Here is a 72,089-nt window from a genome sequence, read left to right as displayed (position 1 = left end):
ATGAGGGAGAAAAATATCATCGGAATCATAGCAGCCAGAACCACATGCAAACCATATGGCATGCTCAAACTGAGTCAATCCAAAAATAGAATTAAACACTTCATATGCCCAGAAAAATCTGTACCTTAACAACTAATGTCATCAAGATGAAAAGGCAAAGAAAGCAACATCTCCATTACTCGGAACAGAAAGCATTGCTCATATTATCCTTACTAATCCCCCTGTCATAAAATAGGCCCTCCATATTTCTTTCAAAATCCTTATGGAATCAGTTCTCATTCCCTTTCTTCCATTTATGTAGGGTTCCTGTTACTGCTAATTCTGAGTGTGTCTGTTAATCTCACTAAATTGATGCATCACAGTTAGTTGGGGGGGAGGGGAACCCAGCTGTCTCTCCCCTGAACCCACCTACATTCCTCCTCTGTTCTAAGCAAGTTCTCATAACTGAAGTCACATTTTCTTACTCTGACATCATGACTCTCATTACATTCTTCATTTCTCTTCAGAAAACAGACTTTCAATGATGAAATTTGGTTTATAAAAACAATGACCTGAGTTACAGTCAATTCACTAAAATGTAAGGATGGGGAAGAAAAGAGAGATTTACATAAACAGTAGGGGATATTATATACATACACACACACACATATATACAGAGAGAGAGAGAGTGGGGGAGAAGTGTTTGAAATTATTTGTTGATATAGAAATATTATTGCAGAATTAATTTATTTACATTACTTTTCTGAAACCTTCAGGAATCAGAATTACTACTTGGGAGACTCCTAAAACAATCTTGAAATTGTTAACAGGTTGATATTATTAACATTGTTAAGGAAGAAATCTCCAAGCTTCAATGTTAGCAACTCTCTCTTCCACTGATCTTTTGACAAATGTATCTAACATGACATCTCTGAACTTTAAAATTGTTCGTTATATTATGCTAATCTGAAAAATTAAGAAATAAGGTGTAGTCCTAAGGTTATTTATTTATTTATTTATTTATTTATTTATTTATTTATATTTGAATTTATATACCGCCCTTCTCCCCCTAGGGACTCAGGGCGGTGAACAGCCGAAATTAAAATACATACAATATAAAAGTTAAGATAGCTAAAATAAATTAAATCAATCAGCCCCCAATTTAAAACCCCAAAGCTATACAATTAAAACTAACCCATAAAAAAACCTAATTAGGCTAGGCCGGCTTGCTGAAATAAAAATGTCTTCAGGTCCTTACGGAAAGTGTGGAGATCCGGGATCAGTTGTATTCCGGGAGGAAGCTCATTCCAGAGGGCGGGTGCCCCCACAGAGAAGGCTCTCCCCCTGGGGGCCGCCAGCCGACATTACTTGACCAATGGCACCCTGAGAAGGCCCACTCTGTGAGAGCGTATTGGCCGGTGGGAGGTTATCAGTAGCAGAAGGTGGTCTCGTAAATACCTTGGCCCTAAGCCATGGAGCGCTTTAAAGGTGAGAACCAACACCTTGAAGCGCACCCGGAAGACGACTGAGAGCCAGTGCAGCTTGCACAGGAGAGGTGTTATATGGGAGCACCATGTAATCACCCACGCGGCTGCATTCTGGCCCAGTTGGAGCCTCCGGGTGCTCAAGGGGAGCCCCATGTAGAGAGCATTACAGTAGTCCAGGCGGGAAGTGACGAGAGCGTGAGTGACTGTGCATAAGGAATCCCAATCCAGAAAGGGGCGCAACTGGCGTATCAGGCGAACCTGATAAAAAGCACCCCTGGCCACGGCCGTCATATGCTCTTCTAAAGACAGCCGTGTATCCAGAAGGACGCCCAAGTTGTGAGCCCCCTCTGTGGGGGTCAATGACTCGCCCCCAATAACCACGATGGCACCAGCTGGCTATATCGGGATGCCGGCATCCACAGCCACTCGGTCTTGGAAGGGTTGAGTGGAAGCCTGTTCCTCCCCATCCAGACCATTTCATTTGCAAAATATAAATATGTATATGATAAAACAAGTTGAGTGGTAGTAAGGCAAGTTATGGCCCTCTCGGGTATCATTTCTAAATAACTGACAAATTAAAATGGTTAAAAATGAAACTGCAAGAAATAAAAAAAGTAATTATTAGTCATGAAATTATGATCCAAACTTTTGCTGAATTGCAAGAAAACTGGCTTGAAATTCTTTTCAAACGGTTTAGCAGCATAGGAAGCATCTGTATTTGCTTCTAGGTGTGTGAGTGTCTGTGTGTGCCCACGTGTGTATTTTGTTTCTGGGGGGTAGTCAGGTTGTGTGGTGCATGCATGTTGACTGTGTGTATGTGAGCATCCATGAGAGTCTAACTGGGTTGGCTATATCTAGATTGCCTCTGAGTAAATGGATATGTGTGAATTTTAGGATTAATTTAGGAAAAATATGTGCAATCTCCTTAAGATAGCCCTTGTGACTCAGCAATTAGGCTTAGGAGGGAAAAAAACATCTCCAGTGGTTCCATTGGAAAGCTGACCCAGACAAAGTAGGAATGTGAGATTTGGGATTAACAAAAATGTGGGTAACAACTTTACATCTGGTTCATGGGAACCGGACTTAACCAACAAGCTAACATCGATGGAATAGGATTTCAGAAAAAGTTATACACCCTTATGCAAATTGGGATATGTTTTAATATGTTTATCAGTGACAGAAAGCTGCCTTTGATGAAAAAGAGAGAGAGAGAGAGAGAGAGATCAAGAGAAAATACTATTTATTTTAAAAATTATGTTGTATTTAATATTACGATTAAGATATTTCACCCAGAAATCTTATAGTTTGACTTCTTTACTGGGTAGAAACCTCTGAATACGGCCGGTGGAATATTTTCTTTTTCAGTCCGTAAATACAGTAGTGGCCAAAATTGTGGAAACCTTTTGGGAAAAGTGTATTTTTGAGGTTCAATGGCTAATAACACCACTTTTTTTTGGAGTAGTACCATAAAATTATATATCAATGGAAAGATAATTTAATCAAGAATGTAATGCTTTTCAACCTTTGTTCGAGAGATAAAGGTGGCTTTTTTTGTGGAATTCTAGATTTTAGGCCAAATTCCTGCAGTCTGTGCCGAACAGTCTTTGCACTCAACTTCACATTGCATTGCACTATTTCATCTTGTATACACCTAGATGATTTTCTTCTGTCACATAAGCACAGTCTCTTAATTCTTCTATCATCACCTGCTGTTGTGCACCTTTTCCTGCCTTTACCAGTGTGGTTTTATAGTGACTGAGTTTCCTTATACCTCTTCAAAAACTTAGAAATGCCACCCTTGGTTAAGTTTCCACCATTTTTTTTCTAATTTCTTTATAACTGTGGCCTTATTCACTTAATAATACTATTTTACATCACTTTCTGGGTGACCAGTCAACTCTTTACACCATTACTTTAATTTTATTATGTTTTACAAGCTCACTAAATGAAAGAACACAAAGAAACCCAAATAACTTGATAGCGACCACGTAACACCCTGACAAATGTCCTCTTCTCAGTTTCAATACATGACATCAATAACTGAAACCTACTGTGATCTGATTGGCTCATTGCCAATCAAAACAACATGACACCTGATTGGCTCTCTAAACACTTGTGCTCATTGGCTACAATCAGATGAAGGAAAGCTACCTGGTATCAACCAAAGCAAGTTGTGTTTCCTTTTTCTGGTTATTTGACTATAACTTTTCATAGAATACAGATAATTGAACAACCTTTGTTGCACTACATTCTTGATTAAATTATCTTTCAATTGATATATAATTTTATGGTACTAATCCAAAACAAGTGGTGTTATTAGCCATGAAACCTCAAAAATACACTTTTCCCAAAAGGTTTCCACAATTTTGGCCACTACTGTATACTACTGGTTGGTTTGGGGCCCCCTGAAGAAAATCCTTGAGGGACTATGTAAAAGGTTCATTTGTGCCTTTACAAATCAGGACCTGATTATAGCCCTGTTTTTGCAATTATTTCAGATCTAGCTTGTCTGGCATCTATTTTTAGCACCAAATTGTTTCCTCAAGAAGAATGTGTCTGCTCATTAACATTAGAGGGATGCACTGGCAGAGCATATTGTAAAGCTCTCTTTTCACTATTACCAAGCCTTAAGAATAAAACATACAAATTTAATTTTCAGGGAAGAGAACAAGAGGGAATATTCTGCTGAGACATCTTTTTATTTCCCAGAATTAGAGGTCTGAGGAAAGGATGAAATGAAGGCAACAAAATTTATGTATTCTAGTGCTTTGTAAGTGTTCTAAAGAACAACGTATTGGAACAACCCTTCATTAATATAAACATGAACTAGTCTGAATACTGGCAGATTTAAAGGATTCCTGGAAAAGAGGAGGCTGTTAACTATTCACTGGAGAATAAAAAGGAAACCTATCATTTTACAACTTTTCATTCTCATCATGATAATGAGGAAGGAGACAATCCAAAGTAGTTTAGTATTTGAGGAAGGCTCATATAATGCCCAATACAGAGATAAAAAGATAATAATAAACTACATAAGGACCATTTGCACATGAATTTATGATGACAACTACTTCAGTTTTTATCTAAGGAAAAGGTGGAAAGCAACAGTTGATAATGTCCCTGGGAAGGATCATGATCTTAAAGAAAGTTGGCATGGTGTCACAATCTCAGCCCACCATTATTTAGAGCAGATGAATAGATGATGTCATCTTCACTTCACCCAACATGCTGCCTTCTCTTTTTCCAGTTTTAAAACAATGTTATCCAGCTCTACGAGCTGTGACATGTGATCCATCTATAGTACCCTGTATTTAGGTCAGATAAGAGATGAGAGCCAATTTTGCTCTTGCTGGCAACCTGAGTCTCTGAGGACACCACCATCTTCTCTAGTCTCTAATCACTGGAGATCTGTCGGAGGAAGGTAAGTGTGTGGGAGAACAACTCTGTAACCATTCTCCCAGATGGAAAGAGTGACTGATCAATTGGGTTAGACAATGTTTGACATGCAGGATATGCATAAATAATGCTTCCCCATCTGTAGATGAGGTGCCACCAATGAGGTGAAAATGAATGGATGGTTCTTTGCTTCATGGGACTGAAGAATTGACAGCATATCAGTCTGTAATCCCCCCCCCATTTCCATGCATGCTTCTCTTGCTATCCTTCAATTGACACAGGTCATTTTAAAATCAGTTTTCCCAGCATGGGAGGGAAGAGGAGGGGGGCTCTTCATTCAGGTAGAACTGTACTCTCAGGTGCTAGCTAGATTATATTCCGTCACAGAGAATCAAGCAATTTACCACTACCACCCAAAAAAAAATCTGCTTTCCCTCTTCATTTCCCCCTAGCTTTTCTTGCTGAAGACAGCAAGAAAATCAGAAGGGAGAAAGGGGAAGTATTAGATATCTTTTCTCACTCCTTCTCTCCCCATGGCTAGTGGGTGAAAGAGAAAGGTGAGAAGCACTAGAAAGTGGTTCCCTCATGATGGAATCATGGGATTAAAGAAGTGAAAGCAGAAGATTCCCACCCCCCACCCCCAAATCTCTCAGCTACTTCTCAGACAAAAGCCTTCAGCTGCTCTGCTAGGAAGCAGAATAGGAGTCAGTAGTGGGGTCAGCATATTTTTATGCCAGCATACTTTTTCCGGCCTTACAGAGGAAAATAGATTTTAATGCTACCCTTCAGAAGAGCCCTCTGACACCTTTGTGTATGCATTCTTTGCAAACAATGAAACAGCCTCTTTTATTTTGGATTGTAAAACAATTGGCTTTTCTTTCTTCCTGTCCAAATTACCTGGTAAATTTCATCTCTGTCAGTTTGACCTGAAACATGATGATTTGTTAAATATTAGAATGTTCACATTCTAATATTTTGTGAAATGAATTGCTATTTTTCTGACAATCTAAAACACAGGCTTTCCACACAGAGTTCTTTATAACTATACTTAGAAGTTTTAAATACAATACTAAGTCCTAGTTTGTAGGGTAAATATAAAGCAAATTACTGTTTAGTTGGTTCATCAACAGCCTGTAATCCCTTTTGCAGACCAAACTTCTTTACACTAAAATGTCAATGGATGACCCACATTAATATTTTCACTTTCTTCCCCAATAATGTTAATTTGGTAATGCTGAATCCTAATCAAGCTAACGGTTGTTATTTTGCAAGGGTAGCCTATCATGCTTTTATTCTGAGAGGATTTTACCTTTATTCTGACTTAATTTTACCTCCTGCACGCTGAATATGAATATGAAAACTTTGCTATCTTCAAAAGAAGAAAACATCTTATTATCCTCTAGTCTTTCCTTCCAAATGCAAACCCTTGATTACAGGGCTCAGGGTTTAGGCAAACATTGCCTGCCAACCTACCCACTGGCATGAATAAGTTAAAGGGATTCTGGCAAGAAGAAGTACTTGTGTAACAAGGCAGTAACACAGAGGCCTAATTTAAGGCAAAATCACAAGGGAAGGAAGAAAAACCCTGATTTACAATCCAGCAGAAGCTGTAACTTTCGAATGCCTCATAAAAAGAACATTATTTCATTGTTTCATTTTACAGTCAAAACACTTCGAAAGTTTCAAAGGAAAGTTGTAACATTTTTGAGCCCATGGGAAAGTTACAGCGTACCTCAAGAGTGTAGGAAACTGCACATTTGAGAATATGCCAAAGTTGACAATTAGATGCCACATTTTACTGTATTGCAGACATTCTCTCTTCTCTGTCTTAAGACTTTTTCTTACACCATTTTATTTCCCAGACTTAAGCTTGGAAGTCAGTGAATGAATTCCACATGTACTATAGTTTGTAGTTTCACAGACTCCTTAAAAGCCACAGTATCAGATTTCACAGTACTGTGAAAAAGCTGGAAGGACTTCAAAGCACTTCTGAAACATCTATTACTTTACTAGAGGAGGAACAATAGTTTCACCATAGAAGGACGAAACGATTCTGCAGTTCCCAGATGAATAGTGCATGAACATTGATCTATGTATATTCACATGTTCTGAACATCACTACAATAATGTAAACTGGTTTGAAAGGTTGCAGACACAAAAAAAATTGGTCACCATTGCTCATCTCTGGGCAAAACATCAGAAAATGCTACTTAAAAACAGCCCAAGGTAATTTCCTAATTTAAGATTATCTCATTGGAGTGGAGTATTATCTTTTTATTGAAGTTAAATATTAGTTTTCTACAAAAAGAGTGGGATTTTTTTTCTTGCTTTATAAAACATTGTTCCAGGATAATCTGTGCAGGGTCATATGGCAGTGGTAAACTGTGGGTGCAGCCAAATCCAAAAGTACTGGGACACCTGTTTTGTTTCATTTGACGCACCCTTTCTGACTGATATTTTTGTTCCTTGTTCTCTTTCTGATTCCCTCTTTTTTCCAACAAGTAGGCCACCGAGGAAGCTGCAAATCCATCACTGAATTTGAGAGCAACATGTTATTAGGTCAGGGATCACATGTGGTTTTAACTTTACAGACTATATTCCTATTTTATATATTTTCTTAGATGTATTTACTTACATTTGCAGAATGTATATTGTAAAGGTATTTAAAATAAACAGCTATATAGACATTGTGTTTGTATCATTGAAAACTCAGGGATCCAGATCAGGCCACAAGATTTTTTTATTCATACCTTGTTAACATAATATAAAATGTTAACTTGTCATCATTTACGTAGCCTTCAATGTACTAGTAGTGATACAATCAAGCTGTTGAAATTAATAGTTACACTGTTTAACTGAATTAATTTATTATTTTTACTGATTTAGAAGTTAAAAGGCTTCTGATCAGTGATGGGTTGCCCCTGGTTCACACCTGTTCTATAGAACTGGTAGTAAAACCAGCAGGAGGCTCCGCCCACTGACCCTGATGTCATGAAAACGCTTCGGCGTGCACGGCCCCGTTGCGAACCGGTACTAAAGGTAAGTAGAACCTACCCCTGCTTCTGATCTCTACCCACACACTCCAGCATCTCACTGGCTCCATTGGGGAGGCAGGAATCAGATTTTAAGCCTGTTTCAGAATAGAGTTCTGAGTTTAGAAATGTTTCATATAAATTTCCTTTCCTACAGCTGCTATAGGTTGATTCTCTAAAAAGACTTAGTTATGGGGGGGGAGGAAGGCTTACCTTTTTTTTCTTCCTAGCTCACCCTATTGCTTACTTGCTATACTACCCCCAAAATTTGCATATCATCTGCCTGCATAAATGCATTTCAGAATTCTTAATGCTGGTTGGTGAGAAAAGAAAAATATCTAAAGGTGTATGGCTTTTATTCTTTACGTGTGTGTTTTACCTTTAAAATCCTAAATGAGTCATGAGAACAAGTTTACTGGGTTCCATTTTTGTCCCTTAAGATAGCATCTGACAAAGGTGAAAGGGATGGTGGGAAGAAGAAAAGTAAAGTTTGGCAATATTTGATAGCCTTTCCGTGGATAGGTATAGCCTATCTGAAACAAGAAAAAAATAATTTTAGCTCTGGAAATAAACCAGACAATAATAAATACATTCTCATGTAGCCTCCCAGCTCTGCAAGATCTCATCCTAGGAAATTATTAAGGAAATGAGAAAGTATTAAAATCCTTTGCAGCTGAAGTAAGTAGGAATGTAATGGTTAATCCAAGTTTTGCTTCAGGGTTATTTTACATGCATTCTGTCATATAGTATAGAACTGCTCTGCAGTTATGCTAACCTCTCCTGATTTGTCTTCCCTAAGGTAGAAAAAAAATCAGCCTAGCAACTTTATCTTTTATTGCATGATTATGTAATTAAGTCCAACAACTATGGCTAGTTAAGTTCAACTAAATCTGGAAACTTTTTCATACCTTGCATTGCAAATTCACTTTTTTTCAGGGAAGATCTGTTTGGACTTTGAAATTGAACCATTCACAGGTACTTTACCATCAAGGAAAATAAAAATATGGAATTATGGCAAAAGGAAGACAAACATATTTCAGACTCTGTTAAACTATGGCATATACTTTCTGCACCTGTGATTCTTCTGGAACCTGTAGCAACAGGCTGATATCCAAGCCAGGTGACTTGCCAGATTCTGAAGCTGGAAACAACCCAAGCCATTTATTTTTTTTTATGTCTCTTTAACAGCTAATTTGTCTCCTATTTGGCCACAGGTCATTCAAGGAAGGAAGCTACTCACTTCACTTAGTTTATGCAATGGAAATCCCCAGGAGAAGTTTGCACATCCCATGTGTGGAAAGGAAGAACCTGCGTTTCTCTGGACACAACTGGGAGCTACAGAAAAAGACCTGGAAGATGCCCAATGACATCGATATGGCACTCAATAGCAATAAATTGTTAGAATTTGCAGCAATCCAACCACCACACAATAATTCAGCAGGATTCATATAAAAAGAAACTTCTTTATATACAATCATATAAAGCATGATGCATGTATACAATACCCATGCAGCAGAAGCCAGAACCAGCATTCAGAATCCAGAAGCAGAAAACAATCACATATGCATAGAATCAATCTAATCAAAGAAGCAAATATATATATTTATATATCAGTCAAGCTAAGTCACACCCAGGCTCCGAGCTGTCTGACATAGCTCTCAGTCATCAAACAGTTCCCATTGGCTGACTTGTTGTTATGGCTATCCCAGCTCATGATTTTTTACACACTGACATAAATGTATGGGTAATGTGTCACTAGAATCCTATACAACAATAATTGTATTTTGATTCAGTAGACTTCAATAGGAATCTATGAGGAGAAAGTGCAGTCACTTCAGGACTTGTTCTCCAAGCTACTGAAAACTAAACAATTGAACTTGATTAGCCTTCACCAACCAAACTGTTTGCTTGAATCTCTGCTGCACCTCTCTCTGATGAATATCACAAATGCCAAGACCAACCTGCATTTCAGCTACCAGACTGCCATCGCTGAACAACCATACAACTGATTGAATTCATACAACGGATGATATATTAGCTTAATGGAACAGGAGGATGGTGATAATAGTGGGTTTTGATCATTAAGCTTGTAATTATTGCTATGCTTTCACCTATTATCTGCATTTATTGGTATGTCATGTATTTACAACACATATATGGCCAAACAAGACTTCAGCAAACCCAAGTAAAATCCTAGGAAATACTTGTGGAAGATTGGGCATTTAGATAGTGACGATTGAAACTTGCCCTGTGTTTACCATTTTCAATAATTTCTCACAGAACAGAGATATTGCATAGGTTGGGCAAGCTAAACAATAGCCAATACGAAGGCATTGCTTTCTGTTTCAATACAAAGATCAGTCTTTTTCATAAGAGAACTCGGTGGCAGTAACAGTATTTTTCTGCTCTCCTGTCTAGTGCACACCCACCTGCCTAGTGTAGATCTGGGAATGTCTCCCAAACCCCCAAAAGACAGATCACCACAAATCAAAAGTATTCAAATTGATCAAAGGTATGGCCTACCACAACTATTAGAAATGTTTCCCCCCCCCCAAAGGAGGGAATTGTTGGAAGTTAAAAGGCACATGATTCCCCCCCCTTTTTTTTTAGCACCTCACTGGCTCCATTAGGGAGACAGGAATCCCCTCAGGCCAAAAGAAAATGCCAGATCCCCTCACAATAAATCCACACCTAAGGAGGAATCTATGTATCTTAGGGTAAACTTCCTTTCTGGATTTCACGTGCACCAAGATCAAAGCCCAAGGCAGGACCAGCTCAATTTGCACAGGAAGGACAATTGCTTTTTGACAAGAGTCACACATTAAAATCAGCACATATATAAACCACAGCCCTCAAGTACACACCAAGGACCAATCCCACGATAAAACCAAGTCTCTGGACCCCATTTTCTTAGTAGCCTATCTCTATAAAAACAAATCTCTTTGTTCTTTGGAATAAATAAATCTCCTTTGTCACAGTATGTCTGGATTTCATTTTTGATTTGTCCTTGTGCAAGCCCAGCTGGTGGAACCCCCCAAATTATTATTCTAACAGTACTTTAGTGTATATATTAATATATGCCTTTATATGATTTACAAAATCTCTATGAGATACATTTTGACTTAATATGTCTGCATGTTTCACTAACAGTATTAAAGATTATTTCACCATTTGTTGGTATTTACTGGGTTAATTTTTTTCCAAATATTTGCCAAAAGACTTCTGAGATCCACAATGAAAACAAAGTAGTTAGGTGACAAACATAGATCTGCTAAAATTTGGATGATGAATTAATCCACTGAGTATAAGCATGTTCTGTTCCTTTAGGTCTACAATTAGACTTAATTTCTGCATTGTTGGCACATGAATCATCCCATCATCTAACAATCTTGTTTAATGACAGTACATGTTCCTCATATTCTCTGATTATTATGAAAAGTTAAAAGAGAGCTTCTTAACATAATTCAATAATAAACATGAAGAGTTAATAGTGTGCTCTATATTACAGAAATAAAGATAGTTTTATTCTTCTTGGCAGGGACATGAAAATGTACAGTAATTGCATTCAGCAAGTAAGTAAATATTAAATATATTTAAGTAAGTATTAAATATATATTAAAAATACTTTACCAATATATATTTCCCAGGATTTAAAATGAAATGATAATAAAGCTTTTAGATAGTTTGTAGTGTGACTGTATAAAATACTCCAAGCTGAGACCAGAATGACACAAATGCATTAGGTTGGGAGATGTAGGACAGATGGGTAAGGCAAAGCCATTGGCCACCAGCAGTTGTTGCTACTGAAGGAAGATAAGGGCATAAGGGGAGAGGCTGGAAAATTAGAGGGCTATGATCAGGGGTTAAATGCTCCCGGTTCAGACCAGATCACCCGGTCCGGTAGCGACAGCAGCAGGTGGTTGAACCGGTAGCAAAAATCCCTGCCCCCCCCGCCCCCCCAGCTGAACCATGCAATCATCAAAGGCTTTTTTTTTTTTTTACTTTTAAAAGCATTTTTTCTACCTCTTTAGCCGGAAAAATGCTTTTAAAAGTAAAAAAAAAAAGCCTCTGATAATCGCACGGTTCAGCTGGGATCATCGGAGGCTTTTAAAAGCATATATATATCGCATATATGTGCTAGTCATTCCTGGCTCTAGGGGGCAGTGCTCATCTCCATTTCAAAGCCGAAGAGCCGGCACTATCCGAAGACATCTCGGTGGTCATGTGGCTGGCATGACTAAATGCCAAAGGCACAGAGAATGCTGTTAACTTCCCACAAAAGGTGGTCCCTATTTTTCTACTTGCATTTTTAATGTGCTTTTGAACTGCTAAGTTGGCAGAAGCTGGGACAAGTAATGGGAACTCACCCCATTACCCGGCACTAGGGATTGGAACCACTGAACTGCCTACTTTTCAAAGGCTTTTATTCTGAAGTACTATCTGTACTCTGTTCAACCTCCTTTCTTTGATATTGGTATGTAGATTAACCTCTTCCGATCTGTTGGGTTATTGTGTCATTCTCCAGAATTGTTAACAGTTTGGTTAGAACTTTACTGATTCTTGCTTGCCATATTATTTTAGATAAAAGCCTTTCAGAGGCTTTTTTTCTGAAGCTTCTTTCAGAGGCTTCTTTCAGCCTCTGAAATCTCCATTTGCAAGGCTGGGCAGGGCTACATTCGGAGTATAAGTGGCACCCAGATTTTCACTCTCTTTTTTGGGGGGGAAAGGTGCATCTTATACTAAAAAAATAGGGTATATATAAAAACAAGATTGGATAATCATTTGTCTGGGATTATGTAATGATTCCTGCCTTGGGCAAGGTGTGATACTAGACCTCCAAGGTCCCTTCCAGCCCTGATAATTTATGTCAGTCAAAATTTGGCACACCTAAAATTTTCAAGGGTTTTTTCTTGGGCAATTTCTCTAGTTTGGCCACCTTCCAAGCAATATAAGTAATCCTTGTAGATCAACCACAATTGGAATTGGCAACTCGGTCATTAATAGAACCAGTTGGTAAGTTGGCAACTGCGTATGATCTTCAACTTTTCTTTGCTTTATAGACATGCAAAAGTCGTAAATGTGAACATGGGTTGCAAAGTTACTTTTACCATAACTGAACAATCACTAAATCAGATAGTCACTGAACAAGAACTAGCTGTAATTTATTTGTCCAATGGACAGAAGAAAACAACTATCCTGTTTCATGACACCTCTAATTTTTAGATAAGCTGTCCCCGATAGAAACCCCCAGAATCCTCTGAGTATGACCATTGTTGAAAATTCTGGTAAAAATTCAAATTGCTGCTTTATCAACATACCACAGACTTTTTAGGTATCAGGGAAAACAGATGTCTCCCTTCCAGTGAACAGTGAAGCTGTGAAAAAGAAACTGAGGTGATATAAAATTGGACAGAGGTGGTTTGTATCTAATTTCTATTCTTCAATACTTTTCTCAGTGACTAAGTCTAAGAGTTAGAGAGAATGTTTATGAAATTTTCAGGGACAGAAAATTAGGTATTGTAGCTTATACTCTGGGAGAAAAATACTGTAAATCTTACATTTTGAGAGGTTAGAGAATAGGGCTAAAAAGAACAGAATGAATTTAAAATAGGCAAATGTGAAGGTTTTTTTCATTTAGGGACCAAAAATCAATGGGTGTAAGATAGAGAAGTATCTGGCTAAGCTTGAAAATGATCTTGGGAAATAATTGAAACTATAAGAATCAGGAGATGTAGTTGCAAGAAGGGCAATGCAGTTATAGAATTGCATATGCTTAGAAATATAATAATGATTTCCAAATCATTCTACTTTATTTTACTTTGGCCAAACTCTGCTCTGAGTACTGCGTCTAATTCTGTCCAGTTCTAATTTTTAAGACATATTCAGAGAAACAGATTCAGAAAAAGAAAAGAAGGATGATCAGGGACTAGAAACTACCTTAAGTCGATGAAGACAGATTGAAATTTTTGAGTCAACTGATCCTTGAGAAGACCAAGGGAGGATATGATGTCATTCTGAAAGAATGTCACACAGAAGGTCAAGATCTGATTTCTACTGTTCTAATAATGGCTCATTTTATCCTGTTTGGTGGACTTGTAAAAAAGCTAGAAAATTTTGGGTTTAAATACATATGATGTTACAAGGAATCTTAAAAGATTAATATTCAATTGAAATTAGAATTAACTAGTCTTAGAATACTTTAATTTGGTTTCCTAGAGTACTAAATTTGAAATGGCTCCTCCAGACATTATGATCCTTGATTGGAGAAAGTTGCATATTTTTTGAAGGTATTGCCATCTAGGGAAAAAACCCTAACAACTGATCTCTAAATTTAGAGAGTATCTCTCACAGAGCCTAAATGTTAGGGAATTACAAATTATTTGTGAACGAACCACTAAAACTAACTTAATCTTTTCTTGGAAAAATCATGTTTGTTGCACATATTCCTTTTACCCAGAAATAAACTTGTTCTAATTTTTTGGTATAGAGGAATAGGTTCTCTTCTTAGATATTTTTCTTTCCTGTAATAAGGCAGGAACTGGTCAAGTTGACAAAATGACAGGTCATTTTTCATTGACACAGCTCAGTTTTGGATATAGTCCATTCATGGCTTATTACCAGATGGATTAACAAACACATATCAGAAATGCTCAAAGTTTCTGCTGCTAGAGAAGCCAACATGTTTAAAATGATCTATTTTCTCTGTCTCTGGATAATTCTCTCATGCTGACTTCATACTATGAATGGCCACTGGCAGAAGTTCAAACACTTTTAATAAAAGTATGTTTCTAATATTCAAACCAACTTCAGAAATAAATCCATTGCTACTTAAGCAAGACTCTTAAGAGCTGAAATGAATTTAAGTGCATTTCAAGGATTAACTTGTTTTTTTCCTTCTCATTTTTAGTGCAATGGAAAGCTAGTGCAATGAAATGTAGATGGCTGTTGCATCTAGAATACAGAAGGGGCTGAAATCTGTATAAGACTGCAGCAGAAAGCTTTAGACTTAACAGAGTTGGCAGCAGTGGTGAAATCCAATTTTTTTTACTACCGGTTCTGTGGGCATGGCTTGGTGGGCATGGTGTGTCTTGGTGGGCATAGCAGGGGAAGGATATTGCAAAATCTCCATTCCCACCCCACTCTGGGGCCAGCCAGAGGTGGTATTTGCCGGTTCTCCGAACTGCTCAAAATTTCTGCTACCGGTTCTCCAGAACTTGTCAGAACCTGCTGGATTTCACCCCTGGTTGGCAGGCAAGAGCTGAACATCTGAGTTATGTTCCTCTGTACTACAATAGTAAGAGCTTGCTCCCAAAGCAATACCCGTTACTTAAATGAAACAGGTACGAAGAGTGGCATATTCTCACAGCTGCTGTATTTTTGAAAAGAAACCCTGAAGGGCATAAATAACTAAAGCCAAAGAGCAAACACTCAGGTAGAATAAACCAACAGGTTTCTGCTTATATGCTTCTGCAAACATAATTGTTGCTATACCTGGAAATCCCCCTCATTCTAACCTGACCTGTAACTGTTGGCAAAGGGAAATCCCACCTACTTCAATAAGACGTGGCTCGACTTGCCTGTTTCCTAGCTGTTGGCTAGCTGACTGCTAATAAAAGACATTGCACGTTTTGGATGGGAGACATAAAAATATGCTGTTTTTAGGTATCATTTAGCAACTAAACTTTGCAAAACTTTTATGCAAGACTGAAAACTGAAATTTGGTATAAATTTCAGTTTGCAGTCTGTTGCATAAAAGTGTATGCTCCATGGAATGGAGATCAGAAGGCATATGTAGTATTTTATTTATGCTGTCAAATAAAGCATGAAGAAAATGGAACGTGTAATGACCATCTTGAGTGATATACTGTGCAATAATTAATTACAATAATTAAGACCCATCCAGTATGAATATTTTAAATCTCTCACTAAAGCCACCTTAACTCCCCCCTCGACAGCAAATTTCATATAACTGCAGTATTGCGTAGCTGAAACCATTTCTAATCAATAAACATTTGGTACTGTATAGATTGTTTCCTAGCCGCTTCTAACTTTATTTCACAGAACACTAAGACAACACTTCCCAGTCAAATAGTCTAGATACTATACAATTAATAATGATTTCTTTTGGTAAAGAAATGTCTAATGATCAACAGTTACCATACAAATTGGAGACATACAAATTATTGTATAAGAGAAGCAGAGATTGAAAGTTTAAAGTACAATATAGATATTACATCATGACATATTAAATATGAAGGGAAGGGGGCTGGGGGCTCTTTTTTTAATTATAAATTATCTGTGGAGATATATGTATATTTGTGTTAAATTTATATTTACTGACAAAGAAGTAAAGGGAGACTAGTATAGATCTATTTCAAGCTCTCATCAGCTAACCATACCCTTCTGGGATTTGAACCTGGGTTTGCTTGCATATTAGGCAGATGTATTAACCTCTAAACCACAGGTTCTCCTCACTTTGTCAGCTTGTATCAGGGAAGATTAAATGGGTTTTCTATTGAAGCAATCTGGCTTACCCAAATATGGGAAGGAGCATACTGCTTCCCTTCACCTTTATTTCTTTGTCAGTAAATTTATAACTTTATAACAGTAAATTTAACACCAAATAGTTTGTCGTGAAAGCGACTGCCTGAGGGCTCCTGGATTGGGGCTACCCATATTTGGGTAGATCAGGTTGCTTTGATAGAAAACCCATTCATCTAGATTATTTTGGAGAATTATTGTTTGGAAATCCCACTGATGAATTATGCAGCAACATAAAACAATAATATGCAATTCTAAATGCATTTTATATGAATTCTACAATTTATATGAATTCTACAAATGACACATGAAATTAAATATGGGGGGATGGGAGACTTTCTCCTGATGGAAGGAAATACACACACACACACACACATATGACAAAGTTCCAAGTTAGTCATTCTCATGAAGAATGGTGCATTATCTACAAGAAAAGCCGGGAGCATAGTCTCAGGAAAAGCATTCTCAATCCCTATTTTGTTTTAGAAGTTATAAGGCAGTCTGATGTGGAGTCTAATTAGACCAGAACCTAAAGTAGTAAACTTTCAAAACAATTGATGGAAACCAAAGATTACTTTGCGAAGCCAATAAACCTTCCGTCCCAAAAGATTGTTGTAAATCTTTTTACAACAAAGTAGTACTACACTAAAGGTACTACTTTAGCATCAATACTGGTACAAATTTGCTGATCAGAACTGGAAAAACTAAGAGGACAAACAGTTGAGTGTGGGACAGCACAGAAGAATATGAAAATGAGTGAGAATGAATGAAAATTGGTGACCATGATAATGATGAGAATGTTTAACAGGAAAACCTTGGTTTCAGCTTTTCTGATGAGTCAGGAGGTATAGATAGGTAAGGTATCCTCTTCTGAGATTGGTCCTGGTGCCTTAAAAAAATAACCAGTAAGGCTTGCGCATTATGACTTTGTGAGACCATCAACACAGAAATCAGCACAGCTGCAGAAGACTACATTAGACACCTTGAAACCATTGGATCTGGAATTATGAAGAGCTTCATTCTTCTTTTTCTTTTTGTCCATAGTAGTGTTCGCAGGGTAGGCCTTGAATGCTCAATCAGCAATTTCTTCAATGCTAATAATGGTATACCAAGCACCTAAAAAGAGTTTTCAGATAGCAAAGAAATAAATTTATGAAGAATTAAGTTAAGGAGCCAGCAGGAAATCTAGGAGATATAGTAGTCTTCTTTGAGAAAGTCAATGGTTTTTGGAATCTGCTGCCCTTAAAATGTCTTTTGAGTAAACAATTGCAAGCAAGAAGAGCTATTATGATTAACCTGTTTGGTAAATGGCTATTAGTATTTATCCATGGCTGTTTGTCCTTGGAAGAGATTAAGTCTAAAAAAGCTTGCTCCTGTTTTCACAAAATCACCAGTTCCCAAATGGGCCTTAAGGAATTAATTTAAACAGATATTCCTACTAACCGATTAGTTGAAATCCCAATTTAAGAAAATATGTAAGTGCTCTACACATTTGCTGATGAAGAATGACTTTATTGATTATAGATTTACTGCTTTAAATATTAATATTCTTACCTCAATAAAACCTTACTCTTTTTCTGTAGAAGAATTTATAAAACCAAACTTACTATCACTAAATTACAATTGTTTTATTTTAAAAAAATTTACCAAGAAGATGCTTTGGATGAAATCCCTTCAGTAAAGGTACAAAGATGCAACAATGGAAGTTAAACTCTGACCAAATCTCAAAGAAATGTTTATATACAACAATAGACCATCCAAAATATATCCAACCAACAGCTATGTACATAAATCATGTACTGATTAGGGCAGATCAGAGGTTCAGCCCTCTCCCTTCTGTCACATGTGATCATGTTCTTTATTTTTGATGTGTTTTTTTTATTTTACAAAAAGAAAGGGAGGGAATATGTAAACAAGAAGTTGGAAAGAAGTATTATAATGCATACTTTAAAATCGGTGCATTTTTAAACATACAATAAACCAGACCTTGACCACACAAAATCTGATCAATCTTTCTATGACATTATTAGAACATAAATATATATAATTAGAAGACAGTGAATGTGTATCATCAACCCAAGATTACCAATGTTTTCTTCTTTTTAAAAAAGGAAATGTGTGTGGCGGACATTTTGATTGGTGCATCCCATGTTTGATAAATCCACAGTTCACAAATTGCAGATCTTTAGTATAAAATTCAAAATCATATTTCAACATTAAACCATGTTATCTTTACCTAAACTAGATTAACAAAATGATAGTAAATGAAAATGAAGAACAGTAGGGCAAGCTTTTCTCCCTCACTGTTCACTGTCGTAATAGTCAGTGCTATCTAAACATTGTGGCCTCCAATAAATGTAGAAAAATGTGTTGCTGAATTAGTTTCATTGGAATATCATAAAAACATGCTTCCTATATTTAAGACCCTTAACTATTGATTTATTTAAATGGAATATCCCAACTTTTTATTCCAAAGTTCATTCAGTTAAATAATACCTATTGTAATAATACATTTTATTTGTCTATTAAAAATACTGAGGATTTGGAAACTTTAAAAAAAAATTAAATGCTGATAGTAATCCAAGAATGTAATTTTTCCTAATAAATCTGGACCTTACTGTGAAATAAAAAGAATTTTTAATTGAATGTACTGCCATCTGCAGTTTTTTAGACAACCCATTCTTTTGGCAATCAATCGGATAATTTAAAAATTTGATTGCAAATATGATAAACTAAAATTTTAATATCCCAAAAGATAAAGACATACCTTTAATATTGCTCATCATCATGCTGTGTCAATGTTTGAGTTCAAAAATAGTGTAGTTATGAATAACTCAAAACATGCACAAGGAAACCGATTCCTTTTTCTGATGAACACAATCACCTGATCGAGAAGGATTTGTAAGATTCTGTTTTTTTTAATTGAAGCACATTATAAAAAAGAGGAAATATATTGGCCAGCTGTATAATGTTCCAAATTAATAAAAAGGATTAATAACAGTTAAATGGACCATGAATTGAAGACAAACATTTTCTTTAAGTGGATAAAATATAACTTTGTTTGCATACTTTGTATGAAAATTATCCAGATCTTCAAGCTTAAGCCTAATGAACAAAGGGAGACTGAAAGTAAGGAAGGAAATGCTTCACCAGATAACTGATTATCAGCCATATTATTTTAACACTGAGAAAAACAATACTTGTTCCCTTTCCTTAATTTAATTAATAGCTGAAGGGGTGATGATAAAGACTAAATATTTAAAAGTCACAGAACTAAAAGCGGATGATATGAAAATAAAGAAGGAAGCTACAAATGTAGATGTGTGCAACAGAGACAAGGGAGGTGTAACTTGCTTGACTTAGGTACAGTACAAACCATAAAGCCAGGTATAGCTGTATTAATCTGACACAGATTTGTGTCAGTAAGAGACAATCTAGGTATAAATTCATTAAGAAAGGCTTTTTTGAAAAATTGTTAAAATATTGCATTAAATGGTATCTCATTAAAATTTCCATTGTCCATTGGATGAGAATTTACATTGTCGTTGAACTGTTAAAATGCATTAATCTGGTATTAACAAAAGAAAGCAAGCCAGATATTTTCAGCCAATGTCCATGCAACATTTTTGAGCTAATTTTGAAATGCTGAGTTCATTCATGATGAAGCCTGTCCTTAAAATGTGCTAAGATGTAAATTGTAGACATTTTTTGCAGAGTAGATTATACTACATTGCTGTGGTACCACCTGCAGGAAAAAGAACTATTTATATTCTCAGGTTGTGTTGTCTGAAGATTATACAGTAATCTTTAGAAGTCCGTTATTTACCATAGCTTTCTTAAATGACTCAAAATATTTCTAAGCACTGAAGATTATGTTCTCATGACATGGTACACCACGATTAATATGGCTCATAGAATTAACACAAGTTTCCTGCATTTGCAAAACATTTTCAACCAAAAGTTAACGACAATAGTTTGGTTCACATGACACACTGAGCTAAAAATTGCCTAAAGGCAAATCTGCAATCAAACTGTCTCCAAGGCTCTTCCACGTGTGCTGGTTTCAGCCTTCAATTTGTAAAGAGAAAAAGAAAAACTAATAAAATCTAAATGTGAAATTTATACCTAATTTTAAGGACATGGTTTGGATAGGACAGCTTCTATCAAGACTTTTTAAACAATTGTTTCATATACATTGTTTATATCTTGCATGTGTCTTCTTTAAGTAATCATATTATGATTTTTTTTGTATTAATAGTAAAAATGAAGAAATGTTATCCTTACCACCAGGTGATGATGCTGTATGCCTGATCTACAGGACTCAGTGAAACAAATTTAATGTAGAAATAAAAATTATATTGCCTACTTCAATTCATATGCTTGTGCGTTTCTGTACTTTTAGAAGTTATGGAAGTAATTGTAAAATTCTCACTATAATGGCTATGAAGAGGATCCCATTTCATCAGATTGGGAGAAAATGGAAATATAAGCTATCATTAAGGAATACAACCTATCTCTGACCTTTGACAGTAATGTGTTTTTTCAACCAAAACATTTTATTACTCAGTAATATTTGAACTATCATTCCTATTGTAACAAATCAAGAACACCAAATACAATGAGATATATTGACTGGGTGTAAAGAGAGAACAATGAAGTAGGAGAAATAAAGATAAAACAGTTCCTAGTTTATTATGTATAGAAAGAGATTTCCAGAATTTACAAAGGCCCACATATTTCATTCCAGGAATAATTTCATTTGAAGTATTTGCCAATATTTCAGATGTTTTTCTTTGTACCTATATAACTCTCTATGTATTTATATATGTGTGTGTATGTATATATACACACATACCTATACACACACATATAATTTTATAAACACACACACACACACACACACACATATAGGGGCACGCTGGTGCGCACACACATACATACGTACAATGGAAGACTTAGCTTTATTTTTCTGATATTGTCTACGTTCCTGTGCAACCAACAATTTCAAATTCACACTTGCAAATACCATGCACAAATAAGTTCGCCTTTTCATAATGTTTCACAGGAAGAATAAAAAATATTATATTTTTAAAGAATTCAGCTGAATTGTAGTTATTGATGATATCAGTAAATATGACTATACATCCAGGTTCATGGGCCATTGATCCATATAATATATTCTGAATTACAATCTTAAAAAGAATAGTACCCTAAGCTATTCTTAAAATGCCTTTTTTAAGCAATTTCCCCCACCCATCCCACTCTGTTTATAACAGAATATAGTATACCTCAGTTCCACATCAAAAAGGATGTGCTGTAGGAAAAGTTACATTTTAATTAAAAAAGTACATGTATAAATCAAAAACCTATGTTAAATATTTAATACTCTTCAACCAACATTAACAGTTTGTATGTAATAATTTACACTTATGATTTGTCATACAGGTTTTTCAGCAGCAAATTAAAATTTTATGTTTTACATAGATGAGCTAGTAGTATAGCCACTCTCACTATATTATAGTGGCGGGCACATAAGTTTACTGTTGCCAGTTAAATCTCTATGATAAAGGAGGAAGCAATCATAGACTCATTGTCCAGGTGTCACAGTGCTTTTGCATGGCACAAACAAAAAAAATATTTTTTAAAAAAGAAAGAGAATGTGCAGTTCAGTTAATTAACTCCTGAGGTTTGTGTAAAGTAAACAAATTGAACTGGATGCATCGTACCCATCTACTGGGGAAGAAGACTGAGGTCCTAGTTGTGATACACAAAACCAAGTGTGGATACCCATGAGTTCAAAGAAGAAGGTTTTTTTTCTGAGGTTGTATAGGTCATCATTCTGAGAAAAGAAGAAAAAAATATTATTGATGTAATCTGTAACATATAAATGTATATAAGTTTATTATTACTTTTCTTATAAATATATAGATATCCAAGTTTACAATTCCTATAATTGTGGTAGTCATTGAATAGTTTCTGTGTGAGAAAAAATACCGCAAATAAAACAAATTTATGTATCACATGGTCAGACAAAACTGAACAAACCATCATATTGCATAGCTTGATACATGAATCCAGACTATTTATGAAAACTGCCACAATATTCATATAACTTGTTTAGCATGTTATAAGAATGAATATCTGCAATAAAGTCATGATTTGCACTTAGAAAGCTAATCCATGCTACATTATGTTACATTACATTACATGATTTAACAAATCTAACCAGAGTCTTCTTTGTGGGGGAGATGGGTAGTTTAAAAATGTGAGAAATAAATAAATACTTCAGGTTGAAGAAACTCTTGAACTTTGAAGTTTCAGATTGACAAGAAGAGAACAGTAGACAAGGACTATCCCATATTTACGCAGGCAAAAAATGACTCGGAATTTAATATATTATTTCTCTAGCAAATGGGGGGAAATGAACAAACTATAAATACAGCCAAAATTCCTGTGCAATACTCAGATTCCACATCTTGTCAAATTCAGCTGAAACCAATCCTGAAGATTTCCCCTTTCCAAATACATGATGTCCACATGTCACACTTGGTTATATACACACACACACATGGTTTTCACACACACACACACACATATACACCACAAGACACTTTAAAAAGAGTGAATGGACGATCAAGAGAAGAATTAATAATTATTAAAATAATTTGCTTGTGGAAAAAGATGCCATATTTGTAAAATTAACTGGTCTCCATCAGCATTATTGCTAAGATCCTTGCTCACAGTCATGAAAATTATTCTCATATATTGAGTTAACACATAAACACACCCACACCTCTCTAATCATAAACATGGGAAACGATAATAGAGAAAGGAAGGGGAAGAAGTGGGAGACAGCAATGTTAGATGGAGATAAAGAAAAGGAAATAGAATCATAGGGTTGAAAGGGATCTTGGAGATCTTCTAGTGTACACGAGGACTGGAATCCTCATATCATCCAAGACAACTGGATTGGATAGAAAATGATAGAAAAAGCATTAATAAGAATTATACTTTCTATACAAGACTTTCTCAAGCACTTGCTAGTGAATGAATGAACAAACGAACGCATGAATGGGCAACAAGGTTGGCCCAACCTATATTTTTCTATATCTTTCAATAAATGAGATGCAATCATGTATGCTTGCTATCCAGTCCTAGAGTAAATAGGACATTTATTGGGGTGACAAAAATTGTTTAGAAGACATAATTCTAAGGAGATAAACATTGTTACTAAACATACCTTTTTAGTTTCTGTCTAAAATCATTAGCAGGTATTTTATTTCATTCAAATAAAAGTGTCCTTGGACAAGGAATTTAAATTTATACATTAATGTAATCATATTAATTTCTACTATGCCTATTTAATATGTCTTATTTTGCTACTTTCTTCCAAACTCCATAATGTCAAACAATGTGTGAATGAGTTTCAAGAAGGAGTTTGCATGCCAAGATTCAAATCTAAGTATTATGAATGAATAAAAATACTGCAAAAATCATTGTTCCAATAACTACACAAGAATCATCAAGATGATAAATGTAAATAAAGATGATAACCAGGACAAACAACAAGTGCTGCTGCAGTGTGTAATGATAGCCTTCATGTTTTTGTCATTAGTATTTATGCCATTTTGCCTTGTCTCCATCCTTGCTCCTCTTTTCTTCTCCAACAAATAACTGCAATTCTGTGTTTCGGGTCAATATTCATTCATCGCTGTTTTGTTTGGAATATTCCTGTCACTCTTTTGGTTTAGCCTGAATGTGCTAAACCAAAAATCATGTTTAACTAATAATGACTGTAAACATCACATAAACCCAACCACATAATAGACTTCCCTATATCTTCAAACGTTTGCTACTTTAGTTTACTGTACTGTAGCTGAATATTATTAATATTTTGTAGAATGAACTCAATTTGAAAATACACATAATTTCTTTTAGGGAGAAAGCTATTCTGAATTCCTTCATTAAATGAAAGAACCAAATTCCTATACATGCCTGTTTAGGAATAGATACCCATGTACATGAGGTATGAGGCTGGGATTATTTCAGAGATTTTACACATGTATACATTACAATATTTGTAGGAATTGTCCACAATCTAGCTTGTTTTTTACTGTTCTGTTCTGTTAATATGTTACCCCTTTCAATAAAAAATTCCTTAGAGATATGTAAGGATTGAAAGGACTATGTGCTACACAATTTGCCCAAGAAATCAAATATATTCTGTGTGTTTCTTCACATGAACTGGAAACTTGTGTGGTATAGTATGAAAGATTTCAAAAGAATTTTCTTGCAGATCATCTCCATGTTCACAATTTTCTTCTGAACCAATCTTCTTCTTACCAATCTACAGAGGAATTCCACTTAGAACAGCTATATGCCATTTATCCAAATCTATATTATATCCAAAGTTTTTGGCCTGTACTATCATTGTCTCTTTAACTTGTTCTTCTTCCATTTTATAATTTAATAGATAATTGTATAATATCCTTATCAATTTGTCATCGGTCCCCACTAATATCTTGTCTAATGTTGTTAGTTCTCTATGTTTCACATCTTTCACGTAATACGATTGTATCTGCAGGTACGACCAACCGTCTAATTCCACCCCTTGATTTTTTAGCTCTAGTCTAGTTTTCAGCTCACCAGTCTCGTTTAATATATCTTAGAACAGCTATATGAAACTTAATATAGTCATAGCTTTAAACTATGTTGATCCTAAAATTAGACAGTGCTACCATACTTCATTAAAAGGGCCAGTGACAACGAAAGAAATTGCCTCATTTAAACAGGGAAGGGTTTACTTTTCATATTTGGATGTTTTCCAGAACTGCTGAATAAAGAGTTTGGTGCAAGAACAAACTGTACCCAGCTTGTTTTTAACCTGTGATGAATATGTTATCAAAGAAATTGAAAGTGAAATGTAGGGTTCTGCCATATATGTCAAACTCTGTTGCTTTAAGATATTTTGAATAGAAAAAAAGCAGTGTTAATTATTAAAGAAAAATAAATTTGGCATTTTGCTTGAATAGCTCAACTATCCAATCATGACAAAAGGAAGAAAATTGTGAGAATACAAATTTAGCAATTTTTCTAATTATTTTTTTCTTAAAAAATAACCATATTCAGTGTCATTTATTATTTATACAAGTAATAAAAGGGTATTGAAAATAATAAAAATATTCAGATCTACACTATAACCTTTTCAACCTACATTAGAGTTGTTGGACTTTCATTTACAGAATCAGCTGGCTAATATGGGGAATAGACTGGAAAAATTCTCATCATTATCATTAAAACGGAATCCTGGACCTAAAATGTAAAGAAGAAAGTTTATCCCTCAACTTTTGAGATTAATATTCTCAAAAGATAGATAGGAGCCATGAATATATTGCATATATTATAAATTGTGAATATTGAATGACACAGATCAGGCCAATCTCTATTATTTCTAGAAAATTAATCTCACATTCATGAACAGCATAACAAAATAAATGTCAAGATCTTGACATTGTTAGATAATTTGCCTTACTAGAGATAACATAAACTACACTGAAAAACATAGAAATTAAACTCTATATATTTCTGCCAGTCCCAGAGTATAAATGCAAAGGTTCTTTTTCCAGGCTCTTTTGATTAACAGACTTTTGGACATTCTTTTCTAAACCTTGACATTAGGATCTATCGTGTTTCTCCAAAAAGATGACCCATCTTGAAAAGAAGCGCTATCCCATTTTTGAGCCCATGTGATCAAATTAAGCTCCACCCACAAAATTAGCCCGAAAATTTTGTCCTGAGGTATTCTCCAGGGTTGTTCCACAGACAAGTGGACCAGGTTGGCAAACCATGGTCTCCTGAGCCAATAGGGGGCTAACATTATCACTTCTGCCTTTGCCATACCTTTCGGATCACTGCTGGGATCAAGGCTAGGGGAGGAAAGCTATATAGCAGTCCCTGAGGCCATGGACTGCATAGGGCATCCATCCCTTCCGCCCCCCATGACCTGAACTTGCTGAAAAATCTCAGCAGAAGGGTGTTTTCTGGAGAGACAAATAGATCTATGAATGGCCTCCTGTAACGCACTGTCAGCTCCTGGAACAGGGATGGATGCAAATGCCACAATAGTCCACTGTCGCCCTGCTGAGACAATCTGCCTGCACATTCAGGATGTGCTCTGCCCTTATGGATAGGAGATGTCTTTCTGCCCAGCTCCCCAGACAATCTGCCACTGCCATGAGGGGCCTGGAATGAGTCCCTCCTGGCGATTGATGTGGACTTTGGCCGTCAAGTTGTCTGTTAAGACCAAAACGTGGTGTCCCACTATGGTTTCCTTGAAGCTCTTGAGTGCCAGATAGACCACCCTTAGCTCCAGCCAATTGATCTTGTGAGACCTGTCTGCCTGGGTCCATCAGCCCTGCATGATCTGTGACTGACAAGGAGCCCCCAATCATAAAGGCTGGCATCCGTCATGATGTTCAGATGGTCTGGCTCCTTGAACAGGCATCTTCTGGTGAGGGCCTGTGATCTCCATCACTGAAGAGACTGCAGTACCTGTAGGGGAACTCTTACCCTGTCCTGTAAGTTGCTCCTGCTGGATCACTGGTATGGCAGGAGAAACCACTGCAACTTTCTTGTGTAGTCATGCCCAGGGCATGATGGAGATGTACGACATCATCTTCCCCAGGAGCTGTGACAGGAGGGCAAGTGGTACTGAGTCCATCGCCATGATGTGCCTTGCTAATCCTTGCAAGCTGTTCTGTCTCTCCGGTGATAGAGAGACCACGCATACAGATGTGTCTATTATGGCTCACAAATGGAGCAATCTGGTGGTCGGAGAAAAGTGACTTTTCCTGTTGTTTATGGAAAAGCCATGATCTTGAAGGACCTGGATCGTGATCCTTAGGTTGGCCTCTGCCTGAACCACTGACGAGGACTGAATCAGAATGTCGTCCAGGCAAAATTGGATCCTGATTGGTATGGATCGAAGGTGAGCTGCCAGAGCTGCCAATATCTTTGTAAAGGCTCTTGGCACTGAGGATAAGTTGAATGGCATGGCCTTGTATTGATAGTGCCTTCCGGCATATGAAAAATAGAAGAACTGCCTGTAAGCTGGTCTGATGGGAATATAGAGATATGCCTCTGTGAGGTCTATGGAGGTGAGGAAGTCGCCCTGTCGTACACTCCCCAAAATTGATTGGAGTGGCTGCATTTTGAAGCATTTGTACTCTAGGCACTTGTTCCGATGTTTGAGATCTAAAATAGCTCTGCACCCCCCAGAGCTCTTTCCTACTAAGAACAGTATTGAATAAAAGCCCTGTCCCTGTTCCTCCTGAGGAACAGGTTGAAATTGCTTGGATCTCCAGCAGGTGTTGAATCGCTGAGTCCATCAGGCTTCTTTTAGATGCATCCCTGGATACCAGGCAGCTGAAAAAGTACTTTTGGGGGGTGGGGGGTGGAGAGAAATTCCAGATCCTGATCTCACTGTGCTGAGTACCCACTTGTCTGATGTGGTAGCCTCCCATTGATGAAAATGGAGGCTGAGCAACCACCCAGATGCGGAACGGCCCTGCAGTCATTTCAAACGATAGGGACAACTTCCTGCTCCATGAAAGGGCCACTTGCCCTGAAACTGCTGGCATCCCCTAAACTCAGACCTCTCCGACTGTCTGTCCTCTCTGCTGGAATATGACCACTGGGATTGTTGGTATTCGACTCCTGATTCTGGAGTACGAAAGAATTGCCTTCTAGAGTAAGGTGAAAATCTTCTGTCCGCCCTCCGGAAAAGGGAAGGCATGATTTCGCCCCTACCCTTGGTCTCCACCAGGATAGGGTCAAGAACTTCCTCAAACAAGTTGTTGCCCATGAAGGGAGATGATGCCAACTTCCATTTGTTTTTATTGTCAGCCTGCCAATGCTTAAGCCATAAGAAGCGATGGGCTATTATTGAAAAGGCTAGTGATCTGGATGCGAACTTGGCCGCATTCAAGGTGACATCTGCTGAAAACTCAGCTGCAGCCATCAGCTTATTTATATCCTGATGAATTCTCACATCCTCTGGGGGAATCCGTTCCTGCGTCTGGTGAAGCCAGAGCAAGGAAGCCCTATTGAAAAATGAAGCTGATGTGGCTGCTTTAATTGCCCAGGCAGCTGCCTGGTGGGTCTTTCGCAAGGACAATTTAGTCTTCTTGTCCTCTGCCTTCAGACAATCTATTCCTTCTGTAGGCAAGAGTGCCACTGAAGCCATGGCAGCCACTGGTTTGTCCACCGAGGGAACCTCCAAGGCTTCAGACATCTCGGAGGCTATGTTGTAAAGCTTCCTTTCAGATCTAGAAGGAAGCATGTCAGCTCATGGATTGGTCCGCTGTCTCTGAACCACATTCAGAAATAATTTGGGTGATGGAATTACCTCGGTTTCTACTGTAGGTTCAGGAGTAGTGTAAATGACCTGAACCCCCAGGGATCTGGGCAGTGGTGAAATCCAAATTTTTTTACTACTGGTTCTGTGGGCATGGCTTGGTGGGCGTGGCAGGGGAAGGATACTGCAAAATCTCCAGGGGAAGATTCCCACTCCAGGGGAAGGATACTACAAAATCCCCATTCCCTCCCCACTCCTGTGGGAAGGATATTGCAAAATCTCCATTCCCACTCCACTCTGGGGCCAGCCTGAGGTAGTATTTTCTGGTTGTCCAAACTACTCAAAATTTCCGCTACTGGTTCTCTGAAACGCTCAAAATTTCTCCAGAACCTGCTGGATTTCACCCCTGGCTCTGGGTCAATTCTGAAACCTGATCAGGATCAAGATTTGTTATTGCCTTGACCTTACACAGTAAGGACTTAAATAAATCCATCTTAAAAGGCCTGTAAAAGGCGATGGATCCTGGTTCAGCCCTTCATCATCTGAAAAGGTCTGGAATTCTTCCTTCTCAGCCAAGGAGTCTCCGCTCCTCATGGAATGAGCAAGAGAAGTAAGACCCTTAGGATCCAGCCAATCCTTCTGGATCAGGGGCTGTGCCTGCTGATGTTGGAAAGAGGAAACTCCTTGGGAAGGTGGATTCCTCTGCTGCAAGCCTGCAGCTATTCCCTGCGTAATAGCTTGGGCAATAATATATTTTAAATGTTCAGGTAATTCTGAACCAGCTTCCTCCACTGGGCGGATCCCTGCAGCCGTAGGAGTAAACGAGGCTTCTGGCCTAGCTCTAGGGGGAGAAATAGGCCCCTCTGATCCTGCTGAAGGCAAGTTAGCACTTGCAACAGAAAAGGCTACTGAGAGCGAGCTGCTCAACACCAATGTATATGGATTTTTTAAGAGAGGACCTCTCTTTCTCTTTCAAAGTCCACATTCTAGATAGTAGATATGGGAGAGTTTTTCAAGAAGGCAAAATATATTAGATACATGACGAATGGATGGATGGATGGACAGACAGATGGATGTCACATAGGCATTAATGTTTTTAATGTGACCATAGCTGCTTCTCATGAGTAACAAGGTATCTTTCTGCTGATATCATTGCATAATTTTGCTCTAAAATTCCTTATGAAATTTGCCACAATAACTATTTGTATTCTTCTGGGGAACCTAATAAAGACTAAAGAGAGATCAGTTGTGTAAGATAATTATTTCAGATGAACTTTTCCCAAGCTGGCTCTTTCCATTCATGTGGGAAGCAGAACCTAAAGTTACCAAGAAATCTTGAGCCAAGTTGGCAAGGAGATTTCTAAGAGTACAATCCAAATATAATGAACATACTAAATATGACCAGTTATTGAAAGACCAATAGTTATTCATATTCATCAGAATATGACCAATATATTGAAATTTATTTATTTATTTTATTATATTTCTATACCGCCCTTCTCCTGCGGGACTCAGGGTGGTGTACAGCCAGGATAAAACATAGCATATAAAATTTAAAAACATTTTAAAAAACAATTAAATAATTTTGGCCCAAATTTAAAATAACCCAATTAAAACCGAATTTTGATTAAAAAACTAAGAGGATGGGATCAAGACAGCCCAGCTAGATGGAACAAGTGTGTCTTCAGGGCCCAATGAAAAGTCCGGAGGTCTGATATCGTGCGTATCTCAGGGGGCAGGTCATTCCAGAGGACAGGTGCTGCCACAGAGAAGGATCTCCCCCTGGGGGTCACCAGCCGGCACTTCCTGGCCGACGGCACCCTGAGAAGGCCCTCTCTGTGTGAGCGAACCGGTCGGTGGGAGGCTATCGGTGGCAGAAGGCGGTCTCGCAAATACCCCGGCCCTAAGCCATGGAGCACTTTAAAGGTGGTCACCAACACCTTGAAGCGCACCCGGAAGACCACAGGAAGCCAGTGCAGCTCGCGCAGGAGAGGTGTTATATGTGAGCGCCCCGTCGCTCCCATAATCCCCCACGCAGCCGTGTTCTGGACCAACTGCAGCCTCTGGGTGCACCCCAAGGGGAGCCCCATGTAGAGAGCATTGCAGTAGTCCAGGCGGGAAGTGACGAGTGCTTGAGTGACCATGCGTAGGGAGTCCCTATCCAGAAAGGGACGCAACTGGCATATCAGGCGAACCTGATAAAAAGCCCCCCTGGCCACGGCCGTCATATGCTCTTGTAAAGACAGCCATGCATCCAGGAGGACGCCTAACTTGCGAGCCCTCTCCGTGGGGGCCAGTAATTCGCCCCCAATAGCCAGCGATGGCACCAGCTGGCTATATTGGGATGCCAGAAGCCACAGCCACTCGGTCTTGGAAGGGTTGAGTCGGAGCCTGTTTCTCCCCATCCAGGTCCGCACGGCCTCCAGGCACTGGGACATCACTTCAAGGGCATCGTTGGGGTGGCCTGGGGTGGAGATGTATAGCTGAGTGTTGTCAGGGTACTGATGGAACTCCACCCCAAAGCCACGGATGATCTTGCCCAGCGGCTTTACATAAATGTTGAACAGAAGGGGCGAGAGGACCGACCCTTGTGGCACTCCACAAACAAGGCGCCTCGGGGTCGACCGCTGCCCCCCTGTCAACACGGATTGCAACCGGTCAGAGAGGTAGGAGGAGAACCACCGCAGGACGGTGCCCCCCACCCCCAGCCCCTTCAACTGGTGCAACATATCATGGTCGATGGTATCAAAAGCCACTGAGAGGTCTAACAGGACCAGGATAGAGGAACAACCCCTATCCCGAGCCCTCCAGAGATCATCCACCAACGCGACCAATGCCATTTCCGTGCTGTACCCAGGCCGGAAACCGGACTGGGGGCGGGTCCAGATAGACAGCTTCATCCAGGTACCGGGGAAGCTGCCGCACTACCACACTTTCAACAACCTTTGCAATGAAGCGAAGGTTGGAGACTGGACGATAGTTAGCCAAAATAGCCGGATCCAGGGAGGGCTTCTTGAGGAGGGGCCTCACCACCGCTTCTTTCAAAGCAGTCGGCAGGACCCCCTCACTCAGAGAAGCGTTAACAATCCCCTGGAGCCAGCCTCGTGTAACCTCCCGGGAAGCCAGTACCAACCAGGAGGGACACGGGTCCAATAAACATGTGGTCGCATTCAGCCGTCCCAGAATCCTGTCCACGTCCTCGGGAGCAACAGGATCAAACTCCTCCCAGATAACACTCTCAAGACCTGCCTCAGTCATCCCGTCCGGACTTACCCAGTCAGAGGCCAGGCCTTCCCGAATCTGAGCGATCTTGTCATACAGATACTGCACAAAGTCCTCAGCTCAACACTGCAAGGGATCATCCCGCGCTTCCAGATGGAGGAGGGAGCGGGTCACCCTAAACAGGGCGGCTGGGCGATTATCTGATGATGCGATAAGAGTGGCAAAATAGCTAGATTTCGCCGCTTTTATCGCCACTAGGTAGGTCTTAATATGAGACCTCACCAGTGTTCGGTCGGATTCGGAGCGGCTGGTCCTCCAACTACTCTCCAGGCGTCTTTTCCGGCGCTTCATCTCCCTCAGCTCCTCAGAGAACCAAGGAGCTAGGTGAGTTCAGTGCCGGCTCAGAGGCCGCAAAGGCATGACACGGTCCAAAGCCCCGGTGGCCGCACTATCCCAGGCGGCCACCAGGTCTTCAGCCGAGTCATGAACCAGAGTCTCAGGAAATGGCCCAAGCTCCGTCTGGAACCTATCAGGATCCATCAGGCGCCTGGGGCAGAACCACCTGGTCGGTCCCGCCTGCCTGCAATGAGGTGCAGCGGTTAGAAAGTCCAGTCGAAGGAGCGAGTGGTCAGACCATGACAAGGGTTCGATGACTATATCCCCTATATCAAGGCCACTCAACCACTGACCAGAGACAAAAATCAAGTCCAGAGTGTGTCCACCTATGTGAGTAGGGTCATGAATTAACTGAGTAAGGTCCATGGCTGTCATGGAAGCCATGAACACTCGAGCCACCTCAGACGTTTCACTGATAGATGGCAGGTTGAAATCCCCCATGACTAAAAGACTGGGGGTACCAACCGCCACCTCGGCTATGACGTTGAGCAGCTCGGGCAGGGCTGTTGCCACATGGCAGGGAGCCAGGTATGCGATCAACAAGCCCATCTGTACTCCACGGCCCCACTTCACAAAAAGGGACTCAAATCCGGCTATCTGTGGAACAGTGGTCTCCCTCGGATCAAGACCTTCCTTTATAATAACCGCCACGCCCCCGCCCCTGCCCTGGGCTCTCGGCTGATGGAATGCACGGAAGCCTGATGGGCACATATCTACGAGGGGGACTCCCCCCTCTTGGCCCAGCCAGGTCTCCGTAATACCTGCCAGGTCTGCTCCCCCCTCTTGAATAAGATCACAAATGAGGGGGGCTTTATTTACCACAGACCTGGCATTGCACAAAAGCAGCTGAAGGCTCGGGCCCTGAGAGACTGAACATCCTGGGGTGCAAGAAGGGCTATGGGGACCGGGGCACGCCACCGCTTGAAGATAGTGAGTGCGCGCCCCACCACATGATACGGCCCCCTGCTCCCGCCATATCTGCCCCTCCCACTCAACGCATTGATGGAAAAGCCCTCAACAGAATGGACTCTAATGTCCCCCTTACCCCCGATATCCGCACCCTCCATGGCCTCATTGACGGCTGGGCCGGACCCCTCCCCCCGTGGGTTAACCCCCAAACCCACACAACCCTCCCACCCCTTAAAATCCCTTAAAAATCTATCAAAAAGTTTCCCTAAAAAAACCCTCAATCCCCTTTTTGCAACCTGCCACCTCTCGGGGTGCCAACGCCCGTCATAAAGGTAGGCCCTTGATAAAGTAGAGGGCCACACCTGCGAGAGGGGGGAGTCTCGCAGAACAAGAAGCTCTGTTAGCGAATACATCTAATCAATCAATTAATTAATTAATCAATCAATCAGGGGAAAATCGACGGCCTAGGGGTAATCAAGATAGTCCAAAGTCTGGAAAGGGATATTCAATCAATGACCACTTGGTCAATAGAAAAATTCTGATAATGCAGCTAGTTTTAATTTGAGGTTCTCAGAAGTGCTACAGAAAAATGTAGACTCAAATTTATTCACAGACATAATACTGCATTCATACATCAGAATATTGATGTCTTTATGACATTACCATTTAGTGAATGCTTACTAGAAAACTGATCTGAAATTTAAGCAAATTAAAATGGATTTTTTTAAAAAAGTGAACTAATAAAATTTGTAAACCAATAAAATTCTCAATTTTTAAGTTATCATTTGAATATAAGAATTGTTTCTTATCAACAAAAATCATGCTACTTTAACAACACATAACATCATGTACAAGACAGAACATTTCAGGGTTTTTTTTCCAATATGTTGTGGTGTCATTAAAATGACTGACATCATTGCTGGCAGCTTCAAAACTGGGCAAACCATTTCCCACTCACCACAGGATTTAAACTGGATTCTCCAATAATAGGGGCTTGGAATTTACTTTATGGAACTTTACAGAAATAATTGGTAATGCAAGAAAAATGCATTTGAACAAAAAACTAAAGTAAAAAAACCCAAAACTTCATTTACAGAAAAATATCTTTGACAAACACATGCAGACAGCATTCTTGCTCCCCATTTTCAAAGTTGTTCAACAGAAGGGTGTGACAACAATGTGACATTAATGTCATAGTTTCCACTATTGTTGCACGACACATATATTTAAGATAAACACATATTCAACAATAAAAGCTTGTTTTACTTCTCTTATAATTTTTAAAAGATCATAAACATTTGGGCAGTACCAAAACAAAAGTTATGAAATCAACAGAATATGTTGTTTATTTTTAAGAACTTAATTTGTGCTGAATTTCATCAATTAGTTAAATTGTATTAGTTAAATATAAAATAATTTATATTAGTTAAATATAAATCTAACATTTTTTAAAATCATATTATAGAATGTAATGGCTGTACCTAAATTCAGCAACTAGCACATCAGAAGTTCATGAAAACCATGTTCTATCAATTCTTCCAATTTAAATTCCACTTTCCTCTTGGTCTTTGGAAAACAATCTGGTCTCATAACATCCACATTACAAAAGTCTGCCCCTATCAAGCAATGATCCTACCTCAGCCAAATTTTATATCGTCTGAACCTACTCTGAAGATCAAAAAGACAGGGAGAATTGTTCATATTGTGCAAAGCTGTGAGGTAAACAGAAATTACTGAGAAGTAATTCACAAATATATCTAACAAATATATCTAACAAATAAACATACGAAATAAGTCCCTTTTCTGTACAAGCATATGTGTTTTTTGGTTTCATTACCAAAATATTTTGAATTTCAATGGAATTAATTTTAGTGTTTTAAGTAAGCTACAATAATAACAATTAACTGTGTTTCGTAATTTTGAAGCACACTTAATACAGCATTAATTTTGCCCATCTTGCGTTAGTGTACTGCATACAAATTATACTGACAAATGTTGATGAATGATGTTTCAACTGAAAATTTCCCGAGATTTTAAAATTATGTTTTAATGCATTTCAGCATCTGAAAAAGTATGATTTAAAAGATGTCTTTAATTTTAAAGTACAGTCACAGCATATATATTGACATCTTTGAGTTACATTTCAAATACTTTAAATTAGATTTTATATTTAATTTATTGATTCAAGCTATGCCAATTAGATTAATTATGAACCTGCTAGATGTCTTAAATATTTATAGTATTAAGGCATATTACATCAATCACAAGCTGCAACATTACTTTACCTATCTGCATTATAAGCTCTTCTGCTCAAAGCCAAGGCAGATGCAGATTTACAGCAAAAATAAAGAGAAATACATCCATGGCACAATCATGAACAGATGCCAACTCCCATCACAATGCATGTAATTGCATTGCACGTAAATGTTAAAGCTGTTATAACCCAACACATAATTTCTTTTAGAGAACCAGAATAACCAAAACTGCACTATTAACATGGCAATTGTGTTTAGTAGTTGACAAGTATGTTTATCAGTATTTCATTAATTGCCAAACTAAAGAGAAGATTGAGAAAGAAGCAAATTATTTCTTCCATCTATCACAAATACTGTAGTTGCATCACATCTTACATTCTAGTTTTATTACAAACTTGTGGTTGTTACTAACCCTCATTCTTGTTCTACTTTTTACATGTGGTAATAATGTAGTGGAGTCTCTTATAAATGATCAAATTATTAAAAAAAAACCTTAAAATTCAGGAAAAAATATTTCATAGACAAAAAAATGTAATTGAAGCCTACATTTAGTAGTTTACAGCATCTACAGCAAATAATAGCAAAATGATTACATGTGACAGTGATGTCATCACACATAATTTGTCTGAAAAGTTGGTTTCCAATGTCTGATATGGTACAGTACTGCCTACTCATTGCAAATACCAATGCAAGGAGAACGATCAAGGGCACAAGCAATCCAGTTCCTATATTATGCTAATTTAGTTTACTAAATTATGGCTCATGGAGTTAACTATTTAATGGGTTTACAGCACCATTATTCATTAACCATGATTTAAAATCACAGTTTCTAGTTTCACATAATTTTCCAAGTCAAAACTTTCATTATTCAATTATCTTTTTACTGTTATGCTTCAGTTAGCATAAAAGCCATACAGATTAGAGGATTATGGGAACTGAAACACATTATATAAAGAGAAATCAATATTGGTATAATCTTGTGACATAAACACTAACCAATGCTGTTGTTAATCGTTTTCTATATTAACAAAATAAATAGGAGTCAATAATGTATTAAGAGTAGCTTGCAATTTATGAAAAAAAAAACCAGATAAATATGTTATACACCAGTCACTGCCATTTTGCTTGACTATGAGGAGGTAAAGAATTATTTACCCATTATGACAATCTTGTCTGATCCAATGTTTCCAGAAGAATTGAATTATAACTCCAATCTGAAGAACATCAGATTGAAGAAATCTGTTCTATAATTAAATAACTGGAATGTGTATGTATGTGTGTGTGTGTGTGTATTTTCAAGGAGTGCCAATCGTTGTCAGCTGTATAGAATACAGCCAGAAACTTTATTACAATGTTTTCTTCCATTAATAAAATCTTAATGAGAGCTATTCACACATTCCTGGTTATTTATTCCCATAACAAGTTCTACCATGAAATAAATTTCAGAAGGTTACTATGATGTTACAAAAGCAGAGAACACCTGTTTAATAATTACTGAATATCTGTTCCCAGGAAGGGGAATGTGTGTTATTGTTGTGGGTGTATTTCACATTTCAAAATAGTTGAACTGCTTGGGGTACTTCGCAAAGTATTCACCTTGACTGAATGTGTGTGGAACATGCTACTAATACTAAATATATCTTTTTATTTCTCTCCTTTAATGTGATATACCTGATCATAAATTAGCAGGAAATTTCCACAATGCTACTCCTGCAACTTCCGTGATATAGACAGTACATCAGAAGCTTATCAAGTTATTTTATTATATCCAATATGTAGCACTGATGTGTAAAGAAATAAAATTGGTATAAGAGCATGCATCCTATTAACTTCAGGAGCATATGGCTAAGTTTTCAGAATATCTTGCTTTTCCTCAGTTCAACTGATAAATTCTCAAAAAAAACAGTATTCATTAAACTTCTGAAAAGCAGGCCATTCTACTTTATAATAGTAAATGTAATCTAATTTCTATTACTCCACATGTATCCAACTTGCACACATTTTCAAACTTGAAAACTTAGCAGATTTTATTAAAGGTAGTCAAAAATTGTCTCTAATATATCCGTAGCAAGAAACAATATCTCTCTGAAAATCACTTGCTAATAATGTAAGAAGAAGGATTCTATTATGCTCATATTTTGGTTATGGTTTTATACACACCTAGGTGGACACTGTGGAAACAGAAAAGGTTTTTGGTAGTAAGACTCCTTTATTCCCTTATTTATCTGGAGGTTAGTTTCCACAGCTTCCAAACCTACCAATGTGAAATCAACATCTGAAATTAGAATATTCAGGCCATTTTTTTTAGCATTCAAGGGTAATTCCAATTTGTCCGAGGGAAGGTACAGATTTGAAAGAAAGCAGGATGCTGGCTCCAGACTATTTTACCAGGTCACATGCAGTGTGCTAGATATATATATAAAATTCAAACAAGTACCAAGGTGGCATCCCGTGTTTCACTATGACTGGGATCACTAGGTTCAAGGCTCACTCCAGTGAATATTTAACATGCATGAAGTGGTGCTTGGAGGGCAAGAAACATATACTACGCAAAGAAAAAAGGTGCATGTTTTTGAAATAGTAAAAGTTTGTAAAGCGATAGCAGAACCGGTCTTGAGTCTTTTTTCTTAAGGAAAAACCGTATCTACATAAGTGCTTCTATAGCTAAGCAGATGAATGTGTGTTTGTTTTCACATTCTGAAACAATCAAAATAAATTTAAAGCAGTTCAAACTGCTTTGGGCAGAGTAAGAATTTGTTACTTATCATGAATACTATCCAACAGATGTCTGTCATAACCAACTGAAAACATACACGTCGACATCAAAACTGCTGGTCACACTCCCAGCTAGAAACGTCGGCTGGTGTTATTATTTTTCTTTAGAATGTTACCTACCAATGTGGAAGATTTTTTCGCTATCTAACATAAGGGCCTCTTCCCAATACAATTCCATAATAGTTAAGTAGCAAGCAAAAGATCTCTAAGATTAACAATAATAATAATATATTAAAAAGCTATTTAAAATTAGCTAGTTTCAGTTACAACATCTGGGCATCAAGTCAGTTCACTGTATTTCTTTATAAAGGGCGAAATATAATCTGGACATTTTTAATATTATAAACCATGGTTTCTCATGTACAGCTAAATTTCCCATTACATTACAGAACATAAAAATACTCAAGATTAAAACCTAATAAAAACCAGTTGCCATTTCCTTTTCCTATTGTTTATGTTTCTTCTGAGGCCACCACTTTGTAAAATATTCCCTATACAGATCAAAACATGATGTGCCTGGATATGTGCTAAACAATGATGCTACTTTTAAGGCATTGCCAATTTAGCAATAGAATGAAGCCACATTTATGAGTATGACCTCAACTGACATTAAAATAATGTAGTAATAAATAAATTATAATTGCTTGCAGAAAACTCTGAAAGTATACACAAACTAGAATCTACAATTCACATATTTTGCTATTTTGGTGGTCTAAGCAACAAAAATATAAAATTACAAAATTTCCAGAAACAGAACAAACATTTCTTCAGAGTTATACTAGGCCAACACTTCATATCAGGCTCATGCTGAGTGCTTGAAATGCATTGGTCCATAAAATAATGAATATTAAATTCGGTCCAAGGCAACAATTAATGTTTTATTGCTCCCTTCTGAAAAATATCTCATTTCCAATTTGATAGAAAGGCATTTAAGCAAATAAACAGCAAATACCATCAACTACCATCAACTTTTTTTGCAACCAGAAGTTCCTGTTTCAGCAAGGACAATTTTGCACATCTTATGTTCAATAACGTATCAATTTCATTATTCTAATATTACTTATCTGACAATACAGTGGTAACATTGAAAATTTCAGAGGCTGATTCAAACATGTATCTTTATCATTTGATTACTAGAAAATAAAATGATTGTATGTGTAAAAAACTGCTTTGGTCATTGCACCACAAATATGTGGATTTTTTAAAATAAAAGTTCACACATTAATATATGCATCCTTCAGATGTGTTCTTCTAATGATGAGCTCAATGCAATTTCAAATAAACTTGGCTTAAATCAATAAAAAATCAAGTTCAAATGATTCAAGATATGGACAATTAGGCCAACAATCCATCATGAGTGGTGAACACCAATGGGATCACCATTCAGATGACCCATAGCAGAGATTATATTGCAACAACTAGAAACTATAGTACTCCAATGCATATAACCAAAAGAATGAATCTGGTACGTGGATAGTAATAATAAAATAAAAAAGGTACTAGAGAAGACATGAAATAATCAGTATCTTCAAAGAAATAAAATTCATGATGGAAGAAGAAAACAACAACACACTACCCTTTTTAAACATTTTCATCAACAGAGCAAATAATGGCAATTTAGAAATGCCAGTCTATAAAGAAACAACAACTCTACACTAAGCAAGTGCTCCATTACCAAAGTAACAACCCACCTGTCAAATGGAACTATGTAAGAACATTCTTGTCATGACTACAAATGCACTATAGCAACCCAGAACACCAAGAAAAGGAAACAGAACACCTAGAAAACATCTTTCAACAATGTGGATACCCATGCAAATTTATCACAAAATGTCTAACCGCTCAATTCATTATAGCACAACCAACACAAACTATGAGAAGGATAATATTCCCATATATGAAAAACATCTCAGAAACTACTAACAGATTATTACAAGCACTCAGTATCATCACAGCATATAAACCAACTAAAGTCAACCAAAACACCTCAAGTAAACCAACTGGGTCAACAGTTATAACATAAAGTGTTGTTTGTTTGTAACAGTCACTATGTACAACAGACAGGCAGAAGAACAGCACAATACATTCATGAACATCAAACAGTCAGAAGGCACAATGAAAATTCCTTAATCTCACAACACATGGACAGATTCAATCATAGCTCTAACTGAGAAATTCTGAGCATCCCAGATTACGCTAAATCAAAACACTAGAAAATTTGTGGAAGCTTGGCATCCAGACAATTCAGCCATCAAAAGACAACATTTGCACACTATTAAAAATATATAATACAAAACTAAGAAAAAAATAAAGACCAGAACACATCTTCTCCAGCAACCAACACCTGGATAACTAGAAATTAACATCAGACAAACGATCAAGCAAGAAAACAATACCCTAATCAAGGAGAAAACTACATCCCCCACCACCAACAATTGCAATGCAAGCTAATGAACATAAACAGAAGCCAACTCTACCTTTATTAGTACTGATGATGTTACTAGGTGGTAATAAAACATCTGCAAGCAAACAGTCAAGCTCAAAAAGTACCAAGGATTTCACAATTTTACCCCAATACAAGACAACCAACAGGATTTATGATCAAGATGTTCCAATCCAAATCTGAATAAAGCAATTCCTTTTTTAAAGAGAATGGTAGAATTGTGGAACACAAGATTACAATCCAGAAAAGATTTTGTGGAATAATTTTAGTTAAACTGAGACTATTTGTTCTTCATTTTAAGGCCCATATTGTTTAAAGATTTAAAAAGAAAGTAAGTCATTAAATGAGATTAAATTAGTTCACCACTGAATGAATGAATGAGAAAATGTCAATATGACAATCACAAAGGTGTGATCAAAGCTCTGCCTGATTTTTTGTTGTTTGTTTGTTTGCTGTATATTTCTGACCATATCCTGTGGACACCTCTGAGGGAGGGCAGCTGATAAACACTTGTACTCCTACCCAAAACAGCAAATGAATGAAGCTATGTCAAAAACTCTTTCTAACAATATATTATGCTATCATTGGACCAGTTGTACTTTCCAATGTTATTGACAGATGAAGAAAAAATCAAAGTTTTAAAAAAGAATTATTTCATCTCTCAAGACAAAAAAAACCCCATCTTTTTCTCAGCCATTATTGCCTGTATTTTTCCTACAAGAAATGCCAAGTGTGAACCAAGGCACTGCACTAAAAATACAAGACAATGCATGCAGCCCTCCTAAGTTCTGTTTTCACTGGCAAAGAGTTGCAGGAGGCTGTGGCAGCCGAAAACGAAGCTCGGAAGCCTGTTTTCACTGGCAGAGCATTCAGACCACCACCAGCGCCCCTGACAGGAGTGATGTCAAGATGGCCACACCCACCCCAGCCCCTCTGAGGTGAAACACATCGATGAGACCCTCAACGTAATTTGAGTTTGACACCCTGGTCTATATAAATTAACACTGGATATTTAATAGTTGTGCAAACAATAAATTAAATGATTGCATGTGAATGAATAAAAATACATAAAATTAATATTATTTAACCTGAAGAAAATTAGAACTTTAAATTCCAAACAATTTGATAGATAGGTAGGAAGGAAGGAAGGAAGGAAGAAAAACAAAAACTCATACTGTATTAATTGACTGAAAGTCCTTTGTTCAACTTAATACATATACAAGCAAAATAATAACTTCATACAAATTATTATAAAAACATATTGACTAATCCCTTCAGCATTGTTATGCTAGATATAAGTTGCAAATCACCAAAATGGCTGATTTTAAAAAATGATTTACCTTATCCTGTTTAAATTGCATTTCATTAATAGCAGGGTGGATAAAAATCAATGATTTTTTTTAAAAAATCAAAAAAATCAGATTTTTTTTATTTAAATCGGATTTTGATTTAAATCAGATTTTTTTTTATTTTTATAGAATTTATTTTAATAAAAAACTTTTGAGGTAAAAATCTATCGTAAGAGTTTTCTATTTAAGATACATAAATAATTTAGTTTATTCAGCATGAAATGGAGCTTAGTTATGTAGCATGAGGCTATATATTCTGCAACACTGGGACTATCGGTGAGTCAACAGTGGGTCAAAGGAGTAGCAGAGATGACAGTTGCTCTTTAAAAATTATGATTTAAATCGAGTTGATTTAAATCAAGCCATTTTACTAGTGATTTAAATCATGATTTAAATTGTGATTTAAATCAACTCAATTTAAATCAAATCCACCCTGATTAATAACATGGTAAAACTTTTGCAATATGAGTTCTCTATATAATATTTGAAATGTATTATACTGCCAACATTCATGCACAAATTATTTGCAAACTACGTTTTTATAGACTAATGGAATAAGGTGGCAACCAAACCAAAGAAAACACTACACATCTGGATTGAAAGAAGGTAATGGAAATGATAGAATTTCTTAGAAAACAAGCCCAATAGCTTCATCAAGAAACTGTCAAAATGCGTAAGATAGATATGGGTCAGTCGGTTTTCTTATAGCAAAAAGTGCATTTTTTATGAAACTCCTACCAAGTTATTTCTCACACTGAGAGAAGAACTAGCAGTTACAAAAACAATAAATGGATACAAACTGCCATTCGTCATAGAAGAGAGATTTATCCAATCTCCAACATAGAAAAGGCAGAATTTGAGCAAGACTTTAATTGCCTTTACAGCCTATATATAGGTAACTACCAGTAATTGAAAAATAGACCCCATTTTGGAAGTCTTGTGCTATATCAGTTACCTTCTTTTTAATAAACACTAGTACTCAGATGCAAGGATTGTCCAAACAAATCTAAACCACAAGGAAAAATATGACACTATGATCATTTTCTGTATTATCTCCTTTCACTTTTCCCAAAGAAAATCCTTATCTAACCTGTAACAAATTTGACACATAAAATGCCACAAATTTTGTCATACTGGTTGGAAATCAAGAGCATTTTGGTTCTTTCTGGCTTATCTAAAAAAAAAAAAAAAACATAGTGAGGCATTAGATTTCCTGATTGCCTTTTCTCATATAAGGTATATAATTTTATCATAAAAGGAAAATGTTTGCAAAGCAGCAAATAAAATAGTACAGCAGTTCCAAAATGTTATTTATCTAATCAAAGGAATTATTTCCTGCACTATCCAAAACCAGATGTCTTGCCCATTTCAATCATAAAACAAAGGCAATGCTGATCTCTTGAAGAAAGTATAGAAATTCCACCTCTCCTTTTCCCATAAATTACAAAATATCAGTGAAAAAAAGAGCCGAGGTGGGGCAATGGTTAGGGTGCAGTACTGCAGCTACTTCAGCTGACTGCTAGTTCAGCAGATCAGCGGATCAAATCTCACCGGATCAAGGTTGACTCAGCCTTCCATCCTTCCGAGGTGGGTAAAATGAGGACCCAGATTGTTAGGGGGCAATATGCTATTTAGTATACTGTCTTTGGTGTAAGCCACCCAGAGTCCTCGGAGAGTGGGCAGCATAGAAATATGACTAATAAAATAAAAAAATAAATAAATAAAAATATCTTTGTTTTTGTCAAAATACAGTTTATAAAACAGTGTAAGCTAATTTTATTTTAAATTGTTAAATTATTATACATACCCATCATGCTATCCCTTTTTGCAGTAAGACATGATATATTCACCTATTTATGTATTGTCTAAGAATAACTTTTCCTGCAGATATTTTCTCCATATTCACTCATAAAAGTTGTACAATTCTTACCAAAATTCATCCTACATTTAATTATCAGCACTTTTTCTAGCATAACATGCAGCTCTTACTAGTCCATTCATTTCTATATTCATACACAACAAAACAATTAGAATGGTATCAATTCATAGTTTCTGGTACGTAGTCTTTTTGATCACAGCTATAAGGTAAAAGTAAAGGTTCCCCTCACACATATGTGCTAGTCGTTCTCGACTCTAGAGGGTGGTGCTTATCTGTTTCAAAGCCTAAAAGCCAGCGCTGTCCGAAGATGTCTCCATGGTCATGTGGCCAGCATGACTAAACGCCAAAGGCGCAAAGAATGCTGTTACCTTCCCACCAAAGGTGGTCCCTATTTTTCTATTTGCATTTTTTATGTGCTTTTGAACTGCTAGGTTGGCAGAAACTGGGACAAGTAACAGGAGCTTACCCCGTTATGCGGCACTAGGGATTCGACCCACTGAACTGCTGACCTTTCGACCGACAAGCTCAGCGCCTTTGCCATTGAGCCACCGCGTCCCTATTTTTACTGTCTTTTATGTATTCAAGTCCATTCCATAACATCATGTCATATCCGTTCTATTTTCCTCCTGTTTCACAAAACAGAACATAACTACATTTATTTCATTTGATAATTCATATTCTATAGCAGGGGTGTCAAACTCTATTTCATTGAGGGCTTGTGTTTGACCTCAGGGGGCTGAGGGGCGTGGCCAGTTCACTGTCATTCATTGAGGTTCCATTTTCGGCCGTGAAGGCCTCCTGCAGCCCTCTGCCAGTGAAAACGGAACCCGGGAGAGCTGCATGCATCTCTCCCAAGCTCCACTTTCATTGGCAGAGGGCTGCAGGAAGCCATTGCGATGGAAAATGGAGCCTGGGAGGCCCACGCGTGGCCTTCCCAAGCTCCATTTCTGCTGGCAGAGGCATCGCGGGCCAGTCCTTTGCTGTTTCCAGAGCAGGCCGATGGGCCAGATGTAAGCAACCTGCGTGCCGGATCCGGCCCGCAGGCCTTTAGTTTGACACCCCTGTTCTATAGTATTTACTTGACTTATATTCAAAGCTGCAATTTTCCTTATGCCATGGTCTTCAACAGATAGGCCTAGAGATACAGGTACTCTCATTTAGCAATTATTGCTGAGAGCTTACAATCGTATTTCTTATTTCCATTTGTGAAAGTTGTAAATGTGAGGATTGGTCACAAAATTACTTTTTCATCACTGTCATAACTGTGAAGTCACTGTACAAGGTAGTCACTAAGCAAGAACTACCTGTATCAACTTCTGCCACCCATACAGCTTCAATCTATCAATGATTTCTATAGATCCTTTTTCATAAGAGAACAAGCAAGTAAGTTTTCAGTTTTAATCGTATGCAATAATATGAAGTTTTGGCCAGGATGAATGCAACCATAATCCAGTTTTACTCCAAGCATGTATGTAGTATTCTGTACAAATAGGATTTTTTTCCCTAGAGATTACCTGCAAATCATATTATTTCCTGTATATTAATTCCTGGATGAATATTTCAACTGTGTAATAAATCTGCATATCAAAGGCTAATTACTCATTATTTTTTACCATGCCATCAGTTATAACATATATTTTTATTATTTACATCCTGCCTTTATTTTTATACAACACAAGGCAGCAAACATACTTAATATTGCTTCCTCCTCTATTTTCCCAACAACAATCCTGTGAGGAAAGTTGGGCTACCTATCTATGAAGAAATGGCATAAATGTAATGACAACATGCATAAGCTAAAGAGCGATCACAGATTTAAACTCCAAAACCAAGTCCTGTGATTTGTATTTATTATCATTGACTTAATTGTTGGTTTCACTTCAACAAACTAGCACAATTATTCTCCTAGAGATAACCTAAAGCCAAGTCTAACATAGGATTATGAATGGAAATATTTCACACTTTCACCTAGGCTTCTATCAAATATGCTCATTAATTAGCATATTAATGCTAACATGTTTGATGATGATGCAAAATGGACAGCTTGGTCAGAATCTTCTACTTGAAGATCTGCCAAATGATATGCACCTAACCCACCATAGTGGGAATGGACAAACAGACCTTTAGCTGGATTTATTTCTTCTCCTTCACTTCACTGGATAGTTTAAAGTTATATGATGTATATATAATAAAGAGAAAAGTAGACTTAGTTCAGAGCTATATGGACTGTGTCCTACTGATTCCAATGGTATAAAGAAGATTAAATGACATTTACTGGATTTCTCCCACCTACAATACATTTGGGCTTGTAATCAAATAAATGACATAAAACTTGATTACATAAATTGATCTGTTGTGGCATATACATATTTTTGCTCAATTCTTTCCTGTAAGTTAATAAAGTAAAAAAACAGTAATAAAAAGAATCCAAATGAAAAGAGACAAAAAAAAAAAAAAACCCTTAAGATTTCCTTCAAATCTGTGACTCTGAGTTGGCAAAGTATATTTCTCCAGGGTTGGCATTTATTGTTTCAAACTGGAATGAGGTCCCTGTGTGTAATTTTATTTTGCACAAGATATTCTTTGGGATTCTCCAAGCCAAATCATATCATTGATGAATATGTATGACATTTTAAATTAATGTGCATTTACCATCCATTTTTAACTAAGGTCTCTAAGATCTAAAGATCTAAAAGCATAACAAAACGATCGTATGTACAATCTTTATACTTCCAGTTACTGTGTTCCATTCAATGAACTTCAGGTTTACATGGATACAACTAAGTAATTCAGTATAATCAGTTATTTTATATCAGGATTAATAGCATAACTAGATCTTTTAGATCATAGTGAGTTTAGGTCTAATAAAAAGACTGGAAAATTTAGCCAGAATCTCGAATCAAAGGGTGATCTAATGTTATTGCTGAGCTTTGGACTGCCAAAAACAGCAAAAGACCACCCCAAAGTCCAACATAATATAAAGACCCTCTTTCTATAATTCTTTGACATAAGCAGAAGACTTGAAGTGAAGTCTTCTCGTATTGCATGACATTTCACATACTGATTCTGCCTACCCTCAAGGAAAACAGGAGAATCTCAAAGAAGATAATTCTCTAGAGCCCCATTCAAATATTTGGCTTAAAATTGAATGGCTTAAGGTAGGGAGAGAATAGATAGGAAATCTGAATGGGAAACATACCTGGGTTGGTTTGAACATGAATATTAAACAATACATATTTCAAAAATGTGTTCTAGGAGTACTTGGGTGTTCATGTGAGCAGAGGACCTCTATTAAACACTATTAACATCCTTTCCATGACAACTGAAAATTTTTTGAAAAGTACAATATACAAGGTGCTTAATACAATGCTTAAATGAAAGGAATGCCCTCCAGAATAATTTTGTTTTCTATAATTTCCTTAAAAATAGAAGGGAAGGGCTCTGTTGAATCTCTCTAGGGGAGTCATTCCAGAATATCTGGTCCATGGAAAAATTGTTTTTTTAGAAACCGGCCCCTGGTAAAACAAAAGGTTGTGGGATGCTGCTGTAGAGGATGCACAATATTAATTGAATGAGTTCAGAAGTTTCGGGGGGGGGGGGGGAAACTGTCAAGCCTTTCTCAGCAAAGTGAACTATAAAAAGCTAAATAGACATTCAGACATATAAGAGGCTCTGAGTAAATTTACCTCAGAAAAAGAATAAACACAGACTTGAAATATACAGTTAAACTGTGAAAATCTTCTGAAAAAGTTACTCCTCCTTTGTTTCAATTATACTCCAATATGATATATATATATACACAAATACACACATTTGTACACTTTTTCATATTACATTGCTTAATGGAATGATGGAAAATGCAACAGAACATTGATAAGTAAAATAATATGGGTTTCAAATGCATTAAAATTGCAGGGTTAGAAAGCTGAAACATCCTACAATGCCTTTGTGAGATCAACAGGAAATGTCATCAGAATTATGTCACAGAACCTCCATAATTCCACGTGACAGTCCTACAGAGCTAGAGCAATGACTGAACAGGACTTGAGGGAAAAGGAGAGTTAAGAGGTGAAGCAAAGTAGCAGAAGGGTCACAGAATGCTATGAAAGAAATAGAAACTTGAAGAAACAAAAGCCTGGGGAAACTAGACCTAGCAAATTAAAAATCAATAGGAAGAAAGGGAACACAAGTCAAAGACTGCTAGATCAGAAAGGAAAACTGAATCAGGGTGCACATTTAAATTCAAATACGGTAAATGTTCTGGCCATATTTTAATAGTTACTTATACTTTTCAAATAAGCAGCTCAATAAAATATCATAAAGCTGCTCCACTGCAGATACCATTCAATAATACCAAGTGTCTTTTTGACTAACATCAAGATCTATAATTCCTACTGTATGGAACAAAAAGCCTCAAGATAAACACTAGGTTATTTTATTCTTGCCTATGATAAAGACGAAATAGTATAAATGTTTAGGAGAAACATTAGGAAATTCCTCAGTGGTACAGGATCTATTAATACAGGTTTTATCAAGGGAATAAACATATGCTTGTATTACAAGATACACTTGGTATATATCCTCTGGGAATTATACAAGCAAAACTTTGTAAAATGTTAGATTTACTTCCCCACTTTTTTCATCAGGGTAAAAAGTCATAGAAATGGCTCCATTTGGTACCGCAAACAACAGGCAAAGGCTGTTTTGGTTCTGTGTTTCTAATTTCTGTTTTCTACAGCACTGCTAATAATAAACTGCCAGATGGCAAATGAAAGGAAGAGTGTGCTATGTGACCTTCACTTGCTAAAGCAGAATGAACTTAAGGGAATCCTGTCATTGAGTGACACAGAAAGATTAGAAGGTGCCAAAATAGTTGATACAGCCAGAGTCACCTCAGGTAGAGGAAAACTACCACATACAGTGGAATCATACAAGGCGGGGGGGGAATGCAAAGTTACCCATAGAATTCTCTGATAAAATCAAACTTGAAATTAACCTCCAATTTTGTTTCAACAATTTTGTGAATAAAATAGTGACTTTTATACTGATGACAGCAGGGTGGATTTGATTTAAATCAGCTAAAACATAATTTTTTAAAGAACAACTGTCATCTCTGTCCTGCAGCGGCTCCTCCTCTGACCTGCTGTTGATTTACTGAAAAGTCCCAATATTGCAGAATATACAGCCTCCATATAACTAAGCTCCATTTCATGCTGAATAAACTAAATTATTAATGTATCTTAAATAGAAAACTATCTTTAGATAAGATTTTTACTCCAAAAGCATTTTATTAAAATAAATTTGATTTTAAAAAAATCCAATATAAATCCCAAAAAAATCATTTTTTTATTTTTTAAAAAATCATCGATTTTTATCCACCCTGGAAGACAGTATGTAATATTTATTCTTGCATCAAAGTATATGAACAAAGAAGACATTGATAATGGCAAAAATAGAACCGCATTTATATTATATGAAATTATATTTTGAGCATTCCATAATTTGTGATTGCTGAACTGTCTTGTATCACAATCTCATAGTTCCTCTTCAATTTTCTTTTTTTTAAAAAAAAAAATTAAATTGGAAATTTTGAAGTTCACATTTGAAGAACCATCTTTAAACTCTTCTATAATCAGGTCTTATTTCAATTTAATAGCTGCCTATTTTTTTCAGAAAAAAATGTCTATTTTGCTTTTTTTATTCCCAATTATCTGTAGAGCTTTAAAAATAATGTCTCCAAGCTTGTCTCTTTATGACTTTATCCCCACTTCAATGTAGCTTTATTGATAAGAATATGGTGTACCCAGTGGTGAAATCTAAACTTTGCTACTACCGGTTCTGCGGGCGTGGCTTGGTGGTGGTGTGGGTAATGTGACTGAGTGGGCAATTTTTTTTTTCTTTTAAAACCATTTTTAAAACCATTTCTTTGGCGAAGAGGTTGGAAAAAATGCTTTCAAAAGGCTCTGACAATCCCAGCTGAGTTGCCTGATCATCAGAGGCTTTTTTAAAAAGCCTCTGCCGATCAGGCATCTCAGCTGGGATCGTCAGAGGCATTTAAAAGAAAAAAAAGGTTTTTTTTCTTTTAAAAGCCTTTGACGATCCCAGCTGAGCCACGCGATCATCAGAGGCTTTTTTTTTTTACTTTTAAAAGCATTTTTTTTGGCCAGAGGATGTAGAAAAAATGCTTTTAAAAGTAAAAAAAAAAAACCTCTGATGATTGTGCGGCTCAGCTGGGCATGGGGGGGCAGGGATTTTTGCTACCGGTTCTCCGAATGACCCGCCTCCATCGCTACTGGATTGGGCAATCCGGTCTGAACCGGGAGCACTTCACTCCTGGGTTTACCACTGCTTATTCTAGGATCGTTTTTTGTCTTGATGTATCCTATAGTCCTGGTATTCCAAGGTGGTTTCTTATCCTACCCAAGTAATAACCAAGCCGAGTCCTGCTTAGCTTCCAAACTCTGACAGTGTCAGTGAGTCCTGCCTTTGGCTGAAACTTTTCAGCTTTAAATGAATAACTATCCAAACACTGAGAGTATGTTTCTATACCTGCAAAGTAAACTGCTGGCTATGAACTTTCATTCAAAACCTGAAGGACCTTTGGATAAAGGTGGCTGGTTAACTATTTCCACCAATTCACAGGAGTGACTTTGTTCAAAACATTAGTACCATTCAAATATTTTCCTTCTGGCCATTAAAAATAGTGGCAGACATAACTGAGGACTAATATTAGAAGGCCCATACCACTGCAACAGCATTTTGTTCAGGATTTAGATATGCTTGTTCAAATAAATGTTGATAATATTGTAATACTATGAGAAAGAGTTAGGGTTTGATACATTTCTTTCAGTTTAATTGTTCAGCTAGATATTTCTTCAGCCTCCTGAAATGCCTTATAAATTACACACACACACACACACAAACTATTATGGGAATAGAATTTTTTCTATACTGCACCTTGAAGAAATACTAGTTCTGCTTTCTTCACAAAATTTGAAACAAAATGATTATTAAGAGTGTAATCTGAAACTTCAACTATGTTTTTTTAAAAAAAAATATCCCTGAGAATTACTTAATTCTTTGGTTTAAAGTCCATTATGAGCAATTAAGAGTTTCCTAAATATTTTTTCCTCATTTTTGCCTATAACTAAGTATATAACACTTCTATTCATAGCTTGTGGCACTTTTAGTACTAGCTCTTTAAAATATATTGCAGGGTGGACATTTCTCAATGCCTCAATCATTTTTAATGATATAAAACCTATCTTCACCCACAATATTTCTTGTACTATTCAAGTTCTTTCTTGTACACTGAATTTAGCAATTTTCCATTAAAATGTCTGTGCTACCTGAATGAAAACAAGCTATTTGTAAGAGCTCAATTGTTTCAAAGAACTGTTCATTGTTTACAGAGTGGAAAGGAAAATATATGACATTAATACACTGAGAAATATTTTAATGTTTTGTTATTAGCATATGGGGGTTCTTCATCTATAATTTTGTGATGGTCGAAATATTTTGCTTACTTGCTTGTTTTATCACCTATCATACAGCACTACATACAGCACTATCACTGAAGTATCAAGTTGCTAAGTAGTTAAAATCTCATGCTAAAATGGAATCTGAAAACAAAAATGAATATAATTATAATTATTCATTATATAATCATTCAATTTTTTTCATTCTACTAGGTGTGATTTTTTTCCATTAATCAAAAATGGTGCAACATGTTTCTTTTTGGTATAGACTTTATTATATTTTACAATAATTGTTTTTCTTATTGGAAATTTTCACATATTAATATTTGATATAATGGTGACATGACTAAAAAGTTTTTAATATTTCCCTTTCTTTCTTTTTCTTTCCTTTCCTTTCTTTTTTTAATGCAACAATATACACACCACAATGTGGTGTGTATATTGTTGCATTAACATGATCTGTAATTTTAACCCAAGAAAGAAAACATAATTTCCAAATTTCAGTGGATGACTTTACACATCATACTAAGTAAAAAATAAATCACATTATGCCTTGCCACAATATATTAACCAGTTTTAACTAATTCCTGGGCTCTATTTGCCCCATAATAATAAACCAGTCTTAGTAAGCCTTTATTTTCAGAGTGAATCAGAAACTGAGTACAGAACTATCCAGAAACAAGAGCTGACAGAAATTCAACCATCCCTTCAAGTATTTTTTTTTTCAGAGTAGTGGAAATGGCAATGATATAATGACATCTCTAGTTAACACAGCAGTGATATAAACTATCCTGCCCCTGCCACAGTGACACTTGCTAAAGTCATAAAAAAGTTATTAGGTATCAATTCTGTTTATCTAACTGCAATTGAAATATTCAGTTTATACTCAATCAAAATCTTACTAAAAGCCTGTCATCCATTTAAAGATAAAACTTTGATAAGGCATAAAACACATATACATATACATATACATATACAAACAGACATAAGCCTAAGAGAGTTGGGACATGCAAGTTCTTCATTAGTATCTGATAAACCACCCCTTCTGTCTTAACAATTTAAATGCTTAAACACATAAAAAGTAAAATGCCACTGATGTCACAATATCTCCTCAGACTCAAATTACCTCAACAAACAGGCAAAACAGGGTCCTACCAACATCTGAAGATAAGGAGCTAGAATGAGTCTGGAAGGTCAGGATTCAAGTTCATCCTCCATTATGAAAACTCAATGGAAACTCTGAGCTATATGCATCTCTCAGTCCAGTCTATCACACAAGAGTTGATCTACATATATTTAGAGAAATGCGTCCTGGTGATATACCGTACTTTTTGGAGTATAAGACACACTTTTTCCCCCTAAAAGAGGGTGGAAATGTTGGTGCATCTTATACACAGAATACAGCCATTTTTGGCCCCCCGAAGCCCCACCCCGCGCATCCCATTTTCGCAAAAACAGGGCATGCAGAGGCTTTGGAAGGCCTGCAGAGTGCTCCTGGAGACTGGGGAGAGCAAATACATTTTTTCTTGCTTACCTCTTTTAAATCTTGGTGTGTCTTATACACCGGTGCATCTTATAGTCCAAAAAACACGGTACTTTCAGTTCATGGGAAAAAGTGAGTTTTAAAGTCAGCCAACCAACCAACAAATACTGACTAGCTAATTCATATTTAACTGGACTTAATACTAGTATCAACATTTTGAGACAATGTTAGAAATCCTTTTTTAGATTTGCCATAATATCCTAACATGAAGGCAGTTTATATAAAATTTATGAATGAATTCTGTATCCATAAACTTTAAAAACAAGCAGTGATTAAAAGTGATCAAGTAGGACCTAGTCCCACTTCAGCTTACTAAGTGAATTTGGACAAGTCAGTTTTTCTCAGCCAAATCTGTCTCACTTGGTGATTGTTGTGGGGGGAAATGAAAAAAGGACTGTTATGTATCTTGAGTTCCTATAGGAATGTAATAGCTATGCATTTCATAAATATTATTTAATAAATAATAAATAACAATGCCATAGAATTTGGAAGATGACATGAGAAAGCAAATAAGGAATCAAACATTAGATAAAATATTCTCCCTGTACCAAGCCAAGTTCAGGTAGGGTTAGGGTTAGTTAGTTATATATAATCAGAATTTAATAATGCCATAATTATAACTTAGAATATTATGTCACTAATATATACATTGCTCATTCCATTCATATTTTACACTTGATATTTCAGTAATTACATCCCCCAAAATACATGCTTTTTGCCCATTCATTAATAATACGGATCATTAACAATAATTCATTATCAAGCATAAAATAGGTTTATATTGAATTCTGATATCCTCAACTTAATCATAGCAAATGTATTGGGGGAAAAAGTGATGGTGTATCCATAGTGATATTAGCAACAAATTGATTTGTGCTATTGTAATTATGTGAACTTAATTTTCTCATCTAATTAAATTTTTAAAAGATTAAATTTATAATTTGCACATATCCTTCACTTTCTCAACATCATCATTCAGTGAACATGCTTCGGAAAGATCTCTTTTTGTTATTAAAAAGAGTTTGATAATAACAAAGACTTTATGCAGGATCTTGTTCAAAGAAGTTCGTGAAACAGGACTTGAATACACAATAACATTTCCTTTTGAGTTTTAAACCCTTAGGCAAAATGCACCATCCAACCATTCATTCTTCCATCTTGGGAAACATTTCTTACTAGTTCAAAAGCCTGGGAAACCATATACCCCTGACACATGCCTGCACATCTTTTCCCTTGTAGAAACATGCAAGACACAAGTGGGACAAAAGAAATGTTTGTAACACTTATTTATGGATGTTTAAACAGCTAACATTATTAGAACAATCATATTAATTTATAACTGCAATATTTAATCTTTCACCCATTTATCACCCACAATATATTACAAGATAAAAGTACTAGCTTCTCTTTTTCAATCTATCTGGATATTAGGACTATGCATGCTTTGAAAACAATTGTGAAAAAATGCTTCAGACCTCATATAAACACAGCATCTCTACTCTGTCTACTGTTATTAAAACAACCTTTTGTGTGCAAAAGAGTTGACCCATAGGAAATGAATGCATTCTTTAAAACAACATCATTTTTTCAGACTTATGTGGAAGTCTGAAAAAAAGTGAACTCTTTAACAAGCAATAGAGGTGCTATCATTGTCCAAAACTTCTTCCAAACCATTTTCCAAGTGTGATTAGACCAAATGATATACATGCAACTCTTCCCAAAAGCACAATGAACGGAAATGTTTATGTCTCTACACTGAAGTATTTGTTTAGTCAAAACTTTAGCGTAAATACCACATTAAGTTTCTATCTGATCAAAAGTAATTTATTTGTAAGATTGGCAGCATAGCTTTTACCTCACTTTCTGTTGTCCTGTCAATCATTTTATCAGGTACAATAAATGATGCAAAAAACATTCACAATTTGGTATAAACTCCTAGAACAAAATAGCAAGAATAAACATAAATGTAATAATTTCAACGCAACCTACTGATGGCAGCTAGCTCTATGAATAAAAAGTATCTCTATTCAAGTAGGGATAAGATACTGCCAATTTCCTTCCATTTGTAATCACAAAACATTTTTTAAAAGTTTAGTTTGGAGAATCCTAAATTTGTTCAGGAATGCACATAATACAAGTTAAGTCATGAAAACTCTCCACACTTAGTGCAAATGAACTGAGTTCCATTCAAGCAGCAAAATCCTGACTGAGTGGCTGACATTTAATTACTTGTCACTTGTATGTTGTTTCTCAAATATTTCTGACAAGCATATTCCACCTTATACGTACGTGCTCAATTTGCTCTTCTCTTAAATTCAAATGTTATTGAACATGATAAACTAAATATATTTATAGTACTTAAAATGCAAGATATCCAATGTAAATGTTTTGTTGCAAATTCTGTTTTCCTGGAGGAAATCCAAACATTTGATTGTAATGCAGAACATATTCCATTCTATACATAATATATTATTCCATAATATAAATTAATGATAACATGAGAAGTTATTCCAAATTTTGTATACCAGTAAATTGCAAATTAGCTGTGTCTTTGGTCCTAAAATGACATCAACCTAATATAAAATGCAATCAACAGAGAAACTTTAACATGAAAACATACACTGTACATCAGGGGAATTAAAACCTAACCATATTACCCTTTCTGTATTTTGGACCAAAGCTAAAGTTCTAGATGCATCAGAATGGAGGAACACAAAACAAATATTCTCTCTATCAACATGTTGCTTAAAATAAAATATTTTTTTCTGCCTGGTTTATTAGAAGTAAAGGCAGAAAGCAAGCAAGCATAGTTCTCTTATCAAACTTCCTTATTCTTAGAAATTCAGTTTTAAATTTCAATCTGCAGAATGAGGGTGAACTGGAGTTGAAAAGATTATCATCATTTTCCAGTAGCTATTTAGATAATAATGTTCATCACAGGATTATATCTGTGATATTGAGTTACCCTGTGGTAGGATGGGTGCCCAATAAATTTTACAAACAAACAAATACCTGACTACTTAACTATAATAATAATTTGCTGAATAAAAAATTTGCTAAATATCTCTGCCAACAGGATTCTAATTTTAGCAGTCTTGTCTTGATCTTATTCTTAGTTGAATACCTAGACTCTATCTGAAATAGGGTTCAAGATTCATATCTACAAATATTCTAATAGCACTTCACAGATATATTCGTGTGTATATTATGGCAGGAAAAAAATGGGAGGAAGCTTACAACATATCATAAGTTCAGAAATAAAGAATTTAATCAGAATCTAAAAGGTAAAAGTTTCCCTTGTCCTGTCACTTCCAATTATAGGGGATGATGCTCATCTCTGTTTCTTAGCCAGCCTTGTCTGAAAACATTTCTGTGGTTATATGGCCAGCATGACTATATGCCGAGACATATGGAATGCTGTTACCTTCCCCACCATAGTGGTACCTATTTATCTACTTGCATTTGCATGCTTTTGAACTGCTAGGAGCTGGACAAGAATGGCAGCTCAGCCCATCACACAGGGCTTTGGTCACGAACTGCCAACCTTGTGGTTGACAAGCCCAGAATCTTAACTGCTAGGCCACTAAACTCCTAATCAGAATTTAATTTGTGAGTATTTCACTCTCAGCAAACACATATATACAAATGCACACAATTTGATCACTCACTTGCAGTATAATTTTTGAGTTTTATTGACAAAATAATCATAACGATAATAACTGAGAATGAAAAACTGTCCTACGTATTACACAATTAATTTGGGTATACCACTTAACAACGGTTAAATGGACCACATCCACATGTTCCTCTAATAAATAATAAAAAATGAATTAAAATTCCTACAATGATATTCCTGTAATACCATGAAGACTGGTACAAACCAATCTCCTTACTATTCTGGTGGAAGTTCTTTAAAAGTTTATTTTATAAGTAAGAATATAAAAGTTATTACGTTTCATTCATCATTTTTGTATTCTAAAAACTTTTTCAACTGGATAGTCACTCCCAACTTACCTATGAAATCATACATTTGGCTGCTTTTTAATATATATATATATATATATATATATATACTCCCAACATCTGACTTCTTATACACAACCACCTTGCATTCTGGATTAATGTGCTATTAACAGAAGAAAATGTTTGTAATAATTTTAGTTCTTTTATGTAGTAACAAATCATAATGTTAATATCAATGTAAAGAAAAAGCAACAACAAAATCTGAAGTCCAGAAGACACGGGCAATTAAGATGAAAAAATTAAGTTGGAAAAAAAGCCACCAGTATTTAAAAATTAAAGGTACTCAGCTTACTTGTACTCCAGAGCCACAAAATACTACCTCCTTTTTATAGATATAGATTAAGATTTAATTTAAAAAGAATTATTCCAGGGTCATTGTATACAAATATTAACTGAATATTAATACAAAAAAGATTTTGAAGCATATCTTACACATATATTTCAAGCATCACATCTGAAATTTCTGTATGGAACTTCCTTAATTTGCAGATAAAAAGAGTATGTATGTATGTATGTATGTATGTATGTATGTATGTATTTATCTGCAGATCTTCATATATGAGATGATACACCCATATATATTCATCAATACAAAATGATAACCAGAAAATTTCACAGCACTTTGTATCAATCCCAAGGAGAAGAGTTTGCTGCCTGATTAGGAAAAGTGTGCAATTCCAAGTAAAAAAAAAGACCTGATACCCAGATCACCTTTTGCTGTATTGCCATTATGTTACAGAGAAATATAAGACAGTAAACAACTTGATATTCCATATATGTTCTGCACCAACCGTCATAGTTCTCCAACTAGGCCAGGCTTAAACAAATAAAGAGGGTCAACTTCACACAAGATATTAAAAGTATATGTTTGCTTCCGTAACTTAAATGCCACCCATTATCTGGATGTCCAAATGTAAATTAAAATGTGTTTTGCTTATCACTGTGAGAGTACTGTCTAGATTAGACAATCAATGCTGTGGTCACCTAACAGATAGTTACTCAGATCTGCTCCAAGTTGGACTGTGACCGGGCAGGTCTAATTGATGTTCCTGGGGACCCATATCGTGCTATTTTCTGGGATGTGTTGAATCCAATGACAAAGGAAGTGGAAAGGATACTCTGCACTGTAAATTTGGCCATCTATTTGTTGGATCCAGGTTCCTCCGGGCTTTTAAAGGCAGTCAGGGAGGTAAACCAATGATTATGCCCATGCTATGCTGTTGCCTTCTTTATAGAAGAAGCAGCTTTCAAAACTGCCAACCATGCTATTTTTCTGGACTGGCTCCAAAAATTGAGAATCAGGGCACCATTTTACAATGATACTCTTTTCTTTTTTAATAATTTACACATTACAGGACAAAATTGGCAAAGCACCTAAACACATTTAAAAAAAAAAAAAAAAACCCTTCACAAACATATGATTAACAAAATAATCTTTAAAAAAAAATAGAGGAAGAATTAGAAGAAAAAAGAAGCTGTGTGTTATATTTATCAATTGTCATTGCTTTACTAATACTACTATAATATGATCAGTTAAAAATATTATTGTAAAAATCTCTGCCATAGTAATAATTGTACGGAAGGGTTACTTACTAGAGACCTGCTTTGGGGTGCCAGAGAACCTTAACCCACTCTTCCTATTAACATCCACATGAAAGCATAGACATATGCCAGTTTGCGATCCATTATCATCACTGGGCTGATGATATTCAATTATATCTTTCAATCCAAGTCAGCCACTCGAAGTCATTAAATCCTGTCCCAGTGCTAGAGACTATGGACATGGAAAAACTGTCTTCTGCAGAGTCCAATGAAGACTAAGTGGCCGAGGATATTAGGCCATCTATTTCTGAGGAGATTTCATCTTTAAACTTCCACGCTATTGGACTTCCCCTTTCAAGAGTAGTATACAATCTGGCTGTCTTCTTAGATTCACAGCTGAGATGGCAGCTATGGTCTAGAAGCCTTTTGCATAGCTTCATCTGGTGAACTAGTTTTGCCCTCTCTTGGATTGGGAGACCTAAGAAGGAGAACCTTCACTCATGTTCTAATCACTTCATGGCTCCATTACTGTAAAGTACTTTATATGGGGCTGCCTTTGAAAATTATTGAGAATCATCAACCGGTCCAGAATGCAGCTATGGACATGCCTCACAGTATGCATATGTGACAATCCTGCTCTGCATGCAGTACTCACAGATCACTTGCCCTTCAAATTGACATAACATGTTGCTTTATATTAATCAGATTGTCTTTATGGTATAGATAAGCATACTTTCCTAATAGACTGATCCTAGTCAGCAGAGCAGGTTGACATGGATGGGTTAACTTCTCTTTTATAGCACTGGAAGTATAGACTTAGGTTTGTTTTGATTCATTAAACAAAATGTAATTAAATGTAAACCTGTTGTCAATATCTCTCTCCATTTAGTAAAGTGAGTATTCCATATGTTTGGAGGACAATTATACAAGTATGTGTAGAAATGCTACATGTTCATTTCCTGATTCCCGATCATTAAAGTATATGTGTACATACAGACATACATACACAAACACACACACAAACACACAGTAACAGGAATGAGGCTAAACATGCAGCTTTCTTTCATATACAAACAGAGGCACTAGAATGAAGAATGAAATGATTGCTGGATAATTTTCAACGATTAGGATTGTTAATTTGATTTTTTAAAAAAACAAATGGATTGCTTTGCAACAATGTAGAAAGATCAGGTTTCCCCATCCTTTTCTTCAAATAATGCAAACATTTGCTACAAAAATGAAACTGTTTCTAGATAGATGCTGGAAACTAGAACACATTACTGGAGGAGTGGGGGAAGAGACCTGATTAGTAAAAGTTCAATATATCATTTTATTAGTGGTTTTCACTTGAATTGTACTCTACTACAACCATTATCCTACTACAACCATTATCCTACTACAATCATTATCTTAAAACACTGCACTAAAAATCATGTTGGTTTTGTAATTAAAACAATGCATACATGCAGACTACATCTCTAATACAACACTGAGTAAAACCATTAAAGAATAAAAGGAATGAGAATATTCCCATAATGTTAGTTATAAGATATTCCTTTCTGCTAGCTGATTAATGCAACTTCCATGATTAACTGGATATTGGCACACTGAATGAACAGCTAAAATAAGTAACTGCATATAGTTCTGCAGCATCAATGCTTATAATATCCGTAGCAGTTCTGTGACTTGGATAGGTTGCCTCTCATTAAGAACAAAAACAAAATGGGAGAAACAATTCCTGTTGTAGCACACTGGAACATAGAGAATGGTGCAGGCAAATAATTTAAACTATTTCTGAAAAGTTGTTAAACTAACGAGAATTGCTGGATACAGCAATTTGGTTATTATTTCTCAGATATTGGAACATATGTGTCAAAGTTGTGTTGATATTATTTTTGTTTTAATTTTTTCTTAAAAAAATTATTCAATGCCATCTATTTTCTGCTCTTTGCTCTTCTCATGCTGAAATTTTAAAAATCCCTTGGTGCACATACAGTAAGAGGAACCATACTTTCTTCGTATTCCACATATGATAATATGTAGTTAATTACTTAGTTGAAAACAGTAATAAGATGCTTGATTTGTTTTTCACAATGAAAAGTGTTCTGTCACTGATGTTGTTTATTCAGAGGGTTTAGTATTCATCTGCAGGTCTTCCAAGTTCAACTGCAGGAAACCTATCCCAGGATTTTTTTTAAAGCCATTACTCTTGCCATCCCTCAACACTGTTTATACTTGGAACCAGCAAACAAGCGATTAAACACGTCACAGAAGAATTGTGTTATGACATTTTAAGATCAAAAAGCATACTGCTGAATTTGCTTCCATCTGTGCCAGTATAAACATTTTTTATGGCTCACCAGTGATTATTATGGATCAAAGATAACGTGGGAGGGCAAAAGGCGTAACTTCCAATCAAGACAACTGTGATGGTAACAAAGCTTGGAACAGAATCATAATTGTGATTTTGACAAAATATGCAGTAAAAGAAATATTTTTAAAAAGTGGTTGCTACAATCATGTTCCCTAAAACACATACTTCAAAAAAGGTCCAATATGGGGGGGGGGAGACCTTGGTTTTCTGCTTTGCTCTGCAGAAAACAAACAAACCCCGCCTCTCTGTTTAATGCTTTTCTTGTAGTGCAACAGGTTTATAGAAATTCTACCTAGTTTATGACTTAGGAATTGCTGGTTCTGCAATCTTTCTTGGTGCAAGTTTCTTAACAGTGACAAGCACACACGCACACACACGCACACACACACTACAGGTTCGTCATTTGTTTCATGTCCACAGTGCTTTTCAAACATTATCTAATTAATCCTCATAGCAATCCTTCGAGGTATTACTACATGTATGTAAGGAAACTTGCCCAGGGCCACAAAACTTTTCACTAGCACATTCAGAATTAAGACTGCAGAGGTTTCCATTCTCAGCTCCTAAATGTAAGGCCACACCTCTTTTTCATATGCAGCATACACACTAGTGCAATCACACACACAGAGGACTTCTTTCTTTGCAGCTGCAATTGTCTGAAGGTTAAACAAGTAGGGCAGTAGAGCACTAACAGACACTTCTCAAAATTCCAGCCAGAAGTAGATTAAGAGATTTCATAGAGAAAACACCCACATTACAACTAGTGAAATAACAACAACAAAAACATCTAGCCTGGACATGTTACAGACTTAAAAAAAGACTATGCTTCAGGGTGCTCCATTATATGCTGCCTTATTTCCAAAGGAACTTTTAAATTATAAAACCAAGATATGTAACAATCTACCCAGTGTCCCATTATCAGGACTTTTAACTGGCCAACCTTTTGCAGTTATTCTTTGGGCAACTGGCACCATAATCAAGATCAAATGTTTTTCAAAGGTTACTGCACAGCAAAATGTGGAGCAAGAGATGTTTTAGGCTGTTATGTGCTCATGAGCACACACACTTTTCTGTAATTAACAATCAGAGCCTAAAATCAAAAACAATTTCTCCCTCTACAAGTAACAACAGTTTTATAAGGCATTTTTTGAACTATGCTTGTAGCATAACAGTAAGCAGAGAACTGTCTTTTAACCCTTACCTTCTTTAACTAGAATGAACACACTTCCTCATCCTTCTTTTAAACCAAGTGACACATGCTGATTCATTACCAACCCATTAATTAGGGTGCTAACAAATAAAAAGGATAGTAGACAGCAAGGAGGGCAGACTAAAGGCAAAGTGGGTAACAATAGCCCATTATATAATCTGTGCTGACAGAATATGACCTAGCCATGGTCAGTCATTAGGTGTAACACAAATGATTCAACTCATCCTAGTTGATGATACAGAACATCATGCTTCCCATCCCAAAGCTAAGAACTAGTGATTAACTTATGATATGCTCACCTTGTCTCCGGTTTCTACTGGATGTCCTCCTGCTTGTGGAAGCTAATGCTGGCATATGCACTTAATTCATCACTCAAGTGGTTACTCCCACAAGGCTGCTTTGGAGATTTAGGTGGCTGATGCTGCTGGGATGGTTGCTTGACTCCTAGCAGACCAGTAGTCTCCTGAGGGTGGAGGTTGTGATGGTGATGTTGGCTGTGGTTAAAATCCTTCACTAAGTCCAGGTCAATGTAATTGAGCCCATTCTCAAAACCTCCCCCAGTTCCACTAGCTACTTGCTCCCTCCGTGATGTTGTACCAAGACCCAAAGAAGCAACTCCCAGTGCCCCAGATGCAGGCTTAAGCCAGACATTTTCAAAGGAGGCTGAACTGTGACGTTTTGGATCATCAGGACCTCCTCCTGGTCCATGGAGTAGAGCTGAGGTTCCAAGAGTACTACTAGGAGTGACAGAAGAAGCAAACGTCTCAGAACTATGGCGTCGCCGACCTCCTTGGGGGTCAGCACGGATCACTTTGGCACTCTGGGTGCTGCGATTGGGACCAAGACTGACATGTGTAAAGGCGCTTGTCGCACCTGGGCCCCCAATCATAGATGAGGAGCAGGAATGGGGTAAAATCTCAGCCAGTTTGCTTGGCTGAGCCTGAGAAGGTGGAAAAGGCAGCTGCATGGGTGGTGGGCTTTTCTCAGAATAACTCAGCAGGAGGGCCGGGGAGGAAGGTGATGGGGTGTGGGCACAGACTACATACGGTGCTCCACCACTCAGCTGCATGCTCATATAGTCCCGGTTGCCACTGTGGGTGGTCCCACTCCGGCTTGGCTGCATGGAGGCCAAGCTGTCTGGGCAAGAAGTTCCCCAATCCATATTCATATACTCCTCTGAACAGGAGCCAGTCTCTCCATAGGATAAAGGTGAAGGGAAGACTGGTTGCTTAAACTCAATGTTCACATACTCTCCGGGGCTCTTGGGTTCTGGGAGCTGTTCCCGAGTGCGAGGCAAGGTGCTGGCCTTTGGGCCATCCAGGGATAAACGAGTAGGTCTGGCCAGATGATTCTTGGTCCGCACAGCTGTGTCCACAGTACAAGCAGCAGGCTTCAATGGCTGTGTTTTAATGGGAAGAGAATACCCACCACCCTCTTGTCCCCCAGGGCAGCCAAGACTATCACTACTAGTAGAGGAAGAAGAATCCTCAGCAGCAGCATAAAGCAAGCGGCCAGAGCTGAAGGACATATGCATCTGGGCGTTTTCTTCTTTGCCTGTCTTGCGTTGGTTGTGCTTGAAGGAACGTGGCAAGGAGAAATAGGAATAGATGGGTTTATGTTGGGACTGGGCAGAACCATGCACCAGTGGTTCTTCTGGGCCTGGAGGTCCTGGGCTGGTAAAGTAACAGTCTGGAGGCGTGCTGGTAGCAGAACCACTGGCTGGAGACATATTAATATAATCACTGCCTCCACTTGGCAGCTTGCCCTCATTACTCTCGACTGAAAGTTTTGTATGATTATTAGTCCCATTTATCCATAACTTGCTGTAGCCAGTAGGACCACTGTCTGGAGAACAACTGCCACTGGGAGACATCATCATGTAGCCATTTGAGTCCACCATGGCCTGCACATGGCGACCTCCTCTCCCAGGATTGATGATCTGTTGTGGAGCAGACACACTCTTGGGGCTCATGGGCATGTAATCCCCACCTTTGGGTGTACTACCTCCACTGGGCATAGGTGCCACTCCTGGTAACATCGGCATGTAGCCATCATCAGAGTTGGTCCGGTGGTGGTTTCCCTCCACCTGGTGCATCTCTAGACACTCCTCGGGGTAAGACTGGGTTGGCACAAAGGCAGAATGTCGATAAGAAGAAAACTTGTTGCCACTACAGGAATACGAGGGAAGCATCTCAGTATACTCTTCAATGGAGGTCACGGAGGACTGGGAAGGAGTCTTCTGATGGGAGATGGTAGGAGAGGTTCCAGCAGAATGTGTCCGCTTTCTGAAGCCTTTTTCCAAATCACCTACATCCTCATTTCCAAGCCGGAGGCAACATGGAACAGCAGGGTAGCGACTTTGCTGCTGCAGATGGCAGGTGCGGGGGGCAAAATGACCATTAGGAGTTGTGATACTGCAGCAGGATGAGGCAGCCTTCCCCCCCATACATATATAGTTGCTAAGCTCCTCATCTCCCCGGGCAGGAGGGGTGTGTCCCAGGGAATCAGGGGTAACACTACGAAACGAGCTGCGAAAGTCACAGGGGCTTGATTCATATTCGTCAGAGGAAATGAAACCTCCATCACTGGGGGAGCCAGAGACTGATGCACTGGACCGACGTGGGAAAAGACAGTCTGAAGTGGACCCATGGCCACTGGTACTGCTGGATGACAGGCTGACCGGACTTGTGGCTGAAGGGGAACAGCGTGAGGAAGGCATTGGGATGGAGCGACTGTGATTGAGAGGGGGATGAAGCCTGGAACTGCCACGGTGTCTATGCGAATGGGTTCGGTTGGCACTGGGACTCATCGGACTTCCATCCACCGAAGCTGGTCTGGACATGGTACCTTCTCCATCGCTAGAGGCTCTGACACGGAAAGAGCTGGGTCTGCCTCCAATCCCTCCTCCCACGCCACTGCCAGCAGGAGAAGTGGCAGTTATGCTCTCAGTCCTGGACCTACGTGTAAGTCCCACCTGGCTGGGGGGCGGGTTGTTGACATGATGCCTGCTGCGGATAGGCACAGATATGGGATTGGAGCAATTGGAAGACGATTGGCTTTTGCTCCGAGGCCGAAATTCCTCACTCATTGCCCGCATAGCCTCCAAGATGGTCTCATGCATATTCTGTGCTACTACTGAGTCGTCTACCTGCATCCAGAACTCACCTGGTCCCGTGACAGCAGAGCGTCCCACCTCAATGAAAAAAAAATTCTCTGAATGGCCACACCGCCGGATGTTGAGCAGCTGCAACACAACAGCTGCTGCATCGGAATTTAGCTTGACAAAACTGATGGTCTTGTTGGTTAGGCACAGGCGGTAGATTCCAATCAGGTTCTTGGTTTGCCCCAGGCCCTTTGGTTTCAGGATCACTTGCCAGACCTCTTTGAATGCTGGGCCAGGAGCCGTATCGCCATAGCTGTCCTCCCCTGCCTCTCCCATTCCCAAAGTCCCAGCTCCCACTGTGACATCTCTGTGGTGGTGATGGTGATGGTGCTGATGGTGGTGGTGGTGATGGCTCTTGGCACGGTTGTGCAACTGCAGCAGTGCCTGGTACCAGCTTTCTTGCTCAAGCTCATTGTCAGCAGCAATGGCAAAATGCTCGTCCTTGGTGTAGAGAGCCACCAGATGCTTATTTTTGGAATCTGCCCTCTTGTTTATGTTGAAGCAGCTCTCCAGAGGAATGGAGCGCTTGGGGGCCCCTGATTTGTGTCTCCATTTCTTTTCGTTCTCATAGTACTCCAGCCGGGCGGGTCCCAACTCACTGGCTGCTCTCAGCACGAAAAAGCGCTTATGCATGCTCTTGGGTTTGCGCAAGTAGCCCACCTTCCTGACATCGGAGAAGAAGCCCTCATTATTATCTGTAGGGCTAGCCATGCTGGGGAGGAAAAAAAGGTTGAGCAGTTCCTGCTGCAAAGAGCAGCTTCGGAAAGAAACAACAAAACAGAAATCCACGCAGCAGCAACAGGAGCAAATCCCCTCCTTCACTCCAAAATAAAAATAAAAACGACGCAGAAAGATAGTTCTGGAAATCCTTTCCAAAAACAGAGGGGCGGAGGAAAGAGTGGCAGGGAGAGAACAGCTGTTCAGTGGCCAGAGCCTCCTCCCAGCTCCAGGAGCAGGGCTTGGGTGGCAGTTTTTATTCCCAAATCACCCTCCGCAGGAGAAATGCAGCTTTCAAAAGTCTAGTTTCGATAAAGCCCCAGGAGAAACCGGTCCGAGAAGCCGCCGACCAGCAGAGAAAAGCGGGCATCGTTTCATCCATGCGGGGTGGAAATTCCTCCAGCGCCAGAAGCAGGATGGGGTTCCCCCGACTTTTCTCCCCAATAGCCCTTTCCTTTTTCTCAAGTTATCCCTCCGAGAGATTTCCAGGAGCCGATTAAAATATACTCACCAGCAGGAGAGACACGGGGCAGGGCAGAGAAGAAGAGAGCTTGTTTTGCAAGGGGGGTGGGGGGGAGAGAAACGTGGGGCGCCTGAGGGACACCAGCAATCGCTTTGAAATAACAACAGCGATAAACAGCGGTAATATAATAATGGCAGTAAGAAAAAGCCAGCTAGTCAACGCCACCACGTAAGCCACCGGGTTTTCTTCCTCGCCCAAAACGCCAAATAAAAATATCCTTCGCGGGAACCACGGCGGCGGGGTGGAGAACTCCAACAAGCAAACAAACACATCAATATCCCAAATCAGCGTCGCGATTGCAGGCGCTTCTCCTTGTCCAGCCCGCGCGGAAGAAGAGAGCGAGCGACCTCATTCAGTCCCGTCTGGTTAGGCAGAAAAAGTGTCATTTCCACACCAAACACACGCAGGCGGCTGCAGCGGGGTCGAGCGCAAAGGAGACGGAGCGGAGAAGCTGCCCGAGGAGCGAAAGGAGGCGGAGGCACATTTTCGCGGCGGCGAGGGCGACTTCCACCTCCTCCTCCTTTTCTTCATTCCAGTCGGAGAAGTCTCGGAAGGCAATAGCGGCGGCAGCGAAGTCCCTCCGTCCTGCACCGCCTTCCCCTCCCCGTGCGCTCCACAACGGAGGAGGCAAAAAAATAAAATAAAAAATAAAAATAAAATAAGCCCTGCCAGGCACCGCCGGCTCACTGGACTCGGGACTTGGCGCTTGCGCTCCTTTGACTGTGGACGGCGAGGTGCTCCTGCCGCAGGACTCGCAGCTCCGCGGACTTTTATTGAAAAGCCCCCGAAACCAAAACAATCGGCTGCGGCTGCGTTTATGAGGCCAGCCCCCTCCAGCCGCCGACACTCCGTCTCACTCCGAGGAGAAAAACACGTGACGGCGCCAATGCGTGGACCATCCCCATCTCCAGCCTCGGCGGCGGCGGCAATAGAAGCGCGAGGAAAGGGCTCCCGGCAGCCTAGCTTAGTAGTGCGGCATTCCAATCCGCCCTCGCCTGCCCGCCTGCCGCGGCTTTCATTCAGCACCGCAGCGAAGGCGCTTACCTTTGGGCGTCGATCCGTTCGCAGCCCCGAGGGGGTCGTTCTCCGATTGGAGTACTTACCTGTCCTTCAAACCATCTAAAGCTGTGGGAAACCGTAGGGGAAGCACCCATGCTTGGTTGAGAAGCACGGAGTGTAGTATTTTTTTTTTTTTTTTTAGCGGAGAGGGGAAAAGAGGGAGGGAAGGACGAGACGCCATTCAGTCGTGTTATTTACAAACGAATGGGTTGCGAATTGCTCGACCGCTCTCTGCCGAGCAGTCGCTGTGATTTAAGCAGAAACAGAGGCCTCTGCGTTGCTATTTCTTCCGTTCTTGCCTCAGCCTCTTTTACCGTTTGCGTTATTAATAAATCTTACAAATCTCTTGCATGCATTGTTTTAAGACGCTCTTCTTGAGGAGGAACAGAATGGTGCACAAAGGGCTTGGGCAAACTTACCATGCCAAAATAAAATACAGCAATATAAGTACCCTTTAAAGACAAGTTGGGCAAGCAATGAGGAAACGACAAGACAAATCCATAATCCACAACCGTCCGATTATTTTATTAGGATCGATTACATGCTACAGGAGAAGAACAAGCTTTCAAGTTAAAGAATACATTTTAACAACAGAAGTAATGCAATTTCATACCGAGTAAAACAAAAGATTATCCAGCTGACATTTACAATAGATAGCAATCTATTTTAAAGGTCTGCTGGGTATTTAAACAAACCACTGCCAACATCTGTAAGTTAAAGCATTTTTAAGAAGCCTTCATCAATTTTAATTTTTACTACTTATTTATTTCCAACCCTAGGAAAGACAGACTTCATAATGTATTGAAGTCTGTAAGTCTTCCCTGGCTGGAAATAAATTTCACAGGTCTCACTTCTAAATACATGTGTTTAGGATTAAGCTGGTTCTTTCAAGAGACAGGACCAGAAAAGATGTCCCAGCAAGGTGAACAGAAAGGGAATCATGGATCATGATTATTAAAATACTAATTTCAAGAGGAAAAAAAAAAGCAAATATCTTCATTTTGGGATCATTCTAAAAGTGAACCAAAACAGGCTATTTCATTTCATTTCATTTGTAGCAAATGACACATGAATTAATGAAGTGCTTTGTTTTCCTTCTATAGACTTGCTTATTTCTAAATAAATAAATAATAAACTTATTTAGTAATAAACTTATTAAAAAGTTATTTCCAGATGCAGTTTTTAATCAACCTGTAAAAAAAAAAAATGTCCAGATGATAACTTTCCATTTGCAGGTTTTTTTTAACATTTCCCCTCTTTTCCCACATTTTTTTCTTTCCAGAAACATTCAGTTACAGGAATAACAATGTTTCACAATGTCTTTTCATTGGTACTGCTGGAACCAACTGTTTGGAAGCACCTTAAATACAATGTGTTCCTGTTGTTCAGTTATGTCTGACTTCGTGACCTGATGTATAACATTTTGCAAGAATTGTGTCACTAACTGTTTCATTGAGTATTTGTTGCAGGTTAATGCCATTGCTCTTAGTGAGACTATTTAGTACTATCTAGATATCTCACACTATTGAGTACTGACACTTTTAATACTGGTTAAAATGGATCAAATAAGCACAGGGGACAGGTCTGTTAACACACTATTTTTAGATAGGTGAAATTTCAATCTTCAGGAGCAGATTGCAACCCAGCTCTCTACAAACTAGAGTTCTCTCTGTGAGATGAAGCTACATTTTGATAAGACCCAACCACTAGGCTGTCTACGAGCTCTGGGACCTGTGATTTGAGGAGGAACCAGGTTCAAGAAAGCTATGGATACTGAGACCTGCTGCCAGGAACACTAGCACAGCAATTGATTTTTGCCCCAGAGTTTACCATGTTCTTCTGCAGATATGCTTGAACAGAATACTTAGTTTTAATCACCAGAAATAAAATCAACTATAATAACAACTACAACTTTGGGGATATCTCCCATAGAACAGTTGTTGTAACTGTTGATTTGTTGAAATCAGAGAATATTTCAGTAGATTATTCAGTAGATTATTCAGCTAATTTAAGTAGTAAGTAAGCTTAGGTGTGCAGTTTCTCCAATTTCACTCTTGACTTTCACTTTCACTTCTAATATCAGAAGAAGAAAAATAATAAAGTGAAAGGCCAATTTCTTTCTTTCATTGCTACGTATGCTCACAGAGGTGTTTTGTAACAAATAGCCTTTACTAATACATTTTTTTTCAGATAAGTATATCCTTCAGGAAAATGATACAGGCATTAAATCTTTTCTTCATTAGATACTTTCCCATGGGGCAAAAATACAATTCTTAATTCTGAGTGGTGAATGCAGTAGTTGATCTGATGGCTAGAAAAGTGGGCTGAGGACCAATTAGCAGAGTTTGTTATATCTGCAAGAATGAACATGCAATTCACTTCTTTGTGAAAGGTTTGAAACAAGAACATGTAATATTTATATGTAGTCCATTACTGTCAATTTCATCATTAGTATTTACATGCCATAGTTTGTTGTAATATCTTTAAAGTTAAATTATTTCATGTTTCATTGAATGGTGTGATTACCATAAGATTAGCACTAATAACAATAATTAATATTGTTGAAAAAAAATTAACCTGGGATGAAAAATATTAGGAATTAATCCAGAAGCAAAAAATTCAGTCATATATTTTTAAAATAATGAGTCTATGATATCAGAGAGGAGGATGACGTGAAAAGTTGTTTTCCTTGAGAAACATGTAATAACACCTATATTTTCCCTCAATGAAATTACATTATGAAAACATCATTTTTCATGTATTTTTAAAAATAATAGGCTGAATTAAGAAGTACCAAAAGATTATTATATTTTAATAATAACTTAAAATATTAAAAAAGCATTTGCTTTCTGTATATGTATTCCAAAATTTTGTACATTCCCCTTTAGATGTGAAAGATATAATATAAATTAAATTTAAGATCATAGTAAATAATACAGATAAACTATCAAAAACCATAGCACATGTTCTCAAATAGCTTCTCTCAGTAGTTTTTGATGAATGAAATCAGTTCACTGACATGCTTAATACTGAGCTCTAATTACCACTTGATAGACTCACTTCTTTGGTTATTTTGGAGAAAGTTCCATTTATGTCTACAGGAATAAATATTGTGCATTCAGTAATACAAAAGACATAGAGTTCAAGTTAACCCAATCTAACATATTCTATTACCTTTAAAGAAATTTAGCATCAAGAATGCAATCTTTTAAATTGTATTCCATCTTTCTCTCAAAGGCTCAGGATGGTGCTCACAGTTCTTCCTATTCCAGCTTGATCCCTATAATAATAGGTCTCTGAAATTCTATAATTATAGGGACAATGGCTGATCTGAAGTTAATCAAAGCTAGGACTTCTCATTTTCTTAATTAGCCAATTCTTCATTAACTTTACAAGCATAGTAATTAGGAATTGACCATGTATTCTACAGACTTGCATATTTATATTATAATACTGTACAAATAGCTTGTTTCTAAATTCTAAATTAACCTAACTTCAGAAAGTGGGAAATCTGCACTTATACCGCCTTCTGCTTGGGTAAAAATAGTAAAAAAGTCAGCAATAATGTCTGAATTAAGCATTTGATTAGTGATGGCATATTGATATGAGTGTTTGTGTGTTAGTTGTGGGACTCAAAAATTTTTACTACCGGTTCTGTGGGCATGGCTTGGTGGACATGGCTTGGTGGGTGTGGCAGGGGAAGGATACTGCAAAATCTCCATTCCCACCCCACTCCAGGGAAAGGATACTGTAAAATCTCCATTCCCTCCCCACTCCAGGGGATGGTTACTGCAAAATCCCCATTTCCTCCTGATCAGCTGGGACTCAGGAGGCAGAGAATAGATGGGGGTGGGGCCAGTCAGAGGTGGTATTTACCAGTTCTCCGAACTACTCAAAATTTCCGCTACCAGTTCTCCAGAACTGGTCAGAACCTGCTGAACACCACCTCTGGTGTGTGTGTGAACACAACTCTGTGTTATTGGAAGAAATGTCCATCTGGGTTCAGTTCCAAGTGGGGAGAAAAACACTGGAAACATGGAGACTGCTTGGAAAGATGGTTTAATGGTGGACAGGACCACATGAGTTTTTTGGATCCTGTGCAAAATGAGCACAAGGAAGATATGTATGTATGTATGTATGTATGTATGTATGTATGTATGTATGTATGTGTATTTATATCTCTTGGGCCCCACCTTAGAGCTTCCTGTTCCTATATAAGGGCAGATAACCTGATTGGTTATCAGACTCCCATGGGGCCATGCAGGGATAATATTGTAGGTTGTCTTGAGACCCAGGTTTGATTGAATCTTGCTGGGTGATGATGTAATGAAGAGGGTTTGGGGCAATTCCTATTATGGTTGAGGGCTAATCCTACCTTTGTTGGATCTTGGGTTGAGGGTATTTGCTTATGAATAGACCTAGCCATCTCTTTATCTTTT

At 37.7% G+C, this 72,089-nt stretch overlaps 1 protein-coding gene across 1 annotated transcript; it reads right to left on the bottom strand.

Moving 5' to 3' along the window:
• Positions 1–21,128: 21,128 nt before the first annotated feature.
• Positions 21,129–66,328, bottom strand: IRS1 (insulin receptor substrate 1). The gene is made up of 2 exons (XM_070945875.1): positions 62,488–66,328; positions 21,129–22,274 (listed from the first exon to the last, which is right to left on the bottom strand). The coding sequence occupies exon 1, from the start codon at positions 66,060–66,062 to the stop codon at positions 62,502–62,504; it is 3,561 nt and encodes a 1,186-aa protein (XP_070801976.1). The 5' UTR covers positions 66,063–66,328; the 3' UTR covers positions 21,129–22,274; positions 62,488–62,501.
• Between the last annotated feature and the right edge of the window lie 5,761 nt (positions 66,329–72,089).

Source organism: Pituophis catenifer, unplaced genomic scaffold (assembly GCF_029215685.1).
Source record: "Pituophis catenifer annectens isolate HBS135680 unplaced genomic scaffold, rPitCat1.0.hap2 SCAF_6, whole genome shotgun sequence".
Lineage (NCBI taxonomy): Eukaryota > Metazoa > Chordata > Lepidosauria > Squamata > Colubridae > Pituophis > Pituophis catenifer.
Note: the sequence above shows the minus strand (reverse complement) of the source record. Positions and strands in the feature narration are given on the sequence as shown.

Coding starts and splice junctions, on each gene's coding strand:
- IRS1 (XM_070945875.1), bottom strand. CDS start 66,062: ATGGCTAGCCCTACAGATAATAATGAGGGCTTCTTCTCCGATGTCAGG.